Source organism: Lithobates pipiens, unplaced genomic scaffold (genome assembly GCF_037356315.1).
Source record: "Lithobates pipiens isolate NorthernLeopardFrog02 unplaced genomic scaffold, aLitPip1_a1.2 Scaffold_18, whole genome shotgun sequence".
Classification (NCBI taxonomy): Eukaryota; Metazoa; Chordata; class Amphibia; order Anura; family Ranidae; genus Lithobates; species Lithobates pipiens.
This window is the reverse complement of record NW_027507758.1, coordinates 44371920-44444008: the sequence shown is the minus strand read 5'-3', so window position 1 is coordinate 44444008 and position 72089 is coordinate 44371920. Positions and strand designations below refer to the sequence as shown.

Below are 72089 nucleotides of genomic sequence, written 5' to 3'. Positions count from 1 at the left end.
CTTTTTGGGAAAAGGGACACTTTCATGAATTAAAACAAAACAAAACAGTAAAATTATCCCATTTTTTTTGCATAATGTGAACGATAATGTTACGCCGAGTAAATAGATACCAAACATGTCACACTTTATAATTGCACGCACTTGTGGATTGACGACAAAGTACGGTACCTAAAAATCTCAATAGGCGACGCTTTAAAATTTTTTTACGGTTACCAGGTTAGTGTTACAGAGGAGGTCTAGTGCTAGAATTATTGCTCTCGCTCTGACGATCGCGGCGATACCTCACATGTGTGATTTGAACACCGTTTACATACGCGGGCGCAACTTCCATATGCGTTTTCTTTGCTTTGCGAGCTCGCGGGGACGGCGGGCGCTTTAAAAATTTTTTTTTATTTTTTTATTTATTTTATTTATTTTAAAATGACTAAATTGTTTAAAAAAAAAAAAAATTTGATCACTTTTATTGCTGTCACAAGGAATGTAAACATCCCTTGTGACAGTAATAGGTGGTGACAGGTACTCTTTATGGAGGGATTGGGGGTCTAAAAGACCCCCCACCCCTCCTTTACACTTCAGTGTATTCAGATCGCCGAAAACGGCGATTCTGAATACCGGATATTTTTTTTAAACCGGCGCCATTGGCAGCCGAGTAAACGGGAAGTGACGTCATGACGTCGCTTCCGTGTTTAATATGAGGAGACTGGAACGAAGCCGATTACGGCTTCGTTCCAGTTCCTCCCCAGCGGCCGGAGGCATCGCAACAGGAATCGGTGCTCCCGATCGAGCGGGAGCACCGGTAACAGCGGCGGGAGGTGGCGGGAGGGGGGGATGTCCCCTCCCGCTCCTCCGGCATAACAGCCGAGCGGCTTTTAGCCGCATCGGTTGTTATGGCTGGATAGCCAATGGCCTGCTGAACAAAGCGGTACTGGGATGATGCCTGCAGGTGCGGGCATCATCCCGGTATACCCCCCGGAAGCCGAGTACGCAGATCTGGGGGAAAGGGTTAATCTAGGCGTACCTGTAGGTCAAAGTGGTTTGTCAGGGTTTACATCCGCTTTAAGATAATACTAAGAGGTTTAAGAATAACAAAATGATGCTAATTTCTTGACGAAGATCTCAAAGAGAATTGGATAAAATGTTTGCACGAATGCAACCGATTGTGTTTACAATACATTATTATTCAAAGAATGCGTAATCTCTCTGTTGTTCATGCAGACATAAGTATTCTACAAGAAGAGATATCCATATTCACTGATATTGTGACATTTGATAACTGGGATCAGAAAGTCAATGAACAAATGACAGAGTATGAAGCAAATTTTATTAGTAAAAAGACCCACTCACCAGTCAAGCTACGTTAAAATAAAAAATGCAATATATTTTATGTCTGATTCATGTGTGCCTTTGGTATTGCTACAGCATTAAAAAAAAAAAAAAAGCAACTTCCTTTTAATATTGGAGGACGTCGGCGTCCCTTGAGCTTGTGTAGGGACATGGAATTTACACAAGCAGTGCCTCCGTGCCCAAGCAAAGATGGAATGGAAATGTTATGTGACTTGGTGAGGGATTTTAAGTGCTTTTAGGTGTTTATCAGCCTGGGGAGTTGAAACAGGGCTAGTTAGTGAAAGTAGCGTGTAGCGTCAGTGATGTGAGAGGACCCAGCAGGCGAGGTGCCGCGTCTTCTGATGGAGGATGGAGTGACTCATAAGGGAACACATTTCTGAAAGCTCCCCCCTGCCTCCACACAGCAATTTTACTGGATTTACGCTCTGCGTGTCTACGGCAATTTAGGTGGAACAAACTGCACGCCATTGCAGAAATTAGACATCTGTCTCAATTCAAAGTATTGCAGATTTGTGCACCGTAAAATAAAAATAGAATATTTATATAGAATGTACACTCACTGGCCACTTTTTTAGGTACTCCTTGCTAGTACCGAGAGGGACCCCCTTTTCCCTTTAAGCCCTTGTACACACGATCGGAGAATCCGTCGGAATGTGTCTTATCGGACCGTGTTGTCGGATAATCTGACTGTGTGTGGTATGCATCGGACTGATTCCGTCGGAATATCCGTTGGACCCAATTTTTCAACTTGTTGGAAATATTTCCCGACCAACTGGTTCGATCGGACATACTCCGATCATGTGTAGAGAATTTTGATCGGACCAAGTGCCACGCATGCTCAGATCAAATTCCTACATCAAAGCTATTGGCTACTAGCCTGAACGTAGTTCCATCGTAACAAAATTACGTCATCACGTTCTGAATGATCAGATTTTTCGACAACTTAGTCCGACCGTGTGTATGCAACAGTTTCAGACAAGATCCGACGGGCAAAATCCGACGGACAAAACCCGACGGACAAAATCCGACGGATTTGGTTGTCGAAATCTCCGACCGTGTGTACAGGGGCTTAGAACTGCTTTTATTCTTTGTGGCATAGATTCAGCAAGGTGTTGGAATCATTCCTCAATCAGTTTTGGTCCATAGTGACATGATAGCATCATGCAGTTGCTGCAGATTTGTCGGCTGCACATCCATCATGAGAATCTCCCCTTCCACCACAAGGTGCCCTATTGCAGTGGTTCTCAACCTCAGTCCTCAAGTGCCCCCAATGGGACATGTTTTCAGGTTTTCCTTTACTTTGTACAGCTGCTTTAAATTAATGTAGCGCTGGCTCCTGACGAGCATGTGCTATATGTTTTTGAAAATGAATATTCCTGAAACCACAGTTGGGTTTTAGGGCTAATTTTACTAAATTATTATTTCAGTACCAGTCCAGCTGGGTTGCACTGGATTCTCCTTGGCCGTAGGTGTCGCTGTCACCGCCGGCAAGTGGTAGAACGCAGTTTGGCTGGGTGTATTGAGTGCCACGTTTTTCTCGGGATCCAGCCCAGTGGGAGTGTTCTCCTGCTGTGCATTCTGGGAGGTGGTATTTAAGGTACTGACATCACGTGCTAAATTTGTTCCGAGCCAGAGGAGTTTTCTGTCTGTTTGGTTCTGGTCCTCCTGACCAGCCCCCATGGCTCTCCTGGCCTGGGGTGCAGTTCCATGCATTTCCAAGTCTCGGTGCTGGATAGCCCGAGGCGAATCAACTGCAGGGACAGGCCTGAATGGATATCAGGGCCTGGTGATTCAAGGGTGGTCCGGTGCCGTCTCATCTAAGGAGAGGCCCAGCAACTGGAGAAGCATCCAGGGGAGGACTCTTCAGGAGAAGGCCATGCACAAGGCTGGCTTCTCTGAAGGAGCCTGGAGGCTCAGTTGAAGGACACTTCATCAATCCACACTCATACAGTATCGCCGGACCGGCTGAGAGATACTGGTACCGTATGATAGCTCTATAAATTTGTCTATGTCCCTCAGTTATGCTCAAGTCTGTGGCAGAGACTTTTTCTCAAGTATTCTACGCTCAAATCCATGGCAGAGACTTTACTTTACTTAACACCCTACCGGCTGATAGGCCTAGTGAGAGAAGGTCTATCCGGGGGTTGTGAAAATCCAGCTGTGAAACAGTTATTCTCTGGATTCCTTCTATAAAGACTTTCCATTTTTGACAGTCCAAAGTATCTGACCTTCCTCCTAACCCTCTACCCTAAACTGAGAGATTCTGTTTCTATTTCTAATAAATAACCCAAAAGGAGATTCAGTGTCAGTTTCTATATTTCTTTGGGCCATCTACCACGGGAAACCCTAGACAGAGACAAGGTCAAGAAGGTAACGGTAAGCCCAATAAAACCAGCAGCTTCTTTGGGGGTCAGTGCTACATTAATATCAATGACATGGTATTGTTGGAGTTTTTTTATCTAAGGGAAGTTGTCAAAATACGGCCCGTTGGCCCGTTGGAGGTACTTAAAGAGGAAGCAAACCCTGATGGGTTTACTTCCTCTTTTATTCCCTGTAAGGGCAAAGCATAATGGACTACTATGCATCGCATAGTAGTCCATTATGTGTCACTTACCTGACACAGGAGCCAGCGAAGTCACCGCTGTCCCCTGTAGTTCCGAGCGTCCATCTTCTTGGTGGGTCTCCGTGGGTCTCGCTGCTCCGGCGCTGTGATTCGCTGGAGCAGCGATGACGTCCCTCCCGCGCATGTGCACGGGAGCCGAGACTCGCGGCATTGCCGTTATCGACAATGCCCCGCTCAGTGCGCCTGCGCGCCGCTGTCTACAGCGCATGCGCCGTAGATAGTGGTGCCCGTCTTCGGGCAAATATCTCCTAAACCGTATAGGTTTGGGAGATATTTCTTGGACCTACAGGTAAGCCTTAATCTAGGCTTACCTGTAGGTCAAAGTGGTTTGTAAGGGTTTACAACCACTTTAAGGACTGAGGTTGAGAACCACTGCTCTGCTGGATTGAGATCTGGTGACTGTGGAGGCCATTGAAGTACAGTGACCTAATTTTCATGTCAAAGAAACCAGTGGTGCGAGGATCTGATCTTTGTGATATGGTGCATTATCCTGCTGGAAGGAGCCCTCAGAAGATGGGGACACTGTAGTCATAAAGGGAGGGACATGGTCAGCAACAATACTCAGGTAGGCCGTTGTGTTTAAATGATGCTCAGTTGGTAGTAAAGGGCCCAAAGGGTGCCAAGAAAATATCCCCCACATCATTACACCACCAGCAGCCTAAACCGTTGATACAAGGCAGGATGGATTCATTCTTTTATGTCGTTTAAGCCAAATTCTGACCCCACCATCTGAATGACGCCACTGAAATTGAGAATCATCAGACCATACATTTCTCCAATCTTCAATTGTCCAATTTTGGTGATCCTGTGTGACTTGCAGCCTCAGTTTCCTGTTCTTAGCTGACAGGAGCAGCACCCGGTGCGGTCTTCTGCTGCTGTATCTCATCTGCTTCAAGGTTCGATGTGTTGTGTGTTCAGAGATGGTATTCTGAATACCTTGGATGTAAGGAGTGGTTACTGTTACATCCAAGTTACTGTTGCCTTTATATTATCTGGAACCAGTCTACCCATTCTCCTATGACCTCTGACATCAACAAGGCATTTTCCTCCACACAACTGCCGCTCACTGGATATTTTCTCTTTTTTTGGACTATTCTCTTTTGAGAGATGGTTGTGCGTGAAAAAGTAGATCAGCAGTTTTTGAAATACTCAGACCAGCCCATCTGGCACCAACAACCATGCCACTCTCAGTCACTTAAATCCCCTTTCTGCCCCATTATAATGCTCAGTGTGAACTTCAGGAAGTCATCTTCACCACGTCTAGATGCCTAAATGTATTTAGTTCTTGCCAGGTGATTCGCTGATTAGAAATTTTTGTTACCAAGCAATTGAACCGATGCACCTAATAAAGTGGCCAGTGAGGAAATACAATAAAACAATACATTGTAGGGTACTAGTCATAATTTACATAATACCCCTACATGCACTCATAGAGATTTTAATTAATTTCCTTTAACCTTTTTGCTGCCAGAGCCATTTTGCCATTATTTTGCATGTTGAGAAAATTATTTTAGGCCTGAAGATTAGACTTGCTGACCGCCTACCGCAGATTTACTGTGGCAGAGTGGCCCTACTGCACTGGATCATGTACATGATACAGCACTTCCGAGTAGGGGGTGTGTGGCCGCCACCCCAGCTGTGCTACCATTCACCGCAGCACAAGCCAATTAGCAGATCCCAGCCAATGATTTATGGCCAGAACCCAAAGAGCGAATGGCAGAAGAGAACCTGGTGTAGATAAACAACACAGGGCTCTGTGCGGACAGCAGTGATGTGCCTTCTTTTTCAGGGAGTAAAAACCAGCTCATTATTTAGCAAAACAAACACAGTAAACATTGTTAGGCACACATTTAACTCTTTGATCTCCCTATATGTTAACCCCTTCCCAGCCAGCATCATTAGTACAGTGACAATGCATATTATTAGCCTTGATCACTGTATTATGCCGTGTACACACAATCGGAATTCCGGCCAGGAAAAGACAGATGAAAGCTTTTCATCGGAAAATGCAACCGTGTGTATGCTTCATCGGAATTTAGCTGTCCGAATTTCCGCCAGCCAAAAATTGATAACATGTTCTCAATTTTCCCGACGGAAAAACTTTCTATCGCTAATTCCGATCGTATGTATGCAATTCCGACATGCCAAAAATCAAGCATGCTCAGATTGAACTACGAGACAGAAGCTATTGGCTGCTGGCTATTGAACTTCCTTTTTCTAGTCACGTCGTACGTGTTGTACGTCACTGCATTATAAATGATCGGAATTTGATGTGACCGTGTGTAGGCAAGACAGCTTGAGCCGAATTCCGTTGGAATTCTGTCGGGAAAACCATCAGAGCTTTTTTCAGATGAGAATTCCGATCGTGTGTACGCGGCATTAGTGTCACAGGTAATGTCAGTGCCAGTTAGTCAGCCCCCCCCCCCAGTGTTAGTGTCCAATTGCCTGCCGCATCAGAGTCCCATTATAAGTCACTGATCCCAACTGATCAGTAGCTCCCAAATGTTCCTGACTTCTAGGGACTGCCCTTGATTTGGAACAAAGTCCCTCTTTTCCTCCTTATTTGTCCCTTATTTTGGTCTGATCTATATAGTTATATATAAAATGCACTAAAATACATCTTTCAAAAAGTGTTCCTCAGTTCTAAACCTTTCATCCAATTTATAAATTGCTGCATTTGTAAATTTCAAAAGCCAGTATAAAGGAATACTAGTAGTGGTAAAAAAAAGCACTGGTGGGTTTAACTAATATTTTTTTTTTTTAAAAGAAGTCTCCTTTAAGGCTTTATGTACACAGGACATTGCTAAACCTCTCCTGAATGATTTAACTTGGCAGCTAGAAACCGACATCTAAAAACTTCAGTTCAGCCGCGTTGCGTCTAGATGCAATTTTTGTTAAAATGGAAAACGTCTGTAAACTAAACGCTGCTACACGCGAGTTACTGCGTTTAGCAGCGTTTACAAGCTGTTACAGGCATTTGGCGCTTCAAATGCCTCTGAACATCCATCCTGAACTAACTGTTTTGCATTACAAAAAAAGCTTCTAAACTCAACTGCCTAGAAATGACTATAAACAACCCTGTGTACATGTACTGATGAGATAACATAGAGGGATAACATAGAGGAGAGTTCAGGAGCAGCTTAAAAAAAATGCCCAACTGCTCCTAAACGTCCGTTTACCAGCAGCAGTGTACATGAGGCCTTAGGGGAAGTGTCCTATATCTACATACTCTTGCTAATAGGTATCCCTCGTTCCCATCTCAAAAAGTTGGGAGGTATGGTGTATACTACAAAAATTTTTTTAATAAATGCCTTGCCCTACTAAACTGTTCGGGTTTGGCTTGATGAAAAGGTGACAACCCTAGTTAGAGTTGCCACCTGTTCGGGATTCACCCGGACAGTTCGGGTTTGGAATCATGCGTCCGGGTTTCAGATTGTCTGTGACCTGGACACATTATTCAGACCGCGACTAAGACTCCCCCCTCCTCCCTTCACTCTCCTGCCTCTGAGTACAGTGAGGTAAATCAGGGTTCTCAGAGCACCCCTTACATCAGAGTTCCCCTTTATACCAGAAGCCGCTGTGTTCCCTCTTACATCAGAGTCCTCTCCGTCCATCATAGCATCCCTTACGTCAGAGTCCCCAGAGTTCTCCCTTACATCAGTCTGCAGAGTCCCCACTTACAGTGAAAGGGAACTCTGCAAGTTAAGATGTAAAAGGGGAACTCTGTGGATTCTGATGTAAAGGGGGACTCTTGTGATTAACTTCATATGATTAGAAATGTTGGAAACAAAAAAAGAGATACAATAGTGGAGCAAAAAATGGCTGCAGGACCCGATAATGTTTGGTTCTTTTGTACTGATTGACATTTTGTATTCTCCAGAAGTCTATATCCTTATCCCCCTGAAGAAGACCGCTACTGTTTTATGGTTGAAACGCATCAGGGTTTATCTGTATGACTTTTTAGAACAATTCATTACTGTAGTTTTGTTGTATCCAAGTGTTCCTGCAAATATGCAATTATTGCCTTCTAGTTATCTATTTTAGAGCTCCTGTCTTGACGGACACTTATATCTGTATGTACGTAATTATGTGATAAATCTTTATATACTTCATCTTGGACTCATTTGCTGCAATTCAAAATCCCTTTAGGGAAATTTATATAGTTTATATCAGGGATATGCAATTAGCGGACCTCCAGCTGTTGCAAAACTACAAGTCCCATGAGGCATAGCAAGACTCTGACAGCCACAAGCATGACACTCAGAGGCAGAGGCATGATGGGACTTGTAGTTTTGCAACAGCTGGAGGTCTGCTAATTTCATATCCCTGGTTTATATGATTAGAAATGTTATTTAAAGTGGCTGTACACCATGTACAACCACTTTTACCTACAGACAAGCCTATATTAAGGCTTACCTGTAGGTGCTTGAAATATCTCCTAAACCTCCACGGTGTAGGAGATATTTACTAAAAAGACAAGCGGCACTGACTACGGCACAGCGCCCTTTAGAAAGGGCAGATCAAGCCGTTTCTAATAGGAGTCATGCTGTGACTGGTGGCTCCCGCACGTATACGCGGGAGTGATGTCACGTGACTCTGACCAGTCACAGAGCCGGAGTTTGTGGCCCGGAAGGAAGAGAGGCGAAGATGGACGCTCCCTGCTCGTGGGGACACCGGCGACAGTGTGAGCTTCGGTGTCAGGTAAGTGACACATAATGGGCTACTATGCGATGCATAGTAGCCTATTATGCTTTACATTTGCAGGGAAATAAAGAGGAAGTAAAACCCCCCAGGGTTTACTTCCTCTTTAATAGCAACACTTATGCATAGTTTATCTATGCATACTATGAAAAAAAAAATTCTTTGTGATGCTGAAGTGTTTGGGTTTGACTTGAAGAAAAGATGACATCCCTAACCCTAGTGTACACTGCAAAATCTTGTATTCCATCTCAGAAGTGAGCAAAAGACGGTGGCTACATTCCTACATACAAATTTGGAGATTTGAAGGAGGCTGAGGGCAATATAATGTATTTTTGAGTTAAAGCGGTTGTATACCAAAACAGAAAAAAAAAACCTGTATCGCAAAGGCATAATGAGCTAGTATGCACCCCATACTAGATCATTATTAAATACTTACCTTAGAACGAGGCATCGGCATCTGATCCCAGTCACTGCCGAGGGAGCTGATATTTTCCCCTCGGCGTGTCTTCTGGGTTCGTGGCTGTGGTCGGAGCCGCGATGACATCACTCCCGCGCATGCGTGCAGGAGTCTTCTTTCCAGCAAGGTCCGGCAGCGTCCACCGAACCTTCTGCCAGACCTTCGTACAGGTCTAGGAGAAATTCATTTTACGTACAGGTAAGTCTTATTATAGGCTTACCTGTAGGTAAAAAATTACAAAAAGGGTATGCAACCACTTTAAGAATACATGCTTGAATAGATTTTTTTGTAACCAGTTTAGTGTCACTTTCCCACTCCTATTGTTGCAAGAGCTTCATATACACCAGTGTAGTGGAAGAGTGCTGTGCTCCAATACTGCCACCTAGTGGAAGAAGTCGCCCTTCACATCCACATTTTCTTCTATTTGGTAACTTATATTAAAATCTTGCCTTTTTATATAGCCACCAGCATGGTAGGCAGGTCATTTCAGAGATCACAAAAGCGCACACATCAGTCTGTATAAAATATAAAATACATTAATTGGGTATCTATGCAAACAGGAGCAGGGGGAAAGGGAAAAAAAGCATTTAGCCAATGCAGCCACTCACTGATTTTTTTTCCCATTCGTACCCTCCATTGAGATGAGGGAAATGAGGAATCTGGTGGTTAGAATGTGCAACAGGGCACCGTGACTCTAGTTTTTATAAATCAGTTACTCTATTACTCTAAGATAAAGTAGGTATGAGGCACCAGACTGCGTTCTTTAATCGGCCAAATGGAACATGTTAACAACATATTACGGTCTTGGCCTTGGCAGCTCCACAGCAGGACTAGGGGTTTCTGGGTAAAAAAAGGGCTGCCGGAGCTCACATGAAAACTGAATAAAGAGCGCCAAACTGCGCAAAATGTTTTATTTCTGAAAACTTGATAACAGAAGTATAAGCAGAATCCAAAGCATTTCAAGTGCCTTCAAATACCCTTCCTCAGGCCTGAAAAAAATAACATCAATAACCAGTTGTGGGATCAGATTTATACACATAATAAACACCAAAAACAGAGCATATAATAAGCAGAAATATATATACAAAATGAAATGAAATGTGATTCCTAAACCAATAGCATATACGGTAATATTTGATAAAATAAAAAACCTAAAAAAAAATCTAAAATCAATAAAAGGTCTATAATCTATAATGGTCTGTCTGTCTATACAAAACATACACACACACACATATATACAGTATATATATATATATATATATATAGGCTGGGCCCTCTAATTCCTCCTGTATTGAATTGTATTGTAACTGTACGGTCTGCCCTCATGTTGTAAAGCGATGCGCAAACTTCTGGTGCTATATAAATCATATATATATATATATATATATATATATATATATATATATATATATATATATATATATAAGGGCTGCACCAATACCACTTTTTTAAGACCAAGTACCGATACTTTTTTTCAAGTACTCGCCGATACTGATTAACGATACTTTTTTTTTTAATAGACGAAAAACAAGCTCTGGACTGCCGCACTCTTCAGAAAACCACTTTGTTTCACGGCTCAACAAACACAGTGAACAAGAAAATTGCTGATGTTTCGCACAAGCTGTAGTGCCTAATCATAGCCCTGATTTTCCAATAAAAGAAAGTGGTTTTCTGAAGAGTGCGGCAGTCCAGAGCTTGTTTTTCATCTGTTGCTAGTGGTAATAGCCAGCACCTGTAGCTTCCCAGCCGAAGAGAACAGTTTACAGCCTGCATGTGTTCTCCTGGAGCGGTGAGATCCCTTCTTCTTCATATTACTTTTCTTTTTATGTCGTGTGACAGTGGCACTAATATGCAGCACTGATGGGTACTGATAGGTGGCACTGATGGGCACTGATGAGGCATGGACTGTCAGTATTATTTTTTTTTACATTTTTATTCTTTACAATTTATATTGTTTTGTTTGGAGGGGGGTGGAAGGTGTCAGTGTTTTTTTAATTACATTTTTTATTATTTTTGCAATGTAACCTTTAAATTATTTATTATGATTATTATTATGATTTGATTTTTTTTGATCAACCCTGTTTGGGGGGTGGGGGCCATTGGTGAGATATCATGACCCCTAACATCTCTCTTTGAGACAGGGAAAGGGAGTGAGGACACAGATTCCCCAGTCTCTTTCTCTGCAGCCTCAGCTGCACTAAAGATGAATGTACAGGACTGGAGACAGATGCTCCTCTTCATTCATAAACTGAAACATCGTAAGCCCAGTATACAATGCTCAGTTATGAATGGACAGTCAGTGATCAGCCGGTAAATCACATATATACTGGCTCCTTCCTCTGCTCTCCATCCTGACAGATCCAGGACGGGGGGGGGCAAAGGAGGACTTGGAGAGAGCGAGGAGCACATGGAGAGCCAGATGGGGACCCGGACAGAACAAGGAGAACACAGGGGAGCCTGAGGGGGACCCGGACAGAACGAGGAGGACACAGGGGAGCCTGAGAGGGCCCCGGACAGAATAAGGAGAACATGGAGGAGCCAGAGGGGGATCTGGGGAGGACACAGGGGGACAGTCAGGGGTGACCAGTGCAGCGGTGGGGAAGGTACAAGCACCAATCTTCCTGTATAGCTTTCAATAAAGCATCTGACAGCCGCAGGAGGGAGAGAAGGAGAAGCGGTTCCTTGCCCTTCATGATGCTGTTTGTTTGATGCGTTAATACTTTGTAGAACCACCTTTCGCTGCAATTACAGCTGCAAATCTTTTCAGGGATGTCTCTACCAGCTTTGTACATTTAGAGAGGGACATTTTTGCCCATTCTTCTTTGTACAATAGCTCAAGCTCTGTCAGATTGAATGGATAGCGTCTGTGAACAGCAATTTTCAAGTCGTGTCACTGACTTTCCACCATTCCATTCACAGTGCTGTGAAAAAATATTTGCCTCCCTCCTGATTTTTTTTTTCAACTATTTCTCACACTTGAATGATTCAGATCATCAAACAAATTTTAATATTACACAAATATAACCTGCGTAAATCCAAGATACATTTTTTAATTATTATTTTATTTATTAAGGGAAAAAAGCTGTTCAAACCTGCCTGGCCCTATGTTAAAAAGTAATTGCCCCCCTCCCATGCTGAATCAGGAATGAACTGTGATTAACCACAATTTTTGGGAAAGCTGAGTTAAATTTCACTTGCCACACCCAGGCCTGATTACTGCCAGACCTGTTGAATCAAGAAATAACATAAATAGAAGCTGTCTGACAAAGTGAAGCATGCTAACAGATCACAAAAGTCACACATCATACCCCAATTTAAAAGATTTCAAGAACAGATTAGAAACAAAGTAATGGACATGTACTGGTCTAGGATGGGTTATAAAGCCATTTCTAAGGCTTTGGAACTCCAGTGAACCACGGGGAGAGCCATTATCCACAAATGGTGGTAACTTGGAATAGTGGTGAACCTTCCCAGGAGTGGCCAGCCTGCAAAAATTACTCCAAAAGCATGACGACGACTCATCCAGGAGGTCATAAACAAACCCAGAACAACATCTAAAGAACTGCAGTCCTCACTTGCCTCAGGTAAGATTAGTGTTCATGATTCAACAATAAGAAAGAGACTGGGCAAAAATGGCATCCATGGGAGAGTTCCAAGGCCAAAGCCACTGCTGACCATAAAGAACACAAAGGCTCATCTCACATTTACCAAAAAACATCTTGATTATCCCCAAGACTTTTAGGCAAATATTCTGTGGACTGATGAGACAAAAATGTTACTCTTTGGAAGGTGTGCGTCCCGTTACAGCTTCAGGACCTGGACGTAGGGTTGCCACCTTTTCTTCAACCAAACCCGAACACTTTTGTGGCACAGGGCAATATTTTTTTTTTTTTTTGCAGTAAACACTATAGGATTATAAAAGACCAGGGACACATTTGGGTGCCCCAAGGAGAGTAGTAATGTGGCACACATCCACTCTTCAGTGATGCCAAACCTGCCCCCAGACAACTTCCTGAAGCTCCTGGACGGCAACAGATTTGTGTATGACTATCTTGGTTACTTGTGGAGCCAGAGCCGCATCTGAATAATGTGTCCAGATTTCAGATGGACTGAAGCCTGGACATGTGATTCAAAACCTGGACTGTCTGGGTGAGTCCTGGACAGGTGGCAACCCTACCTGGATGACTTACCATAATTGATGGAACCATGAATTCTGAGCTCTACCAGAAAATCATAAAGGAGAATGTCTGGCCATCAGTTTGTGACCTCAAACTCAAGTGCACTTGGGTTATGCAGCAGGACAATGATCCGAAACACAACAGCAAGTCCACCTCCAAATGGTTCAAACAAAGCAAAATGTTTAGGTTTAGGAAGAAGGAAATGCCATCCCGACCCTAACACTAACCCACCCTGTAACTCCAGTCCCAACACTAACCCACCCTGTACCTCCAGTCCTAGCACTAACCCTCCCTCTAACCCCTGCCCTAACTCTCACACAAACCTAGCCTGAAACCCTCAACCCCACACAAACACTCCACATAAAATAAACCCCAGAATTGTCAACAGCAAATGTAGCTTTCTAAGATTAACCCTCCTTGTAACCCTTACCCTAACACTAACCCTTTCTATTAACCTTGCCCTAACACTAACTCTCACACAAACCTACACTGTAACCCACAACCCTAGCACCAAGCCTCCCCTATAATCATTGCCCTTGTACAAACTCTCACACAAACTTACCCTGTAACCCCCAAACCTGATACTAACCCTTACTGTAACCCAAGGGTCATCAACCCCCGAGCCGCAGCCCACTACTGGGTCGTAGCATCTTTGCAGCCAGGCCACGGCAGGCTGTAAGGCACCGGTGGATCAGAGAGGAAAGCGGGCGGGCAAATAAGAGAAGCGGGCTGGAAAGCAGAGATGACATCTCTCTCCGCCCGCCTAGCATCACCGCTCTTGCGCCCTCACAACGTGCGGAATGTCGGCGGTGCGGCGGAGAGAGCTGAGAGATATGACATCATTTCTCACTGCCCGCCCTACATCTCTGCTCTTCTGCTTTCATTTAAGAAAGACCACTGAACCAGTGTCTCCAATGCAGTGACAATCCTCATCTGGTGGCACTGGCAGGTGATGTGGCAAGTGGCATTCCTCATCTGGTGGCACAGGCAGGTGATGTGGCAAGTGGCATTCCTCAACTGGTGGCAGGCAGCGTGGCAAGTGGCATTCCTCAACTGGTGGTAGGCAGCGTGGCAAATGGCATTCCTCATCTGGTGGCAGGCAAGCGTGGCAAGTGACATTCCTCATCTGGTGGCACAGGCAGGTGATGGGGCAAGTGGCATTCCTCATCTGGTGGCACAGGCAGGTGATGTGGCAAGTGGCATTCTTCAACTGGTGGCAGGCAGCGTGGCAAGTGGCATTCCTCAACTGGTGGCAGGCAGCGTGGCAAGTGGCATTCCTCATCTGGTGGCAGGCAGTGTGGCAAGTGGCATTTCTCATCTGGTGGCAGGCGACATGGAAAGTGACACACTCAGGGCTCCCACTGATTCTGCATTATAGTGAGTTGAACTATTTCATTTATATTACAATGTAATATAAGAAATAATGTGCTTCAATCATTCTGACACCATACCAACCATGGTGTCGTGATGTGTGAAGTACCAAGAGCTGAACACCAGCTATTGCCCCGATAAATTACCCGCGAAATTCGCTTACCCCCTGCGTGCGTGTGTGTACATTCTCCCCCCCCCCCCCCCGACCGGGCCTTGCCACGCAGCCAGTCCCCAGTGCAAAAAAGGTTGGGGACCACTGCTGTAACCCTTGCCTAACACTAATGCCCCATACACACGATCTGACTTTCCGCCAACAAAATTGTGGATTTTTATTCAAAGGATGTTGGCTCAAACTTGTCTTGCATACACACGGTCACACAAATGTTGGCCAACATTTACAAACGTGGTGACGTACAAGACGTACGACAAGCCGAGAAAAAGGAAGTTCAATAGCCAGTGCTGCTCCTGCTTGATTCCGAGCATGCGTGAACTTTTGTGCTTCAGACTTGTGTACACACGATCGGAAATTCCGACAACAAAGTTTTGTTGGTGGAAAATTTGAGAACCTGCTATCAAACATTTGTTGGCAGAAAGTCCGACAGCAAATATTCAATGGAGCATACACACGGTCAGACTTTCTGACAAAAAGCTCACATCCAACATTTCCCGTTGGAAAATCCGACCGTGTGTACGCGGCATTACTCTCAGACTAACCTACCTTGTAACCCTCATCCCTAACATTAACCCTCTCTGTAACCCTTGCCATGACACCAACCCTCCCTGTAAGCCTTGTTTTAACAAAAACCCTTGCTGTAACCTTCGCCATAACACCAACCCTCCCTGCTACCCCCCCCAACCCTCCCTGTAAACCTTGTCCAAGCACAAAGCCTTTCTCTAACCCTCGCCATAACATCAACCCTCCCTGTAACCCTTACCCTAATAATAACCCTTCCTGTAACCCTTGCCATAACACCAACCTTCCCGGTAACCTTTGCCCTAACACTAACCTTTTCTGTAAACTTTGCTCTAACACTAACTCTCACACTAACCTAGCCTGCTACCCCCCCCCCCAACCCTAACACCAACCTTCCTGGTAACCCTTGTCCTAGCACTAACTCTTAATCAAACCCACCTTGTAATTCCCAATCCTGATGCTAACCCTTCCTGTAACCTTGCCTAACACTAACTTTCACACTAACATACCCTGAACCCCCTTCCCTAATGCTAACCCTTCTTGTTAATCTTGTCCTAACACCAACCTCTCTATAAACATTATCCTAACACTAGCACTCACCCACCTTGCAACCATCCTCCTAACATCTCCCTTCCCAAAAACCCTGGCCCTAAAACTAACCATCCCTGTAACCCTTACCCTAACACCAACCCTCCCTGTAAAGTTTGCCATAACACTAACCTTCCCCATAACCCTTGCCCTAACACCAACCTCTTCTGTAAATCTTAGCCTAACACTAACTCTCACACTATAATCCAGGGTGTTTACCTTATAACCCCCAACCCTAACACTAACCCTCCTTGTAACCCTTGCCCTAACACCAACTCCTTCTGGAAACATTATCCTAACACTAGTACTTACACTATACAGTATCTCACAAAAGTGAATACACCATTCACATTTTTCATGTGACAACACTAAATAAATTACACTTTGCTACAATGTAAAGTAGTGAGTGTACAGCTTGCATAACAGTGTAAATTTGCTGTCCCCTCAAAATGACTCATTACACAGCCATTGATGTCTAAACCGCTGGCAACAAAAGTGAGTACACTCCTAAGTGAAAATGTCCAAATTGGGCCCAATTAGCCATTTTCCCTCCCCGGTGTCATGTGACACGTTAGTATTACAAGGTCTCAAGTGTGAATAGGGAGCAGGTGTGTTAGATTTGGTGTTATCGCTCTCACTCTCTTATACTGGTCACTGAAAGTTCAACATGGCACCTCATGGCAAAGAACTCTCTGAGGATCTGAAAAAAAGAATTGTTGCTCTACATAAAGAGGGCCTAGGCTATAAGGAGAATGCCAAGACCCTGAAACTGAGCTGAAGCACCATGGCCAAGACCATACAGAGGTTTGACAGGTCAGGTTCCACTCAGAACAGGCCTCGCCATGGTCGACCAAAGAAGTTGAGTGCACGTGCTCAGCGTCATATCCAGAGGTTGTCTTTGGGAAATAGATGTATGAGTGCTGCCAGCATTGCTACAGAGGTTGACGGGGTGGGGGGTCAGCCTGTCAGTGCTCAGACCATACACCGCACACTGCATCAAATTGGTCTGCATGGCTGTTGTCCCAGAAGGAAGCCTCGTCTAAAGATGATGCACAGGAAAGCCCACAGTTTGCTGAAGACAAGCAGACTAAGGACATGGATTACTGGAACCATGTCCTGTGGTCTGATGAGACCAAGATAAACGTATTTGATTCAGATGGTGGCAAGCGCGTGTGGCGGCAACCAGGTGAGTAGTACAAAGACAAGTGTGTCTTGCCTCCAGTCAAGCATGGTGGTGGGAGTGTCATGGTCTGGGGCTGCATGAGTGCTGCCTACACTGGGGAGCTACAGTTCATTGAGGGAACCATGAATGCCAACATGTACTGGGACATACTGAAGCAGAGCATGATCCCCTCTCTTCAGAGACTGGGCTGCAGGGCAGTATTCCAACATGATAACAACTCCAAACACACCTCCAAGGCGACCACTGCCTTGCTAAAGAAGCTGAGGGTAAAGGTGATGGACTGACCAAGCATGTCTCCAGACCTAAACCGCATCTGTGGGGCATCCTCAAACAGAAGGTGGAGGAGCGCAAGGTCTCTAACAACCACCAGCTCTATGATGTTCTCAAGGAGGAGTGGAAGAGCACTCCAGTGGCAACCTGTGAAGCTCCATGCCCAAGAGGGTTAAGGCAGTGCTGGAAAATAATGGTGGCCACACAAAATTTTGACACGTTGGGTCCAATTTGGACATTTTTATTTGGGGGTGTACTTACTTTTGTTGCCAGCGGTTTATACATTAATGGCTGTGTGCTGACTTTCCCTAAAACCAACCCTTTCTGTAAACATTGCCCTAACACTAAGTCTCACACTGTATCCTACCTTTTATCCCCCATTCCTAACACTAACCCTTCCTGTAACCCTTGCCCTAACACCAACCCTACCTATAACCCCTGTCCTAGCACTAACTTTCACACTAACCCACCTTGTAACCCTAACACTCACCTTCCCTGATGTACACCTAACCTCTTATTTGCATATTCACCTTTGCTGTTTTGGCAGACTTACATTAACAATCCCTCTGTGGTGAAAGATATCAGCGTTGGGATCTACTGCTTCAATTCTGTCTGCTTATAGTTTTCTTTTTTTCTCATAAATGATTTGTACTCAGACATTCCCAATATATAATTGAGCTACTAAATAATTCATTAATATCTACCCAATTATCAGTGTTCACTTCTACATGATTAATAGATGAAGTTGTCCATGGTTGTATACATGGGCTGGAATTGAAGGATTAATCGGATTCAAAGGTACTGAATAGAATTCCAGCCTGAAATCAATGGCTATTCCCATTAGTCTGCAGTCATTGTTTTACACGGCTGAAGGTGGGGGGGTCCAACAGGCTTACCTAGCACTGGATTTATGAAACTATTCTAAAACAACTACAATGTATACAAATATGTTTGGAAAATGAGCAGAGAACAATGGAGCCTGGATTTATAGCAGGCTCCATTCACCTGACTACCAACCCCTTCTATACACAAATATACCGAATGGAGGAGAACAATCAGGAGATTATTATTGTAGCAAAACTAGGAACTCTGTCCACATATAGGAGCACTTGGATTCTAATTAGATGAATAATCTGTTTTCAGCAATTATGTCAGCGTTTAACGACAGGATACATTTACAAAGTAAAAGGGATCCTCGGATGGATAGGTAGATAGATAGATAGATAGATAGATAGATAGATAGATAGATAGATAGATAGATAGATAGATAGATAGATAGATAGATAGATAGATAGATAGATAGTAATGTCAATATCATATCTGCTCATTAATGAAAGGACTCTTGCCAATTGCAAAATTCTCTGGTAGGGAGAGTGGAGTTCCTTTTGTTGTAATAATGTCATAAAGATAACACAATTACAATTATTTAACACTTGTTGCATGCAGTCTTCGAGTAAAATACTTTCATAAGGGACATCAATAATTAAATATTCTAATAGCCAGAAATTCTACTTTTCTACAATTCAGTAGGGTCAATATATTCAAGCTTCCCTTCATTGAAATGGGGTTGGATTATTAATCATCATTTAGTAAATAAAAACTGAGTCAGCATATTTTGCATATAACAAGAAATAATTGTATGATAGATAGATAGATAGACTAGAGATAGATAGATAGATAGATAGATAGATAGATAGATAGATAGATAGATAGATAGATAGATAGATAGATAGATAGACTAGAGATAGATAGATAGATAGATAGATAGATAGATAGATAGATAGATAGATAGATAGAGATAGATAAAATGATAACATAAAAATAGATAGAAAGATAAATATATCAATATAATTAATTAGATGTAGATAAATAGATATATTTTGCTTACTGGAAATTTTACTTTTCTTAGTATTATTATCATATTTATGTAATAAGGTCAATGCTCTAATTTCATAATTTTGTAAAATGACACAGAAAGATTGGTAAATTAATACAATTAATGAATGAATGCATAAGGATAGATAGAGAAATAGATAGATAGATAGATAGATAGATAGATAGATAGATAGATAGATAGATAGATAGATAGATAGATGGATGGATAGATGGATAGATGGATAGATAGATGGATAGATAGATAGATAGATAGATAGATAGATAGATAGATAGATAGATAGATAGATAGATAGATAGATAGATAGATAGATAGATAGATAGATAGATAGATAGAATGGACACATATGAATAGATAGATAGAACAAAAATAGACAGAAAGATAGATAATATAATAGAATTAATTAATAAGGGTAGATAGATAGATAGATAGATAGATAGATAGATAGATAGATAGATAGATAGAATAAAAATAGACAGAAAGATAGATAATATAATATAATAAAATAATAAGAGTAGATAGATAGATAGATAGATAGATAGAATAAAAATAGACAGAAAGATATATAAATGAATAGAATGGATTAAAAGGGATAGATAGATAGATAGATAGATAGATAGATAGATAGATAGATAGATAGATAAATGAATAGAATGGATTAAAGGGGATAGATAGATAGATAGATAGATAGATAGATAGATAGATAGATAGATAGATAGATAAATAGATAGATAGATAGATAGATAAATAGATAGATAGAATGGACACATATGAATAGATAGATAGAACAAAAATAGACAGAAAGATAGATAATATAATAGAATTAATTAATAAGGGTAGATAGATAGATAGATAGATAGATAGATAGATAGATAGATAGATAGATAGATTAAAAATAGACAGAAAGATAGATAAATGAATAGAATGGATTAAAAGGGATAAATTTACAAAGTAAAAGGGATCCTCGGATGGATAGGTAGATAGATAGATAGATAGATAGATAGATAGATAGATAGATAGATAGATAGATAGATAGATAGATAGATAGATAGATAGATAGATTATAGACAGATATATAAATAAATAGATAAAATAGATAGATATAATGGATGGTCAAGATAGATAGAATAAAAATAGAAAGATAGATAATAATTAATAGAATGAATTAATGAGGATAGATACAATCTAGCCATATTGGGGGTTGTAATGAAATTCTACAACACACTTTCTGCTTTCTTAATGACATTACCATTCTCACACTAGACACCAAATCGATATACAAATGACACAATGAATGTACAGAATGGATTATCCATCCAGCATAGTTGTCTGTGTACTGAGTGACTTTTTTTATAAAGTTGTTGGTATAGGCTCTGTCCATTGCCCCCGATGCCACCCACAGAGTGGAGATTGTCCATCCTGTATGCAGATTGCAGTGGGCAGAGTCAATGTCTTTGTCAGGTCAGAGGTGACTCGGGGGCCTGTCCTCTCCCTCTCTGATTAGTTGTGGCTCCATTTAATTAGCAGGGACTACATGTGATTGGTGGTCCCAACCAGCCAGAGTTGGGATGACATCACCACAATGTTAAAATTGTGGAAAAAAAAAGAATGAACTGATCTATTGCACCAACCAAACCTAAAGAGACCAGACATTACTGAAGACAGGATGGAGGAGGTGAGACTGAAATCCTCCAAAAAGAAGTGTACAGACTATGAAGTCTATTCCGAAATCACTGCTGTGACATCAACCGCTGGTGAGAATCAAATGATCTATCTATCTATCTATCTATCTATATCTCTCTATCTCTCTATCTATCTATCTATCTATCTATCTATCTATCTATCTATCTATCGATAAGTTATCTCTATAAAACAATGAAATGATGGCATTGCCATTATTACATAATTATGGTCTAGAGAATTCTAAGGAAATTAAAATGTGCAGTAAGCAGAAATATATATTAATGTAAAACAATCTATCAATCTATCTATCTATCTATTTATCTTTAATTTATCTCTATAGAATAAAGAAATTAGAGCATTGATCTTATTACATAACTATAATATAAAGAAAAGTACATTTTCCAGTAAGCAAAATCTATCTTGCTATCTATCTATCTATATTCCTTAAATATATCTATCTATCGTTTACTTTTATAAAATGATTCAATTAAAACATTGACCTTATTAAACAATTTTTCCAGTAAGTAAAATATATCAAAACTATTTATTTTTATTTTATCTATCTTTATTTATTAAATCTATTTATTTTTATTCATTAAATTTATCAATCTGTCTAAGAAACTATCTATTTCTATTTTATCTATCTATCTATCTATCTATCTATCTATCTATCTATCTATCTATCTATCTATCTATCTATCTATCTATCTATCTATCTACCTATCTAAAATTATAAGATTACAACATTGTCCATATTACATAAATATGATATAAAGAGTTCTAAGAAAAGTACATTTTCCAGTAAGCAAAATCTATCTATTTTTTCTATCTATCTATCTATCTATCTATCTATCTATCTATCTATCTATCTATCTATCTATCTATCTATCTATCTATCTATCGACATATCTATCTATCTATCTATCTATCTATCTATCTATCTATCTATCTATCTATCTATCTATCTACCTACCTACCTATCTATCTATCTATCTATCTATCTATCTATCTATATTCCTTAAATCTATCTATCTATCTATCTATATTCCTTAAATATATCTATCTATCTATATTTTACTTTTATAAAATGATTCAATTAAAACATTGCCCTTATTAAAAAAAAATTCCAGTAAGTAAAATATATCAAAACTATTTATTTTTATTTTATCTATCTTTATTTATTAAATCTATTTATTTTTATTCATTAATTGTATCAATCTGTCTAACAAACTATCTATTTCTATTTTATCTATCTATCTATCTATCTATCTATCTATCTATCTATCTATCTTCATAAAATGATGAAATTAGAACATTTTCCTTATTACATAAATATAATATAAAGAGTTCTAAGAAAAGTACATTTTCCAGTAAGCAAAATCTATCTATGTATCTACTGCAAATGTTGTAATATTAATACAATTATGACATTATTATGATATGAGTATCATATTTATATTTGTATAGATGACTTCATGCAGTGTGGACAGAAGATTCCTCCGCAAGATATTGAGCATTGGCAGGACCTGTTGAAATGCTCAGTAGATACGCTATATTACTAAAAGTATTGGGACGCCTGCCTTTACACATACATGAACTGTAATGGCATCCCAGTCTTATGCTGGCCATACACTATACGAAAAATTGGGCGAACCCAATTTCGAAAAACGAACATTCGGTCGTGAGCGCGAACAATGGTGCCATCATGTAATGACTGATAAATCGTTCCATGGACATAAATAAATACATTTTATGTTAGTTTTTTTACATATACCTAGTGCAGACAGGTCAGACGGGAACACATTATCTTTCAATTTATCATTCGTTCGGCAGAAAATTTCCAAACTTGTCCTTCGTTTTTTTGGCTCAAAAACGTTCAAACGATTATCGATTTTGTGCCCATTTACTGGCCGAAAAAATGAATGAACAGTCTAATGACCGAATTTCGGCCGATTTTTCATATAGTGTATGGCCAGCATAAGTCTGTAGGGTTCAATATTGAGTTGGCCCACCCTTTGCAGATATAACAGCTTCAACTCTTCTGGGAAGGTTGTCCACAAGGTTTAGGAGTGTGTCTATGGGAATGTTTGACCAGTCTTCTAGAAGCGCATTTGCGAGGTCAGGCACTGATGTTGGATGAGAAGGCCTGGCTCGCAGTTTCCGCTCTAATTCATCCCAAAGGTGTTCTGTCTGGTTGAGGTCAGGACTTAGTTCAACTGCAGGCCAGTCAAGTTCCTTCGCCCCAAACTCGTTCATCCATGTCTTTATGGACCTTGCTTGTGCACTGGTGCGCGGTCATGTTGGAACAGGAAGTGGCCATCCCCAAACTGTTCCCACAAAGTTGTGAGCATGAAATTGTCTAAAATATCTTGGTATTCTGACACCTTAAGAGTTCCCTTCACTGGAACTAAGGGGTCAAGCCTAACCTCTGAAAAACAACCTCACACCATAAACCCCCCTCCACCAAATGATTTGGACCAGTGCACAAAGCAAGGTCCATAAAGACAAGGATGAACGAGTTTGGGGTGGAGGAACTTGACTGGCCTGCACAGAGACCTGACCTCAACCAGATAGAAAACCTTTGGAATGAATTAGAGTGGAGACTGTAAGCCAGGACTTCTCATCAAACATCAGTGCCTGACCTCACAAATGCATTTCTGGAAGAATGGTCAAACATTCCCATAGACACACTCCTAAACCTTGTGGACGGCCGTCCCAGAAGAGCTGAAGCTGTTATAGCTGCAAAGGGGGGGCTAACTCAATATTGAACCCTAGGGACTAAGACTTGGATGCCATTAAAGTTCATGTGTGTGTAAAGGCAGGCGTCCCAATACTTTTGGTAATATAGTGTATGTATTTAAAAAGAAGCCACCTACTCTCCACACATTCACCACCATGCACCCTGCACACTCTGCATTTTGCCGTAGGACCAGAATTAAAGTAGCACTCCATTTTAAACAAACACTTTCTGTAGTTTATAATTGTGCTCTGTTAGGATCTCTAAATATAACCTAATTTGTACAGTTACTGAAGCTAGCAGGGCTGCTGATACCAATTTGTTGATCTCCTAATCCAGATTATTTACTAGATCAGTGTTTCCTAACCAGGGTTCCTTCAGGGGTTGCAAGGGATTCCTTGAGCAATGAGCTATTTCTGCCTGATAGTTAACCATTGACATCGATGTGGGGAGTGAAGGCTGGACCATGTACTCTGATCCAATAGAAGAGCTTCAATTGCTGAAAAAGTTGACGCTGGTTCCAAATTGGATGTCAGAAAACACAGAACATCGAATATGGGGCTGCGTAGCCGCAGGCTAGTCAGGGTGCCCATGCTGACCCCTGTCCACAGCCAAAAGTGCCTACAATGAGCACCAGCAATGGAAGAAGGTGGCCTGGTCTGATGAATGCTCTGAGGAACACAGCAAGATTCAGGTGATGACTTGTCTCCAAATTCTCCAGATCTCAATCCAATCGAGCGTCTGTGGAATGTGCTGGAAAAAGAAGTCTGATCCACGGGGGCTCCACCTCACAATTTACAGGACCTAAAGAATATTCTACTAAAGGAGGTCTAGTGGCGTCCATGCCTTAACGGATTATGATGAATTGTCATACTGTTATGGTTGATTGGTGTATATATATATATATATATATATATATATATATATATATATATATATATATATAATCACTTTCTGTACTTATAGTTGTGCAAAACCACAGAAAATCAAGACTATATGCAGCACAGCATTATAGATTTTCCATATTTTTTATGTTCCTTATGCCGTGTACACACGACCGGACTTTTCGACAGCAAAGGTCCAATGGAACGAATCCACCGGACAATTCAATCGTGTGTGGGCTTCATCGGACCTTTGCTGTCTAAAAATCATACAGACTTTAGATTTAGAACATGTTTCAAATCTTTCCGACAGACTCAGTCCGGTGGAAAAATCCGCTCGTGTGTGTGCTAGTCCGACGGACGAAAACCGACGCTAGGGCAGCTATTGGCTACCGCGCTATGAACTTCCTTATTCTAGTCCGGTCGTACGTCATCACGTTCTAATCCCTCGGACTTTGGTGTGATTGTGTGTAGCGAAGTCCGTTTATTGGGAAAGTCCGTCGGAACTCCGCTGAAAAGTTAGTCGGGAAGACCATTGGTACCTAGTCTGCTGGAAAGTCCGGTCGTGTGTTTACGCAGCATTAGATCTGTCTGGTCCTTGCATCCAAAATGGCAGCTTTACACAATTCTTTGAGAGAGAAAGAACCGTTTCGCCATTGGCTTATCATTCACACCTATTTCCTTGTGAACTAACTTCTGCTTTTTGTTAAGAATGCCTAAACTGTAATCTTTATCTTATGCTGTGTTGCCAGAAACAACAACTGAACTGTGCGGTTGGTATAGTAGGACATTTATTTCAAGCTGCTTGCAATGACTTAGCATGAGCCTGTTTTTTCATTCGAGATTTTATTACATTTTTTTCAAGTTTTATGAGATTTTCATCCCATGGACATATACAGAGGACTTTTTTCCTTTTTCAAGTATTAACTTTATGAAGTTGGTAAGGTTGATTGTCAGTCCAGTTCAACCTGTATATGTATGTATGTGTTTATGTCACTACCAATTTCCATTGCGCTTGCTGGGGGACACAAAAAGTTCTTTTAATTTACCTACAGACCCCACTGATACCACTAACACTGAAGAGCGTTCCATATCCTTACTGCTCTAGAAGTAAGGAATCCCATACACAGTAACACAGTAACCACTTCTCGTCCAACTCCATTTTGTGGACATCTGTCTTCTTTAGAGACATTATATTAAATTATTTTTTTTCCAATGCTAGAGCCAACATTCAAGGAATTGTACAGTATATTGCAATCATATCCACTCTTCTCCAGTGAGAATAACTTCAATGTTTGTAGTCATCCCTCATAACTGAGGTCCTTCAGCCCCTTATTGGTTTTGTTGCCCTTCTCTGGACTCTCTCCAGTTCCCGAACATCCTTCATGAGGACTAGTGACCAGAACTGGACAGCATTTTCAAGATGTGGCCTTATCAGAGTTTTGTTAAGTGGTAGAATTATTGTTTTATCTCTGGAGTATATCCCCTTTTTATAACATGGTAATATTCTGCTGGCCTTGCTTGCTGCAGCTTGGCACTGTAGGCTATTAAGTCTGTGATCTACTAGGACCCCAGTTCCTTTTCTAGCCTTGATTCCCCCAGAGGTTCTCCCCCAAGCATGTAACTTATTTCCGTATTTTTAGCTCCCATGTGTATTACTTTATTGGCAAGATAAACAAAATTTGTCCCAATTCTGTGTAAGCCATAGCAATGTTCAGGAGGTTGAAGAGGTTGGGTCCAGCAACATCATGGGATGAAGCTGATATTTGCATAATAGCATGCTCCACAATTCGGGACCTTTGGGTCACTATAAAGATAACTCGACAAACGTGCAGATACCACCTTCAAGCTGTGTAATACTAGCTATACATGCAAAGATTTCTCTAACAGCCTACCGGCTAAGCAAGAGAAATCTAATAGATCTCTACATCAATACTAAACATTGTTAGATGAAGGAATCTCTGCTACCTGGTGTTGTATTCTGAGAGAAGAAGCTTCCAAAGTTGCCTGAATACCCTAATTGTGATTGCATCTAATTGAATGTGGTGTGGCTGGCAATTTTCCAACCGTCTCCTCCAACAGGGCATCCCATAGTTTGAATTTAAGCCAATTTAGTAGAAGTCAGGTGAAATTCCCACGGTGTGTGACATGCTTAAAGGATACGGTCACCTTATTCACAAAAATATCCTGGCCACCCCTCCAGACCCCACTGCCGAAAGTGGGCATGATGCCCCATGTAGTGGTTGGTACACTGCAATACATGGCCACAGAGCGAGTATCCATCATAATACTTGCAATGACAAGCACTCTTTGGTAAGCGCAAATATATGTGATTGTTCTGACGAAAAAGAAGAGCATCTGGGCCCATAGCCCTGCATTGGACGTGAAGACAATGAGGGACAGTCCACTGCCAGAGCATGGGAGAGCACTGTCTGCTGAATGGGTGGGGATCAGGTAAATAAAACTGTTCTTCCCATCCCCTAAACATAAACGAGCACTGAACCCTTGCAGTGCAGATGCAGCCCCACTGCAAGGGAGGGTTATTTGCTTTTCCTGGATTTGGCCTTTGGTAACCCTCAGAAGCCATGTAAAACTCAGTTGCACCCTTCAAACCACCTTGATTTAATTTTTTCCATTAACCCCAAATGCATTCTGCCAAAATTACAAAATTAAAACTCTGAATTTTGCTCATCTGTACTCAACAAACATGAAGGGCAAGTATCATTAGAGCTGGCACTCCTACCAAGAAGAGTAGAAATACTAGTTCACACAGTTATGGTTAAGCTGTACACTATGTAACTGCCAATGTTGATGCTTGATTGGTTGCTGGTCAACAGTATTATCAGTTTGTTCAAAAAGTCTATCTATAATGGCATGCATTTCAGTGGTTCCGAAACCTAATAAGGACCCAGAAGAGGTTGACAATTACCGGCCCATCTCGCTTAAACTGTTTACAAAAGTTTTGGCCAACAGATTGTCATCCTTCATTAGTTCTTATGTTCATAAGGATCAGGTGGGCTTCATTCCCGGGACACCAGGGACCGGATCAGATCAGAAGAGCAGTAGATATTATTTTCCTACTGCGGCCGGGTCGGTCTGGGGGTCCCGCTCAGAAGGCCTTCTCTTGTCGGTTGATTTGCAGAAGGCATTTCACTCAGTCTCTTGGACATATATGTTTCAGGTCTTGGAGTCATGGGGCTTTGGCCCACCCTTCTTGTGAATCTTGGGTATCTAAACCACAAGCTAAGATCAGACTGATGGGACACTATTCCGACCCCATTGCTATTAAATGGGACACACGTCAGGGGTGCCCGTTATCCCCATTGCTATTCACTATTGAAACAGTAGCTATAGCTATTTGGGCCAAATGTTAAAGGAGGTGTCTTGGGGATTGCGTGTACATAAGTGTGCGCTATTCTTAGACGATATGTTGTTATTTGTAACTTCTCCCCTTACCTTGATCCCAAATATACTCTGAATACTACGTGATTTTGGTAGTGTATCTGGGCTCAGGGTAAAAGAGACAAAGTCTTCTACTATGAACATTAATATTCCTTCATCTTTGTATTTGTGCCTTAGAGATTCTTTCCCTTTCCAATGGCATGTAGATGCTCTTCCATATCTGGCAGTTAGTCTTTCTCCCTCTTACGCATCGTTATACATGGCTAATTATCCTTCCTGCTATAAACGTTTAGAACAATTGCTCTATGGTTGGGCCTTTTACGATCTATCGTGGCTCGGCAGGCTCCACAAGATCAAAATGACCTTCTTACCTAAACTCCTTTATTTTTTTCTGTCCCTGCCAGTTGCTGTGTCCAGGGCGGATCTTCTGCGCTTTCAAACCAAAGTGTTGAACTTTATCTGGGGTTCAAAGGATCCTAGATTGGCTTGCGCCACTTTGTACACACCTAGATCCAAGGGGGGTTTAGGTGTTCCTGATTTCTACACGTATTACAAGGCAGCACAATTGATACAATTGTCTATTGTTTATTCTTGCCACAAGAGACCGGACTGGGTACAGTTAGAGTGGCAGGCCGTTTCATCTTATACAATTGATTACTTACTATGGCGTCCCCTTAAGGAGAGACCCCAGACACAGTCACCCATGTTGTCCAATTCTTTGGCTCTATGGGATCGCTTGAGGCACTATCCTCTGCTGAATTGGAAATATATCCTTTTGGCACACATATTTCATAATCCTGATTTTCCTCCAGGTATGGATATTAGGGCATTTAAATGGTGGACAGACAAAGGTCTGTACTGTATGGGTCCCTTTTTTACACATTGCGGACCTTTCACCCTATCTCATTGTTGTTCAGTCTAAGCCCTTGTACACACGGTCGGAGAATCCGTCGGAATGTGTCCTATCGGACCATGTTGTTGGATAATCCGACTGTGTGTGGTATGCATCGGACTGATTCCATCGGAATATCCGTCGGACCCAATTTTCCAACTTGTTGGAAATATTTTCCGACCAACTGGTTCGATCGGACATACTCCAATCATGTGTAGAGAATTTTGATCGGACCAAGTGCCACACTTGCTCAGATCAAATTCCTACATCAAAGCTATTGGCTACTAGCCTGAACGTAGTCCCATCGTAACGAAATTACGTCATCACTTTCTGAATGATCAGATTTTTCGACAACTTAGTCCGACCGTGTGTATGCAACAGTTTCGGACAAGATCCGACGGGAAAATGCGACGGACAAGATCCGACGGATTTGGTTGTCGAAATCTCCGACCGTGTGTACAGGGGCTTAGAGATGCCCTCTTCAGAGAAATTGATTTTTTTTCAGATATCACTTTTTACGATCTATCTGGCCCTCCAGAGAACCCCCCTTAGTGACAGCTTACAAACAATGGTGTACTTATGACCAGGGTACAAGAGGTGGTATTTCTATGGTGTACGAGTCGCTGCTCACCCTGCTTCAGAAACAGCCATACACGCTGGCTTGGGAAAGGGCGCCAAGGTTGATTTGGACTTAATTTCTCCTAAAAGGGCATCCTGAATGTTTCACTGATAGAAACTAGTCTTAAAGTTCTAACCAGATGGTATTTGGTCCCTGCTTGCCTAGCCAGAATGTATGCTACGACTCCCGCAGAATGTTTCTGAAATTGCAAACTAAGATGCTGCATATATGGTGGGAATGTCCTCAGCTTAGGAATTTCTGGAACAGGGTGTTTTCGATGCTCCAGAAGTTGACTAGGTTGCCTATTGACCAACAGCCCAGTTTAGCGCTGCTCAACAAATTCCCACCTGGATGACCTCGTCCACTAAAGTGTCTGGTGTACTTTGTTTTATTAGCTGCTAAGATCGTTATAGCTGGAGCATCCTGCTGGAGTGTCCTTTAGAAGGTTGAAGCATAAAATATTGTGGATTATGATTCATGAAAAAGTTGCAAGTATTATTAATGATGTCAGTCTCTCTTTGAACGTACCTGGGAACCTTAGGCAACATACCTCCACATTCCTCTCTTAGACTGATAATGTAATAAGCTCTCCGGGCACCTCTTCCCTGGCTTCCCCTCCTCATTTAACCTAGATCTCCCTTTCTTTTTAGAGCCCTCTCTTTTCCCGACTTCTTTTTCTTTTCTTTCATCTACTGTGCTGGTTTTAAAAAAAAGTTTCCTTTTATGTGATGTTGGATCTCAAGTGCTGATAATTATATTTTGGCGTGACTCTTGATATGTATTAGGCCTGTCCACATGTAACATGTTACAGTTCTACTACTTTATATGCTTCCACGTTTTATTTTAGTGGTATGTATTAAATAAGGTGGTTACTGCATTGATATACCTTTTTAAGGTTCATCCTCCTGAATTACATATGTGTCATTTGTATTGTCATTCTTGGCACTACTAGGCCCATATGTTGTTAAAATTCTGCTTTACCATTAATAAAAAAAACTTAACTGAAAGTAAAAAATTCTACCTATAGGTCTGCAAAGTCTTAAAGATGAATTGTCCCAATTGTATCTTCTCTTTATTTCCAGATATTCATAATTCATTTCCCAATGGCCCTGGTGTGAACAACACCATCTTATTGTCATCGACCAAACACGCTCCACCTCATTATCCCACCCCAACCAGGCGACGACATCGCACCACATTCAGCCAAGAACAGTTGGAGCACCTGGAGACGGCATTCAGCAAGAATCACTATCCGGATATCTACTGCCGGGAGGAACTGGCCAAGATCACCAAGCTCAATGAAGCCCGGATACAGGTGAGATTAACATTGTGGTTAATAGCACTTTATTGTGGCAACATTAATGTCACTGCTACTTATAATGGCAAGTTATTACTTACAAAAAAATGTATCTGCTCCATCAGCTGTTTCAAATGCAGTCTTCCAGTCCACAATTTAAAGAGGAGCTCCTGGCTACCCCCAGAAAATTAAAAGTCAGCAGCTACAAATACTGTAGCTGCTGATCTTTAGTATAAGAACACTTAGCTTTCCAGGGATCCAGCGATGTCCTCACCCAAACAGATTCTTCCATTGGTTTCAGGTGTAGGCACCAGCATCTCTAGTAAGGGAAGCAGGAGGTGAAGCCTTGTGGCTTCACAGCCGGTTTCCTACTCTACATGCGCGAGGTGTACTGCGCCATTGTGAATGGTCCTGTAGTCTTCTGGGACCTGTGATGTCCCAGAAAAACTGCGGTGGAAAGGAGGGGGGTGCAAACGTCAGACTCAGATCGCTATGGCAATCTGAGTCGGAAGTGAGAGCAGGTACTTGTCATGTCAAAACCAGGTACGCTCCCCCCCCAAAAAAAAGTGGCAGTGGAGGGAGAAAAATTGTGCAAACAAGCTGAGCTTCCCCTTTTGGGTGGAGTTCCGCTTTAAGCAGCCTAAGAAACAGAGCTGTTACTTGTATACAAATTTTATGGAGGCGAAACTTTGTGGGAACCAGTGACACTAATACAGTGATCAGTGCACTGTCACTGTATTAATGACACTGGCTGGGAAGGGTTAAACATCTGGAGTGATCAAAGGGTTAAATGTGTGCCTAGCCAGTGTTTTTGTGTTCTATGTGTGGTGATTTACTAAGGGATGTGATGGATTTTATTCCCTTTGCAGGGAGAGAAAATCCACAATAGCCCTGCTGTCAGAACAAAACTTTGCATTGTTTACATGTACAGAGCTCCATCCTGTGTGTCTTCCCGATGATCGGCGGGTACCGGTGGACATCCATTCACCGGCACACACTGATCGGCTTCTGCTGGGACTAATCACAGCAGAAGCAGCGTGCCTCCTAGTCAGAAGTACATAAAAATCAAAAAATTGGAGGTATTCAATATATTCCACTGTGTATAGCCAACATCCCAAAATTAGAAATTATCCAAAGTTTTCCCCTCAAAAGGGCGGGACTTTATAGGCATGAACTGTGAGACTTGCAAAAGATTGTAAAAACGTATAAAGTATTTTTATTTTAACAATGTATCAAAAAGGAAAAATCATAGTAAATATTCAAAACATAGAACATTATTTTCTTCATATAATCATGTTATTTAAAACAGTGTGTACATATTATCTGCATTCAAAATTGCATATTTGCATATATGAAACAAATAGATAAATAATGTGCATTCGATGTAGCCTACGCGTTACGGAGTCTTACTATACTCCTTCTTCAGGGATCAGAGGCGGCTCTCTAATTAGGCAAATTAGGCGATCGCCTAAGGCCCCGCACACACAGGGGCCTCGCGGGCTGCCTAATTTGCCTGTAATCAAACGCTGATATCAAGATCTCGGACCGTACCGGTCCAATGGCAGCAAGTGCTCGGAGTGAGACAGGAGAGGCCTCTAGGTGGCACAGCAGCTGGATGACATCACCTGGCTCCAAGGCATGCGGGCGGCATGTCCATGGGACCCGCAGCTGAGCTGCTCCTTCAGTCTGCGCCGCTCCCCCGACCTCTCCTTCGCACCTGCCTCCTATTTTGTTCAGCAGTGGGGGGGGGGGGGGGGTGTCGCTGAAGCTATCCAGCTGAGCTGCCCCATGATTGTGAAAAGAAAGGAGCTCTTATGCTACCTGGCTGACCGGAGAGAAGGTGAGAGAAGGTGAATGTCCGTGCAGCCTCCCTGTGTGCCTGAATAGGAGGAGTGGTGGGGAGACTGAACATAATGGAATTGATCTTTCCATTTTCCTCCTGCAGCCGCTGAATGTCTGCAGGAGGGAGAGGAGGAGGAGAAGTGATCATTAAGTGGCTTCAGGAGGAATATGGAAAAATCAATTCCACTAGGTGCAGTCTCCCCATCGCTCCTCCTATCTAACTTTTTCTGTATCCCGTTCTCTCCGCCCCCTCTGTGTTCTCCCTGGGTCCGCCCCTCCTGCTCTCCAGCTCCACCGTGTTCTCCCGGGCTCCGCCCCTCCTGCTCTCCAGCATCTTAGTGTGCTCCCTGTCTCTGCCCCTCCTGCTCTCCAGACCCTCCTTGTGCCCCCTGGCCCCGCCCCTCCTGCTTTCCAGCATCTCTGTGTGCTCCCTGGCTCCGCCCCTCCTGCTCTACAGCCCCGCCTTGTGCTCCCTGGCTCCGCCCTCCTGTTCTTCAGCATCTCTGTGTGCTCCCTGGCCCCGCCCCTCCTGCTCTCCAGCCCCTCGTTGTCCTCCCTGGCTCCGCCCCCCATTTCGTCAGAACCCCATGCTCTCCACTCCAATTCTTTCAGCTCCAATTCTTGCCCCTCTCCAGCCCCCACCCCTCCTATGCTCTCCACCTTTCCCAATTGTCTCTGGCCCCAGCACTCTCCTGCTCCCATCCCTCAGCTCTCTCTGGCCCCCACCCCCTGCAATCTCCTGCCCCCACCCCCCTGCACTCTCCACCCCCCACCCCCTGCAATCTTCTGCCAGCACCCTCCGGCCCCTACCCCCCTGCACTCTCTGCAGCCCACCCCCTGCACTCTCCGCCCCCCACCCCCCTGCAATCTCCTGCCCCCACCCCCCTGCACTCTCCACCCTCCACCCCCTGCACTCTCCTGCCCCCAGCTACAGCACTCTTCGCCCCCACCCCCGTGCACTCTCTGCCCCCCACTCCCCAACCCCCACCTACCAGCACTCTCCGCCCCCCACCCCCTGCACTCTCCTGATCCCACCTACCAGCACTCTCTGCCCCCCAACACCCCTGCACTCTCCTGCCCCCAGCTACCAGCACTCTTCGCCCCACCCCCTGCACTCTCTGCCCCCCACACCCCAGCCCCCCCACCCCCCTGCACTCTCTTCCCCCCACCCCCTGCCCTCTCCTGCTCCCACCTACCAGCACTCTCTGCCCCCCAACCCCCCTGCACTCTCCTGCTCCCACCTACCAGCACTCTCTGCCCCCCAACCCCCCTGCACTCTCCTGCCCCCAGCTACCAGCACTCTCCACCCCCCACCCCCTGCACTCTCCTGCTCCCACTCCCCTGCACTCTCAGCCCCCCAACCCCCCTGCACTCTCCTGCCCCCAGCTACCAGCACTCTCCTCCCCCACCCCCTGAACTCTCTGCCCCCCACCCCCCAGCACCCTCCACCCCCATCTACCAGCACTCTCCGCCCCCCACCTACAAGAACTCTACTCCCCCTACCCCCCTGCACTCTCCTGCCCCCACCCCCCAGCACCCTCTGGCCCCCGCCTACCAGCACTCTCTGCCCCCCACCCCCCTGCACTCTCTGCCCCCCAGCACCCTCTGGCCCCCAGCACACTCCAGCTCCTCCCTGCTCTTTGCCCCCCCCCCAGTGTTCTCAGAGACTGAGACATGAGGCACAGGAGGGGCTGCAGACAGGGACAGGGCGAGAGATCTCTCTCGCCCCCTTTCCCTCACCCCCCTCTTTCTTACCTTCCCCTCTCTCTCTCCCCCTCACTCTTTTTCTCTCTCTCTCCCTCCCCCTCTCTCTACCTCTCTCTCCCCCTCCATACCCCTCTCTCTCCCCCATCACTCACCCTCTTTCTCTCCTCCTTTTGCACACCCTTTCTCTACCCCTCTCTCATCCCCTCTCCCCCTCTTGCTCACCCTCTCTCTCTTCCTCCCCCCTCTCTCTCCCTCCCCCCTCTCTTTCTCTCCCTCTCGCTCACAATCTCTTGCTCCTCTCTCTCCCCCTCTCTCTCTACCTCACTCTCTCCCTCCCTCTCTCTCCTCCCCCCTCTCCTCCTCTCTCTCTCTCTCTCACCCTCCCTCTTTCTCTCTCTTCCCCCTCTTTTTCCTCCCCTCTCTCCGCCTCACTCTTTTTCTCTTTCTCCCCCCACTCTCTCTCTCCGCCTCACTTTATCTCTCTCTCTCCTCCCCCTCTCTCTCTCCTCCCCCTCTCTCTCCCCCCTCCCCCTCTCTCTCCCCTCCCCCCTCTCTCTCTCCCCCTCTATCTCCCTCCCCTCCTCTCTATGTCACCCCCTCCCTCCCTCTCTACTTCCTCTGTGGATGTGGAACGACTCAGTGACATCCCCTCCCTATTCTCCCAAGACACGGGAAATTCTTAGAGGGGTTGCCACCTTGCTGGGTCCCAGATGTTTTATTGGCTGCATATGTCTGATGGGTGAGGAGAGTGCCCTGGAAGTGGTGTTGAACTGTGAGCTAGATCTGTGCATCTTTTTGCAGCCATTTTTATTGCTCGAATTTTTTTCTCCATTATGGGCGTGAGTGGGGCCTCATGTGTAAGTTTCGCCTAAGGCCTCACAAAGCCTAGAGCTGCCTCTGTCAGGGATCATTCGTTATGCACGTTTATTTTTGAGAAAAGCAATATGTACATCTACAATACCCGATTTCCACCATGCAAAAAGCCGGCTGATGACCACAATTAGATCGAAGTAGATGCAACTCGGGATAAACAAAAAAAAATAAAATAAAATAAAATGAAAAAATGAAAATAAAGAAAAAAAGGGAGAAAGAATATTGTCTACTGTGAGGGGTGGATGGGTCTGAGGGTCCCCCTAGATGCGAACCGGGACCGCGTTAGCACATAGCTTTGGAGTAGTACTGTATATCAAAAAAAGGCTGAGGTCATCACACAGAGGAACACACACCCTGAAAGGGAGCCTAAAAGCTTCTCAAGGTGCTGAACAGACAATCTAGCGCGTTCGCCGGTGATCTGTGGGGAGGCAATACATTGGCGGTGTGGATTGAGATGGGAGACCCCTCTTTGGTGGGCTGACTGTTCAACTGTGTTGGTGGTTTGTCTATCTTTTGGCTACCACGCTAGATTGTCTGTTCAGGGTCTTGAGAAGCTTTTAGGCTCCCTTTCAGGGTGTGTGTTCCTCTGTGTGATGACTTCAGCCTTTTTTGATATACAGTACTACTCCAAAGCTATCTGCTAACGCCGTCCCGGTTCGCATCTAGGGGGACCCTCGGACCCATCCACCCCTCACAGTAGACAATATTCTTTCTCCCTTTTTTCTTTATTTTCATTTTATTAAATTTTGTTTTTGTTTATATATCCCGAGTTGCAACTACTTCGATCTAATTGTGGTCATCAGCCGGCTTTTTGCATGGTTGAAATTGGGTATTGTAGATGTACATATTGCTTTTCTCAAAGAATAACGTGCATAACGAATGATCCCTGAAGGAGTATAGTAAGACTCCATAACGTGTAGGCTACATCGAATGCACATTATTTATCTATTTGTTTCATATATGCAGATATGCAATTTTGAATGCAGAGAATATGTACACACTGTTTTAAATAACATGATTGTATGAAGAAAATAATGTTCTGTTTTGAATATTTACTATGATTTTTCCTTTTTGATATATTGTTAAAATAAAAATACTTTATACGTTTTTACAATCTTTTGTAAGTCTCACAAGTCCTGCCCTTTTGAGGGGAAAACTTTGGATAATTCCTAGTCAGAAGTACAGAATCACGTATATATACTGTACATGATTCTGCACAGAACGGCCGTCCTGTAGCAGTAAACCTGCTACAGGGCAGTTGTTAATGTTAAGTAGTTATACTAACCTCTCTTGTGGCCATGTTTCCTACCTCCACTTCATTCTAGAGATGCAGTCCCTGCCAGTCTCTTGTGACGCTTCCAGGAGTGTCGGATGCCTGCTGGGCACCATGGTTCCATCCTCCAATCCCAATGTCACTACAAGATTCAGCAGTGATGTGACAGTTGGAGAAAGGAAACATGGCAGGTACAGAGGAGGGGAGGACACAGGCAAGTGTTGGGTTCTGATAAGACTGAAAAGATGGAGCGGTAGGGGACACGGGCCCCTGGCCCTGAGTTGTGGATAAACACAAGGAACAGACAGTAGTTATCGAGATATTGCAGAAATATTGAAACATTTCTCCAAATTACAGGTTTGGTTTCAGAATCGGAGAGCAAAACATCGGAAACATGAAAGAACGAATCAGAAGTCAATCACAGCGAGTGGTATGATTGCCTGCGGAAGCCTGATGCCTGGCATGTGCTCTGTGCCACCTGGATCTCGCCAGTACCAGTATCCTCACACCCTAAACCACATACCTCACTTCACTTCTATGGCACCCCCAGGGTACCAGCCAGCATCATCCGTCAGTCAGTTCATGTGTTCCAGCACACACCCCCATCTGCCCACTGGCACTCCACCCACTCGCCAACATGATGACTGGTACAATTCACTGCGGTCCATCAATTCCCCGGGCACAGGATTATCGTCATCAATGATAACCTTAACACCAATGACTGCTATAGACCCAACGACGCCCTGGAGTTAAAATGTCTTTTGTTTTATTCATTTGGGAATATGTGTACATGATGTAAAATAAAGTAATGTAAAAATAGAGCTCCTGCAGTTTGGTTTGTGATAAATCTAATTATTTCAGCAGTTTGAGAATGGACAAAGTGATAGAGCCTCTATAAATCCCATTCACTGACACCTTCCATGCTGCTGCTCCAGGACTCAAGCCCTGTGTTAAGACACATACAGTAGCAAGGCATTAGGGTGTGCACCCCAAAGCTCAAACAAAAATGCACATGTATACATATTGACAGTATAGTAATGGGCAGAGATTGATCTCAGTAAGGCAGTGGATGGTGTCAGTAGTTTTTATTATTTTATTATGTTTTTACAATTTTATTTTTTATTACAATTTGTTTAGGGGCCCCGTTTGGTGATCAGGGGTCTAAATAGGGGGCATCTGCACCACATAGGTTGACTGGGGTGTGCCCAGGCACACACCTATGGTGAGCCACAGGGTTGATGAAGTTCTCCTTGCCACTTGTTGGGCCTGGCTATTGGCCACTAGACTTGAGCATTGCATCATGGGTGGCGGTCACATCCTCACCCATGTCAATAGGTGAGACTTTCTTAGACTCTTCAACGAATATGGCAAACATGGGCATAAGCTTTCAGTGCAAAGTTAGAGAATCTTTTTAAAGGAGAAATACAATTATCACCGATGGGAGGTTGCTAAAGGTACCCACAGACATAAGACAAGTATGGCCCAGCAAGGATGACGAAGTAGAGAGCACAGAATACCACACCAACACACAAAACCTCATCCCAGCATAGTGGAAAAAAAAATAATCTACTCTGCTTTGTACACTGGTCCAAATCATTTGGTGGAGGGGGGATTATGGTGTGGGGTTGTTTTTCAGGGGTTGGGCTTGGCCCCTTAGTTCCAGTGAAGAGGATTCTTAAGGCATCAGCATACCAAGACATTTTGGACAACTTCATGCTCCCAACTTTGTGGGAACAGTTTGGGAATGGTCCCTTTCTGTTCCAACATGACTACGCACCAGTGCACAAACAAGATCCATAAAGACATGGATGAGCGAGTTCGGGGTGAAGGAACTTGTCCTGAGTCCTGACCTCAACCCGATAGAACACCTTTGGGATTAGAGTGGAGACTGCGAGCCAGGCCTTCTCATCCAACATCAGTGCCTGACCTCTCAAATGCACTTCTGGAAGAATGGTCAAACATTCCCGTAGACACACTCCTAAACCTTGTGGACAGCCTTCCCAGGAAGAGTTGAAGCTGTTATAGCTGCAAAGGGTGGGCCAACTCAATATTGAACCCTACAGACTAATGCCCTGTACACGCGGTCAGACATTCCGACAACAAAATCCATCAGATTTTTTCCAACGGATTTTGGCCGAAACTTGTCTTGCATACACACGGTCGCACAAAGATGCCGGAAAATCCGATCGTTCAGAACGCGCTGATGTACAACACGTACGACGGGACTATAAAGAGGCCAGTAGCCAATGGCTTTCCTCTTGTAATTTATTCTGAGCATGCGGGGAACTTTGTCCGTCGGTATTGTCTACAAACGATCAGAATTTAAACAATCGGATTTTTGTTGTCGGAAAATTTTAGATGCTGCTTTCAAACTTTGTGTCAATCAATTCTGATGGAAAAAGTCAGATGGAGCCCACACACGATCGGATTTTCTGACAAGTTCCGATCGCACATTTTGCGTTGGAAAGTCCGACCGTGTGTACAGGGCATTAAACTGGGATGCCATTATAGTTCATGTTTGTGTAAAAGCAGGCGTCCCAAGACTTTTGGTAATAGTGTCGTTTTTAGTGACATTGGCTGTATATTTGGGGTCATTTTCCTGCTGCGGAATACTTCTGGAACCAATCACACGCCTCCCTGATGGTATGGCATGATGGATAAGTATCTGCCTGTATTTCTTAGCATTGAGGACACCACTGATACTTTTGGTAGTGTAGTGTATCTGCACCCAGGAGTAACAGGTGTTTGCTTACAGCCGCCAGTGCAAATCAATGACGGGCTGCGGTTGTATGTGTATCACCAAACATCCAAGCAGTTACTTGTGTACAGAGATGGAGGTGCAGCCCTTGACAAAAAAACTGTTGATGTCCAGAGCCCTCGCATACAATTGCTCGGATGTGCAGCGACACGTATACAGCCGCAGCTGGCCACTGATTTGTACTGGCGGCTGTACCTAATACTCGTCACTCCCGGGTGCAGAGACATACTTGCTTTTTTTCTGGTGTATAGCTCTCCGCAGCCCATGCAAAGGATCCTTCTTATTCAGCATTGGATAGTAAGGAAGGATTAAAACCCGTCACTTTATTTTTTGCTGTCTTTGTACCCTCGGGGGGGGAGATTTCTCTTCATTTCCTGCCCTGAAAACATCACAGGAAGCAAGAGGCATTCTCCAGTTGGCATGAGAACAAGTGTTCCCATTATAAGATTTAAGCTCACCTCTCATTCTGGTGACAATGGGAAAATGATGGATTTCCCATCACTTTCTGGTGGTCACCAGTACAAATAGGGAAGCTGAATATCAGCAGAGGGGACACCGACAACAGAAGCTCAACCGGGAGTTCTAAATCACTCTAATGCAGTGATTCTCAACCAGGGTTCCTCCAGAGGTTGCTAGGGGTTCCTTCAGCATTGGGCAATTTCTGCCTCTCGGATAAGTTCCCACCGACACCATTGATCTTTTTAGCTATCTGTAAGGGGGTAATTCTTCCCAATGACCACAAGTGTAAGGACCATTCTTCCCACTGACCACAAGTGTAAGGACCATTCTTCCCACTGACCACAAGTGTAAGGACCATTCTTCCCACTGACCATCACACTATTGTATCATGAGTTGTAGATTTCTAATTTTTAGAAGGGGTTCCCTGAGACCGGAGAACTATTTCAAGGGTTCCTCTGTGTTGAAAAGGTTGTGAAAGGCTGTCCTAATGCATAACTAAAAAAAACAAAAAACTAAAACTCCAGGCGGGCATAAAAGACAAAAATTAATGTGACTGTGTGTTCATTAAAGTAGAACTAAAAAAAAAAAAAAAAAAAAAGGTAAAACTTATTTTTTTTTATTTTGGACAGAGTGGAGAGGGATTAGACCCCAAGTCAGGTTTTTATTGCCGTCTATGGCCCTGTTATCACAGAGAATGAAATTAAAAGAACATTTTAAACTGTGGGTTGTCGTACTCTATTCAAAATGGAAAAAAAAAAAAAAAAAAGTTTTGCATTTTAGTTCTACTTTAGTAGAAAAGTATTTTTTAATTGGAAGCCCTGTAAGTGTCTGAATGTAGCTTTGTATCAGCCTCTTGCAGTGTCTATACAGCAGAGCTGAGAAAAGAAGAGGAAGCAGCACAAGAAGCCAGTCAATTGTGCTGCACTGTTCTAAGGGACATGAACATTGCAGGAGGAGGAGAGAGCAGAGGGACAAAGATGGGCTCATTTCCACTTTTTGGTCAAAGGCTGGTGGAGGGACAAGACATGTAAGTGTTAGGGCTCGTTCACACAAGCAGTTGGTTAAGACCCTATGGTTAACCCATGCTTTTACCACCCCTTTTAGCTGGGGGGTGTACACACACATACATAGAATTATGCCCCTGTTTGTTGCAGCATGTGCTTCTCCCCGCTGAAGATGACCTATTCAAAAAAATAGAGCCGCTCAGCAACCCGTGTGCCATGGAATCGGTTTTGACACCCTAGTGCAGGGTTCAAGAAGTTTTATGCCCTCTCACCACCTGTCAAATGCTCTCATACCACAGTAGTTAGCATTTCCATCCTGCAGCACTAGGGTTGCTGGTTCGAATCCCAACCATGGCACTACCTGCCTGGAGTTTGCATGTTCTCTCTGTGCCTGCGCGGATTTCCTCCTGGTACTCCGGTTTCCTCCCACACTCCAAACACATGCTGGTAGGTTAGTTGGCTCCCAAGGATGAGCTCATCCTTACTCCTATCTAAATCGGCCCTAGTATGTGTATGTATGAATGTGAGTTAGGCACCTTAGGCTGCAAGATCCTTGAGGGCAGGGACTGATGTACAATATATATGTAAAGCGCTACATACATTTTTTTGGCACCATATACATACCTGTAATAAATAAATAAGAGTGATCCAAATGCATATCACTCTTCAGAGAGCAAGGCTAGTGTGAACGAGCCACTACTGAACTGCTGTGTAAAATAAAATTAAAAAAAGGAAGGAAAAAAACAAAATCGGATTGCATGCCCTGGCAAACAAAAATATGCCACGTGGCAGAGCTGTGTAAATATCAGGACTGGATGGTCAATACTACGAATCCTTAGACAGGGAAAATAGCCTTATTTGTGTATTTAGCCATTTGCCTGCAGTTCAGCTTTAAGAAATTTTACTTAAGGGGTTTGAACAGCTCCATCATTAGAAACCAGAGGAAAATGCTTGTTTCGACCAGAGAGCTTCCAGAAGTCAATGTAAAGTCAATGTCACTGCTGCACACACACTGCTCCAGACAAGCAGCAGGCTTTGAAATCCTATCAGTGGGCTGGAGAAGGAGGTAGGGATTTTAATATTCTGGCATTTGGCTGCTTGTTACTTTTAAAAAAGTTAAGGAGAATTAAGGAAACGTTAAAAACCTGTATTTTTGGTTAGAGTACATCATGTTCTTGTATAAAATTAAACCATTACAAACAGCCACAGAATGTCCCAGCTGTGCAGCTACACACATAATACAGACCACAGGATCGCACGGAGCGGGATACCACAATACTAGAAAAACACGTAGATTGCTCAAAGTTCACATTCAGAAGAAAAAAAAATAAACCTGAGTCTTTATTCTAATGATTTAGCAAATTCTGCATAGTCAATGTATCCATCGTTATTGAAATCATCATCTTTGAGAACATCATCTACGAGGGTGATCATTTCTTGCTCGTCTATTGCCTGTGCATGCTCCGCACTCCCCTAAAAATGAAGAGATAAGACGTTAGAGTTTCATGTTGTCATCCATACAGACGTTTAACCCCATTCACTGCCAGATCCAAACTTTGTTGTTTTTGTTTTTTTGCACACATGCTAAATTGCACTTTTTATTTTACATGGAAAAAACACACTTCAAAAGCCCAAAAATATATATATATATTTTCTGAGAGCAGAAGACCCATAGGAGAGATACAGGATTATGTATATCCCCGTACTGTCGTGCTGCAATCAAAAAATAAATAAAAAAGCCCATTATATATAAAAACAGTAAAATTCCACTATTAACCCCTTAAAAAGTAGAACTATGGGGAAAACTTTTATTTTATTTTTGGATAGAGTAGAGTAAAAAGGAGGGTTATAACCCCGGTCAGATTATTATTTTATTTTTTTACCATCTGTGTCCCATTGCAGAGATTTTCCTTCGCTTCCTGTCCCATAACCAATTGGAGGAAAGAATTTAGGGACTTTTATGAAATTATGGCCTGGTAAAGCCACCTATTTCCATCCCATGAAACAAAGATTTGGTAAAGTCATATGTTTCCATCCCTATAATGATATATTGAGGAGAGCAACAAAAGTGGGACTTTACACTGTCCCATAACCAAACAGGAAGTGAGAGGAAATCCCTAAATTAAAGTGCAGCTCCAGTCATTTTTGCGTTTATTGAAAAAGTCAGCAGCCACAAAAACTAGCTGCTGACTTTTAATAAACACACGCTCACCTGTCCCAGGATCCAGCGATGTGGCCACCCGAAGTATCGATTCTTTCCCTCTCCTCTCCCCAGCGTCAGCAATACAACTGTGGGCACCCAACCGGCATCTTGCAGCTTCACAGTTGGGTGCGAGCCGCGCTGCGCCTTCTGAATGGTCAGGCAATCTTCTGGGACGTGTCCCAGAAAATTGTAGGGAGGGGGGAGGACTTCCGTTCTGATGGACTTGGCGGTCTGAGCAGAAGTTGGAGAGGGTATATGTCAAAACTAGGTACCCACTCCCCGCCAAAAAAAATAAAAAATACATGCCAAATGTGGCATAGGAAGGGGGGGTAGAGAAGAGGGGTGCTTAAAGCAGAACTAGTGTCCCCATTGGAAGATTTTCCTTCTATAAAATTTTCTGGGGACAACCCAATTTTGGATTTTCACTTTCAATGATAATGGTAAACAGGACAAATAGGAGAGGGGAATCTCCTTAAGGGGGGCACAGACAGCAATAAAAACTGACAAGCGTTCTAATCCCTCTCCACTCTATCCAGTATGCTGATGACACCCAAATCTGTACTCCTCACCTCACTCCTTCAATCTCCTCTCACATTACCGATTTACTGGCAGATCAGTATGGACGTCACACCACTTCCCCAAACCCAATCTTTCTAAACTGAGCTCATATTTCTCTTACTCTATCCCATTCCTATATCAAGATCAAGATCAATAATACAACTATCAGTCCCTACCCTCAAGCCTGGGTGCTAGGTGTAATCCTAGACTCTGACCTCAAATTCAATCAATGTCCAAACCTTGCAGACTTCACCTTTGTAACTTTTCCAAAATATGCTTCTTCTTAGCCAATGTAACCACCAAACTACTCATGTATTTCCTCATCTCTCTCATTGACTATTGCACCTACCATCTCACAGGACCTGTATAAAACAAACTTGGTGTGCTGATCTATGAGCTCGCACATTGCCCCGTGATCCTCAGCTATACTGGGTGCCCGACACACATCCAGAATAGCAATAGTATGAAGAAGTCTGTGGGGCATCAGTCAGGATAGTAAAAGGAACAGCGAAACAGCCTCAGTCCCTCTCTAGTCATGTCCTCTGATGTGTTTCACCCTGGGGCAGGGGAAAAAAAACACGTCAACGGACATGGCCAGAGAGGGGCCAAGGCAGAGGCAGTTTCATTGTTCTCTTACTATCCCTACTGATGGGAGTGTGGTGTCATTAGACTTCATCATATCTCATAGGCCTACCTCTACACAGGCTATACCCCTCCACAGTTTATGAATGGTGCTGCCAGACTCATACACCTTACCAACCACTCAGTACCCGCTACCTCTCTCTGCCAATCCCTCCACTGGCTTCCAATGGTCAAACAATAAAAATTCAAAATGCAAACATACAAAGCCATTTACAACTGAGCTACATCATCAATCTTGTCTCCAAATATCACCCAAACCATCCTCTATGCTGCTCCCAAGATCTCCTGCTCTGTATCTCCCTTGTTTCCTCCCATAATTGCATCTAGGACTTCTCCAGACCCTCTCCCATCCTCTGGAAGTCCTGAATGATCCTTGAAAACTCATCTCTTCAGGGACGTCTTGCCCAACGATCTAGAAATGGACTGACCTTTGTACCGCTTCACTTAGAGTGTAAGCGCTCAGGGTCAGGGCCCTCCTATAACCCTCTTGTATTAAATTGTATTGTAACTGTACTGTCTGACTATAAAGTGTGGTGCAAACTGATGGCACTATATAAATCCTATATAATAATAATAAATTCACAGGGGTTGATTTACTTAAGTTAAATAGACTGAGCACTTTACAAGTGCAGTTGCTCCACAGCATAGTAAGTGAGGTTAAGTTTCACTTTGCAAAAAATACCAAATCACATGCAAGGAAAAAACAAAAAAACTAACGTAAAACGCATTTTTGCTTGCACATGATTGGATGACGTAAGTCAGCAGAGCTTTCCCTCATTTACTAAGCTCTCTCTGGAGCAAATGCCCTTGCAGAGTGCAACTGCACTTGTAAAGTGTACAGTCTACTTGCTTTCAGTAAATCAACCCCACAAATTGTTAACATGAGCCATATTGTGTGTGCCGAATAGAAGACAAGTGATTTCTATACACTGACCGATTTGTGGACATGGGAGATCGCGGTCGCCAGCTCCAGGCCGTCCAATAAATTGTTGCCATCATAATCGTGCATCTTGAAGTAATGAAGCTGCAGCTCCTGCGGGGACATCTCTGACTCCGGCTTGTTTACAACTCCTTCTAAATGCTCCATGATGTGGCTGAGGACAAAAAAATTATATTAATCCTTTTGGTCTCAGAATCTCTTCTTCCCTTTCTCTCAAGTGCCATAGCTTTTTCTGGACTTTATATCTTTTACATTTTGTAGTCTATGTTAAGTCAAGCTGTTTTTTTGGGGGGGTTTTTAAGGGCAGATAGAGCTTTCATTTGGTAGCAGATTTGGATACTTTTTTTTTAACTCTTATGTTTTAGGAAGAAGATTGAGAGAAAAGTTGCAATTTGCCAGAAAATATAACAGAGAAGGTTTTCTAGGGCAAAAGGATATCAAATACACTATATGGCCAAAAGTATATGGATGCCCCTCCAAATTACGTTCAAATTCACAAAACCGGGTCCATGAATAAATGGTTTGAGGAGTTTGGAGCGTGGAGGAACCTTGAGTTACCTACACAGAGTTCTGACCCCAACCCTACTGAAAGCCCTTGTGTTGAACTGGGACTCCAGCTGCAACCCAAAAACCATATTGAACACCCTTGCAATAATTTAAAACCCCAACTGGAGACGTCTGCACTGCAAATTGACGGTACATCAACATTGTATTGAGGTACTATATATAGAGATAACTGTTCTTCTCATCTGTGTCAATTAAAAGTGATTGTAAAAAAAACTGTTTTATTAAAAGCACAAAAAAATAAAAATTATGTCATACTTACCTGTTCTGTGCAGTGGTTTCGCACAGAGCAGCCCGATCCTCCTTTTCCCGGGTCCTACGTCGGCAATCTGGGCCCCTCCCCCTTGCCAAGTGCCCCCATAGCAAGCCGCTTGCTGTGGGGGCACTCATGCATGTTCACTCCTGAGATGGCTCTCTGTAACCATAAGAAAGAGCGCTTCTCAGCCCGACCCCCTGCTCCCACCTCACTGGCTGTGATTGACAGCAGCAGGAGCCAATGGCTTCTGCATCTCAGCCAATCAGGAGGGAGAGATCAGGGAGAGTCTCGGGTTTCGTGCATATCGCTGGATCGAGATCGGGCTTAGGCAAGTATTAGGGGGGCTGAGGGGGGAGCTGCACACTGAAGGTTTTTTTTACCTTCAGGCATTCACAACCACTTTAACCACTTGCTTACTGGACACTTAAACCCCCTTCCTGCCCAGGCCAATTCAGCTATCAGAGCGGTCACACTTTGAATGACCATTGCGCAGTCATGCAACACTGTACCCAAAATGAAATTTTTATCATTTTCTCACACAAAAATTGCTTTTTTTTGGTGATATTTTATCACCGCTGCGTTTTTTTTATTTTTTTGCTAAAAATAATGAAAAAAACAAAACAAAAAAACAACCAGTTTCATAGTTTGTTATAACATTTTGAAAACAGGTAATTTTTCTTCTTCAGTAATGTGCGCTCATGAGGCAGCACTGATGGGCACTGAGAAGTGGCACTGGTTTGCACCTGTAGGTGCCACTGGTGGGCACTGCATAACAGCAGTGTCTCTCCCTGTTAAGATCGATGTCCCTCTGTCAGAAGCCGGTGATCGCGGGAGACGATTACCGATCTTCTGTTTCCATCATGTGATCAGTTGTCATTGGCTGACAGTGGATCATGTGGAAGGGGGCTGGGATCTGTGATCAGCCAAGTTTCATTGACTCTGATCACAGAGAACGCGCAGGCAGCTCATGCCCTGGAGGACGTCTATTGACACCCTGCCGGCAATTAAGACCCACACTGTAGCCGTACTTCGGCTATAGTGAGGGCGGGAAGAGGTTAAAAGGACAAGTTCACCTTTGGGAACATGTTAGCACTCCTGCAGCCATACCTGATCCGACACCTCTAATGACAGCAGTAAGAAGAGCCGACAAGACTGTAATCCTTGAAGTGTCGTTTATTGGTACGTCAGAGTGACAAAAAAACAATAATGTTGACGTGTCTTGGCAATAGCCTTAGTGGCAGCACACTGAGAATCTTCTCCCCCCCCCCCCCACGGTCACTATCTTTTGAAAAAAAGCGGCCGCACAGGGTTCCGCAGTTCCGTGAATGGGAGGACTAAAAGTACCGACAGCCTTTGAAGCTGTCAGCTTGTAATTCTCAATGAACTATCACAGCACTGTTGAGCACTCTAGGTAGTTCATTGATGGTTCCTGTCACTCTGTAACTGCTGATTGCAGGTGCAATGCTTTCCAGGTTAAAAAAAAAAAAAAAAAAAAAAAAAAAAAAAATGTAAAAAAATGCCATTGCATTTTTCAGTTTTTTTTTTTTTTTTTACAAAGGTGAACTTATCCTTTAAGTACTAAGTTATAAATATTAAAGATCATTAAACGATATATTTTTTCTATTTGCACTAACAGTTCAGTTTTCAGGAGATTTCATCCCTTTCTCCGGTACAAGTAGTACTGAGACACAGCGGTTTAGCAAAATGCCAAAACAAATTCTACACTCAGTGCTTCACTCTCCTAGTTATACAAGCTTAGAGTCTCCCCACCAGAGGGGTTTGTCCCTCCATACATGCGCAAAACAGGAATCTGCATTGCAAACACTCACACTTCTGCAAACAGACAGAGCTATCCTCTTCACATAAAGTCCTCTATAGATAACCGGTTCCAGGAACAAGGCTATCAACTACTTTCGCAATAGTACACAAAGTCCCAACACCTTCCCCATAAAATATACCCATAGGTCCCCAACGTTTGCTTGAGACACCACCCAGAATCAGGGGCACTACCCCATGTCTGTAGGTACTGCTCTTTAATCTCTTCATTTTGTTCTGATGTTGGACAAATAATCCTCCAGCTCACCTCTGTAGACTCTGGACAACATCCCATTGGCTACTTACTACATATTAACCAGATTCTGCTGGAAAAGGTACAAATTTTCTATCTACTAAACACAGCACAAGCCTGTATCCCAGCCATATACAAGATAACTGCACCTCCTTCCTTAGATTTATGGTTTGCCAAAATCAATGATATGATTACAATGGAAGGCCTTACAGCACCCCTCTACAACAGAGTAGAAAAGTATCAAAACACCCGGTTTTCCTGAGTAGTCCTAATCCTATGCATCTACATCAGTGATTCCGTGGAACCCTAGGGTTTCTCCAGAGGTTGCTAGGGGTTCCTTCAGCATTGGGCAATTTCTGCCTCTCAGATAAGTTCCCACCGACACCATTGATCTTTTTAGCTATCTGTAAGGAGGTAATTCTTCCCACTGACCACAAGTGTAAGGACCATTCTTCCCACTGACCACAAGTGTAAGGACCATTCTTCCCACTGACCACAAGTGTAAGGACCATTCTTCCCAATGACCACAAGTGTAAGGACCATTCTTCCCACTGACCACAAGTGTAAGGACCATTCTTCCCACTGACCACAAGTGTAAGGACCATTCTTCCCAATGACCACAAGTGTAAGGACCATTCTTCCCAATGACCACAAGTGTAAGGACCATTCTTCCCACTGACCACAAGTGTAAGGACCATTCTTCCCACTGACCACAAGTGTAAGGATCATTCTTCCCACTGACCATCACACTATTGTATCATGAGTTGTAGATTTCTCATTTTTGGCAGGGGTTCCTCGAGACTGGAGAACTATTTCAAGGGTTCCTCCATGTTGAAAAGGTTGAGAAAGGCTGATCTACATACATAAATATACTGACACCCCCAATGACTCCCAGATGAACACCCAATAAGACGCAAAAAAATGTATACAGCAACTTCGGTTTCCTGCAACAGACTCAAAAGGGGTTGATTTACTAAAGCTGGAGAATGCAACTTGGAGCAGCTCTTCATAGAAACCAATCAGCGTCCAGGTTTTATTGTCAAATCTTAATTGAACAAGCTGAAGTTAGGAGCTGACTGACTATTATGCACAGCGGCACCAGATTCTGCACTCTCCAGTTTTAGTAAATCAAACCCAATGGGTGCCTTCACAACTTTCAAAGGCCCACCACTAAGGCCCCTTTCACACTGGGGGCGGTTTTCAGGCTTTACAGTGCTAAAAATAGCACCTGTGTAGCGCCTGAAAAAACCGGCCCCTTTCACTCCAGTGTGAAAACCGGAGGGCTTTTTACACTGGAGCGCTAGCAGGACGGTGAAAAAAAGTCCTGCTAGCCGCATATTTGGAGCGGTGTATTCACCGCTCCTACACATTGAAATCAATGGGGCAGCGCGGCTATACCGCCGCTGCAGTGGCGCTTTGTGTGCGGTTTTAACCCTTTTTCGGCCGCCCCACTAGCGGCCGCAGACTGCCGCTAAAATGACGGTAAATAGCGGCGCTTTACCACCGACAACCGCACCGCTCCAGTGTGAAAGTGGCCTAAGCTCTTGATTTATCCCTACGCAGCTACTCTCCTGCTGCACATCCCAAACACCCCTCTCCCTATTCCCCCTTTCCTGTCCCCATACAGCAACTTACCTTCACCCCACTCTTCCCCATGAACTCCATAATAGCCTATCCTGCTGCTCTTAGAGAGCAATTATAAAAAAACACTGGATACTTCACACGTACTACACCGTTTCCTTTTATTAAAGACAAACAGAACAGTCAAGTCTTTCTAGTACCGAAGAAAGGGAAACTGAAACATCTGGATAGAATAGGCCTAAAAGCAAAAAATCAAAAAAAAAAAAAAACACAAATCCCATTTAGGATAGAGTAAGGGAGGGTTATAACATCTGAGAGTTTCTTTTTTTAGCCATCTATGTCCCATTGCAGAGATTTTCCTTCACTTCCCCTCCATAGACAAAACAGGAAGCGAAAGGAAATCCTTCCAAAGGGAGGGAATCCCAGATTGTCACCAGAACTTCCCCATTGATGATTTCCCCTCTATTACCGTTCATGTGACAACCCAAAATGTGGGATTTTCCTTTCACTCTCAGTGACAAACAGTAAACAGGACATATAGAGAGGGTGACTCTTCTTAAAGGGGATACAGACAGCAATAAAAGGACAGGACAGCAATCTACTGCTCTACGTCATCGAGACCAGCAATCACTGTCCTGTGTGTTCAAGTCCAGCCCCCTCACAGTTAAAAATCACTCCCTAGGACACCTTTAACCCCTTCACCGCCCCTAGTGGTTAACCCCTTCACTATCAGTGTCATTTACACAGTAATCAATGCATTTTTATAGCACTGATCACTGTATAAATGACAATGGTCCCAAAATAGTGTCAAAAATATCCGATGTGTCCGCCATAAGGTCGCAGTCCCGCTAAAAGTCACAGATCACCGCCATTACTAATAAAAGAATAATAATAATCATAATGCCATAAAACTATCCCCCATTTTGTAGACGCTATAAATTTTGCGCAAACCAATCAATATACACTTATTGCGATTTTTTTACCAAAAATATGTAGAAGACTACATATCGGCCTAAACTGAGGAAATTTTTTTTATTTCTTTAATATATTTTGGGGGGATATTACAGCAAAATAAAAAGTGTATATATATATATATATATATATATATATATATATATATATATATATATATATATATATATATATATATATATATATATATATTATATATATATATCAGAGGTGATCAAATACCACCAAAAGAAAGCTCTATTTCTGGGGAAAAAAAAATTGTTTGGGTACAACATTGTACGACCACGCAATTGTCAATTAAAGCGACGCAGTGCCAAATCACAAAAAATTGCCCAGTCATGGAGCAGCCAAATCCTCTGGGGCTTAAGTGGTTAACCACTTAAGGTCTGCCCTATAGCAGTTTTACTGCTACAGTGTGGCACCTGTGCGCCTTATCACACACACACACACACACACACAGACGTGATCTGACACTTCCGGGTAGGGGGCAAGCATACGCGCCACTGACGAGTCACAGACTGATCTGCGGGTACTGCGGACATGATGCTCGCCACCACTCGCCGATTGTTAGGCAGTTTGCCAGAACAGCGATCTGCCCATGTAAACAAGGCAGAGCGCAGTTCTGACAGGAGGGAAGGGGTGGCCTGCAAAGCAAAGAATAAATGCCATTTCTTCCCCTAGTAAAAGCACCTCCCTCACAGTACACTAAAACACTGGCTAGGCACACAGTTAATCCTTTGATCTCCCCTGATCTTAACCCCTTCCTAGCCGGGGTCATTAGTATAGTGACAGTGCATATTTTTAGCACTGATCACTGTATTAGTGTCACTGGTCCCCAAAAAGTTTCGGACTGTCTACCACAATATCGCAGTCTTGCTATAAGTCGCTGAGTGCTGCCATTACTAGAAAAACAAACTGTAGACGCTATAACTTTTGCACAAGCCAAGATATACACTTTTTGAGATTTTTTTATTTAATTTTTTTAACAAAAATATGTAGCAGAATACATATTGGCCTAAATTAATAAAGAAATTTGATTTTTCCTTGTTTTTTTTTATTAGATGTGTTTTATATCAGAAAAAGTAAAAAACATATATATTTTTTTTCCAAAATTGTTGGCCTTTTTTTTTTTTATAGCACAAAAAATAAAAAATGCAGAGGTGATGAAATACCAACAAAAAGAAAGCTCTATTTGTGGGGAAAAAAAAAAAAGACATCAATTTTATTTTATTTTTTATTTGGATACATCGCTGCACGAACGCACAATCGTCAGTGCTGCATCGCAAAAAATGGTCATGAATCTTTCAGAAGGTCAGATGGGTAAACAATGTGTAGAAATTGAACCGACCAGAGTCGGCCCCCTTTGTACTGCTCATACATGACATATCAATTTTGGGTGAGCAAAGCCTTTACAATGGCGTGCTAGGGCACTCTGTTCCTTTCAGGTTACAATACTCACTCTTTATCCTGTATCACATTCTTGTCAAAGCGACTGCCAGCGTGGTGATCCTCTTGCACGTTGGGGTGTACATGTTCTTCTGTGAATGTGGGAATTATTAACACCGCAGAAAACAGACAGCAAAAGATATAGGAAGTCCTGCAGCTGATCATTGTTCCTCTATGTGAGGGAAATAAAGAAGATGAACAAATTGAAATTATTTACTAGCAAAACCCTTTATAACAATAGTTAGATAATATGTCAAAAGATAACTATGCATAACTTTCATAAAATAGTCTGTCAAGGTTCTCATTAAACCAGGTCATGGTTTAACTTTTGCGCAAACCAATCAATATACGGCTATTGAGATTTTTTTTTTTTTTTTACCAAAAAAAATAAATCTAGTATTTAGTAGTAATTAGCAACATTCAACTGGACTTGTCCTGCAATACAGAGATGTTTTGTAGTTTGTCCATACTTCGTCTTCCATTCTAAAGGAGTGTCTGGAAAATACTCAGCAGGCTCGTGCATGATGACGTCACAGATGCGGCTCCACCACATCTGCGAAGACGTGGTACCTGTGGAGCTGCATCTGTGACGTCATCGCGCACGAGCCTGCTGGCGAGGCCTGCCTCCATGTTCACAGATTGTATCACTTTTTTTTTTACCTTATTTATGTAAGTGCAATAGTTTTTTTTTATACAATAAAATTGAGTTTAAACACCATGAAGCCTCTTCTGTTTTTATGAATAATATAAATGGAGATCCAGCTTCTGTTTATCTGATATAAAAGTCAGCCGATGTACCCCGAGGTAATAGCAGCGCTGAGACCTCGGGAAAGGAATCATTTCTGAGTTACTAAGCCTGTGGGTAACAAATGGGGGGCTACATTTCAGAAGCGAGTCAGATCTCTATAATTTGAGATGACATACTTCTGGTAAGAGGTGTGATTACATGTGGGGATTGCACTTCCTTGAGCACCTTCATGCAGTTGCGACTATCTGTTTTATGCACCATCGATCCCCCTGGATATTCACTTAGGGCACTTTCACACTGGGGCGGTGAGGGCGTTGGCGGTAAAGCGCTACTAGTTTTAGCAGTGCTTTTCAACTGCTAGCTAGCGACCGAAAAAAAAAAAGTTTAAAAAGCGCCTGCAAAATCGCAGCTGAAGTGCTTTGCAGGCACTTCGCCAGCACTGGCCATTGATTTCAATGGCAGGGGTGGTTTAGGAGCGCTAAATACAACGCTCCTGCATTGCCCGACAGATGCGGCTTGCAGGACTTTTTTTTCACAATGCAAGTGCACCACACTTTCACACTGGGGCTGCAGGTGAGGCAGCTTTCAGGCGCTACTTTTAGCACTAAAGCGCCTGAAATACGCCTCAGTGTGAAAGTAGCCTTATAGATTTAGACTTTTTCTATTTGGGACTTTTCACGTAGCCTGGGTGGCGTTTATGAATCGAGAAGATTAGAAATAAGTCTATGAATTATCTATTTTCATTTTCTTACACAATATGTTGGATTACTTATATGAATTCTGAAGTATTAAGAGTATTTATGTATTTTATGATTCACTAAAATTCATCATTTATGATTACACATCATTTATTTTAATTGAAGCACTGATCAATTCGGTGGGGGGGGGGGGGGGTATGCGCACTTGACTGTTTATGTCATTTGTGTAGAAGTCTTTTGCTCAGGCTTGTGCAAGGAGCAGCGTTCTCTTTTTATTTATTCAAATAGGCGTTGGGTTTTACGTAGTACATACGTTTTATTATTGACTCTATTGTTTAACCACTTCAGCCCCAGAAAGGATTTACCCCCTTAATGACAGGCCATTTTTGGGATAAGGCACTACGTTACTTTAACTGACAATTGCACGGCTGGGCGATGCAGTACACAAATAAAAAAATTTTTTCCCCACAAATAGAACTTTCTTTTGGTGGTATTTGATCACCCCTGCGGTTTTTATTTTTTGCGCTATAAACAAAAAGACCAACAATTTTGAAAAAAAAATATTTTTTTTTTACTTTCCGTTATAATATATATCCAAGAAGATAAAATTATATATTTTGGGGGCCAGCGACACCAATGTAATGATCAGTACTAAATAAAAATAAAATAAATAAAATAATGCACCGATTACTGTATAAATTACACTGGCAGGAAAAGGGTTAACATCAGGGGCAATCAAAGGGTTAAATGCCTTCCCCGCTGGCGCTTTCTTACTGTGTGGGGGAAGTGCTGACAAGAACAACACAGAGATCGCTGTTCCTAATCACTAGGAACAGCAGATCTCCATGTTGTCTCCTGTAAGAATGTGGATCTGCCTTGTTCATATAGGCAGATCCCCGTTCTGCCTCTCTGTGAAGCGATCGTGGGTGGCCAGCGGACATCAGCTCCTCCTCTGTGCAGCGGGCGCGCGTGCACACTATTGCATGAAACAACATACAGGTATGTTGTTTCGGGCAATACAGCCAGCCTGCCACAGTATATATGTGGCGAGTGGTTCCGGACCCCCACACGCTGATATACGTCATAACTTTGAAGAGGAATATTGTTGTTATGGCAGCAGCTAGCTGCCATAACCCTGGTATCCTCTTCTTCAGTGGGCAGTCTGGTTTTCAACGCAGTGGACACACAAAAAAAAAAAAAAAAAGTATTACAAGAGAGTGCAGGGATCAGGAGTGGGTTGCGCTCAGAATGCAGGGATTGGGGGGGGTGAGGTGAAGGTTGGTAGAGGACACCACTATAAGGATGGGCACTGCTATGGGGGTAGCCCTGTCTTTAGCAGTGTCCAATGCCCCCACCCCACACACAAAGTGTCTCCCCCCTTCCATTGCATCCTCCCTGTGCACACAGGAGACTGAGAGGTAGCACAGTTCTGAACAGGTGGCAGGAGCTGTCAGAGTGACTTTTCATATTAACAAACTGGTGATTGGTTGCTAGTTCCCAAGTAACCAATCACCTGTGGGTTAACTTGAAAAGTTGATTTGGCCAGCTCCTCCCCTCCGCCCTCTGTCCTGAGCTGTGCAGACTCTTTCCCGGTCTACCTGTCACCTGCCCGCGGTCCGCAGGTAGCCCATGATCGACGGGTTGCCGATCCCGGCTCTAAAAGGATAGGAGGGTTTAGTTCAGCTTTAACGTCTGGTAAGCTGCAATATAATAAATTTTTGTACTTGGGTTTAGCAGGATACACTTTAAATGTGGTGAATGGAAATCACCATTCCACTGCTGATGAGGGATCTTAATAGAATTAGTAGCTTATCCATTGTTTTCACTTGTTGCTTGGAATTTCTCATTTTTGTATGAGTGATACACAGCCACACCCTAAGCCAGAAATCAGTGTAGCACTACACCTCTTTTAGGATTTCGTCATTGTATATTCAGATTCTGGCAGGTACACACCCTTCCTATTTATTATTTATTTGTTCCTCGTTAGGAAAAAAAATAAAAAATCAATTGTTTCAGCAATACAAAATGTTCCACCATTTATTTGTGTCTGTTTGAAAGATACTTGTAAAGGCAGTTACAGTAGGGGGTGTGCCTTACCCCGAATTAAACCTTTGTCTATTAAAAATCAACCCCATGTAGTTTCAATGTCATTAGACACAGCTGATTACATGCTAAAGGACTGCTGCAATTGGCCCTTTACCCCGATCTGTGATCAGCTGAGTCCGAAGGTCTCAGTGATCACTCAGCGGGCCGCAGGGGGCGCGCAGGCAGCGTGATCACAGGCGGACAGCAAGGTACGCCCTCCCAGCAAAGCAAGTCTGCTCCGTTTCCGTTTTTCAGCTATAGCATGGGCAGGAAGCGCCCTTTAAAAAAATAAAAATAAATAAAAAATGTGCGTTGTGGAAATGTACCCGTTTTATGTGTGGCACCATTCATTGAAAAATGCACCCCCAAAGCATTGTATAGTACAGTGATGGCGAACCTTGGCACCCCAGATGTTTTGGAACTACATTTCCCATGATACTCAGGCACTCTGAAGTGTACTTGAGCATCATGGGAATTGTAGTTCCAAAACACCTGGCGTGCCAAGGTTCACCATCACTGGTATAGTAGAACAAAGTGCACTGTGGTGTGCTGCATGGTTAAAAAAAAGGCTATGCATATACATATAATCCAAAGTGGTGTGTTGGTAGCTCACTCATAATGACCAAACTGCCCCAACACAACGCGCATCAACACATGCCATAACGCTCCCTAGCGAGCGTGCATTAATGACAACACCACAACAGAGCACTGAAAGGGTTACTAAACCCTGTTTTTTTTTTTTGTTTTTTTTTTTAAATAACAAAAAAAACATGTTATACTTACCTCCTCCTCTGTGCAGTTGGTTTTGCAGAGTGGCCTGGTGGCTTCTCCTCTTCTTGAGTGCCCCGTTGGAGAAGAGCTCTCCTTCAGGACACCCGTGCGGGCGCACTCCCAACTCATCCTGCTGCGTCTATTGACACAGACAGCAGGACTTGGCCCCGCCCCCCGGGTCATTGGATTTGATTGACAGCAGCGGGAGCCATCTGAGCAAACCAAAAACGTTTTTTTAATTCATTTTTAATATTTAAAGCAAACTCCCCCATCCATCCACGTCCCTATGTTTTATTTTGCTGTGAAATTACTTTGAAAAACACCCCCCCCCCCCCCCTCCCCTAGCATTTCTCGCCGTGGCCATCTTTTGTAAAGGCAGATGATTCATGCAGCATTTACTTCCTGGAATCCACCTGTCCTTAGCTCAAGCATGCAAGCAGGAGAGGGCTTTCTTAGCTGAGAAAACCCCTCCTCCCCACTGAAGAAGCTTCCTGGGATGTATGACAGAATTTGTATAGGCATGTAAACTATGAAGTAACTAAAGAAATGTAAAAAAAAACAAAAACAAAAAAAACACAAACACAAAACACACACACACACACAAATAGGATAACTTTCCATTTACTAATGCTAGCAGCATAAGGATCAAAAATAGTCTGTGTTGATTGAGAGCATGAAGTACCACATTACATTACGTAAATGGGTCTTTACATGTGTTTTTTTTTTTTTTTATCTTAATACATTTTATGCATTAAGATAAAAAACCTTCTGTGTGCAGCACCCCCTCAGCTCTCTAATACTTACCCAAGCCCCAGCTCGATCCAACGATGTTGCACGAGAGTCTCAGCTGTCTCCCTCCTCATTGGCTGAGACAGCAGTGAGGCACCATTGGCTCCTGCTGCTGTCAAAGCCAGTGAGCCAATGAGGAGAGAGAGGGGGCAGGGCTGAACCACAGCTTCGTGTCTGAATGGACCTACAGAGCAGTGGCTCGGGTGCCCTCATAGCAGGCTGCTTGCTGTGGGGGCACTCGGCAGAAGGGAGGGTCCAGGAGCGTCAGCTAGGGACCCGAGAAGAGGAGGATCCGGGCTGCTCTGTGCAAAACCATTACACAGAGCAGGCAAGTATAACATGTTTGTTATTTTTACAAAAAAAAAAGGCTTCAAATATCACTTTAAAGTAAAACTCCATGCACAAAAAAGACCTTTTAAACAGATTTCTCAATAGTCAAAGGATATAAATCAATTATGTGTGCACCAAATGCCTTTGCCAACCTACATATTCCCTCATCATGGCGCTGTACATATCCTGTGCAGAGAGCAGAGCTGTGGGAGCGGCCTAGCAGGCTCCACCCACTACAGGCTGCCTGCAGAAAATGGCAGGAGGGGGCGGAGACAAGACCAGTCACCCTGCACAAGGAGAGAGAGAGCAGCAGTGATTGGTCTTTATTACAGGAAGATCCTACAAAGAGTGAACGTCCCACACGGGATTACTGCACAGATTTGGAAAAAAATATATACAAATCACTCCAAGATTCAGGGAATAATATGCATGATGAATGGATTTAGACAATATTTGCTCAGAGTTCAGCCACATGTTCCTTATCTTTGAATTATCTACCATCATATCTCTGAATAACACATGAGACCGTCACGGGTTAAACTGTTTAAATAACATGAAGAAGGAGTACAGGGATACAAAGTCAGGCACTTCAGTCTGGGCACCTGCCAGGTGAGTCTACAAATGACTTCTTCAGGTTTGCTTTGGCACCAGGTATGTGCTGGAGAGTGAAGAAGGGACTCGGCTTCATCTAATTACCTGGCAGAGAAGAGAGCAGAGCGGAGTGAGGGATTCTGCTGAGACATTCCTAACAAGAATATAATTTGGACAAATCTATTGTGTGACAGGATAGTGAAATGAGGCTCCTACTCCCGTACATCCGTGTACACCGAGGAGACGTGGGCTGCTATTCACCATACTGGTGATATCACACAATGTGAATGTAATCCCGCAAGGAACCCCGAGAATGGACGTGCTGATCACTTAAAGCAGAACTCCAGCCAAATATAATAACATAAATTAACCCCTTGCCGCAGAGCGTACTCGGCTTTCGGGGGGTTATACCAGGCCCGCATCTGCAGACATCAACCCGGTACTGTTTTTTAGAGCAGGCGATCGGCTTTCCATCGATAACAACCGATGCGACTAAAAGCCGCTTTGCTGTTATACCGGAGGAGCGGGAGGGGACGCCCCCCCCCCCCCCCACCGCCGATCTTACCGGGGCTACCGTTCCACTGGGAGCCCCGATCAACAAACCCCCGCTTCTGGGGGCCAGGGACAGACTGGAATGAAGCCGTAAGCAGCTTCATTCCAGTCTCCTAATTGTAAAACACGGAAGTGACATCATGACGTCACTTCCCGTTCCCTCGGCTGCCAATGGCGCCGGTTTTAAAAAAAAATATATAGTATTCAGAATCGCCGAAAAACGCCAAGCTGAATACATTGAAGTGTAAAGGAGGGGTGGGGGGTCTTTTAGACCCCCGATCCCTCCATAAAGAGTACCTGTCACCACCTATTACTGTCACAAGGGATGTTTACATTCCTTGTGACAGCAATAAAAGTGATCAAAATTATTATTTTTTTAAAACAATTTATTAATTTTAAAATAAATAATAAAAAAATTATTTTTAAAGCGCCCATCGCTGCGAGCTCGCACAGCAAAGAAAACGCATACGGAAGTCCCGCCCGCATATGTAAACGGTGTTCAAATCACACATGTGAGGTATCGCCGCGATCGTCAGAGTGAGAGCAATAATTCTAGCACTAGACCTCCTCTGTAACTCTAACCTGGTAACCGTAAAAAAAAAAAAATTAAAAGCGTCGTTTATGGAGATTTTTAGGTACCAAAGTTTGTCACCATTCCATGAGTGCGTGCAATTATAAAGCGTGACATGTTTGGTATCTATTTACTTGGCATAACATCATCTTTCACATTATACAAAAAAAAATTGGGCAAACTTTACCGTTTAATTTTTTTTTAATTCAAGAAAGTGTCCCTTTTCCCAAAAAGTTGCGTTTAAAACACTGCTGCACAAATACCGTGAAACATAAAATATTACAACAAATCGCCATTCTATTATCTAGATTCTCTGCTAAAAAAATATGTATAATGTTTGGGGGTTTCAAGTAATTTTCTATCAAAAAATACGTATTTTAACTTGTAAACACCGAATGTCAAAAATAGGCTTAGTCATGAAAGGGTTAAAAACACATTAGCCTACATATAAAAAAAATTACACAGAACCCACAAACATTATATATATGTGTTTTTTTTTTTTTTTTTTTAGCAGAGACCCTAGACCACACACAACAACAGTAAAGTTTACCCATTTTTTTATTTTTTTTGTACAACCTTAAGGATGATGTTACGCCCAGTAAATAGATACCTAAAATTTCACACTTTAAAATTGCAAACACTTGTGGAATGGAACCAAACTTCGGGAACTTGAAAATCTCTATGGGCAACGTTTTAAAAATGTTTACAGGTTACATGTCTTGAGTTACAGAGGAGGAGGTCTAGGCTGGAATTATTGCTCTCACTCTAATGTTCGTGGCGATACCTCACATGTGTAGTTTGAACAACGTTTTCATACGCGGGGCACGACTTACGTATGCATTCGCTTCTGCAAGCGAGCTCGGCGGGACGGGACCCTTTACATTTTTTTTCTATTTTTTACTGTTAATTTTACTTACATTTCTTCTAGTTTTCTTTTTTAAACACTTTTATTCGTATTACAAGGAATGTAAACATCCCTTGTAATAGGAACATGACATGACAGGTCCTCTTTAAAGTGAGATCTGGGGTCAATAAGATCACACCTCTAGGCTAAATAATGGATCTCAGCTTTCCAGCTGAGGCAATGTCCTAACATCGTGCCCGGCCTCGGAACAACCAGAGATTCCGATGACCATCTGGCCCGCCGGAAATCTCTATTGTCAGCTGTCGGTGCCAGGGGATCCCTTCTCCGGCTCAGCGATCGCACGGGTGAGTCGGTAGAAGCGCAGCAGGGAAGATGGGGGGACGTCCCCTATCGCCACCTATAAGAGTGATCACCAACAACCATGCCACCTAAATCCCCTTTCTTCCCCATTCTGATGCTCTGTGTGAACTTCAGCAAGTCATCTTCACCACGTCTAGATGCCTAAATGTATTGAGTTGCTGCCATGCGATTGGCTATTCCTCCCACTGACACCAATGATGGGTCACATCAGATATTGATTTGGATTCCTCTTCTGTTTATTTATTTTCTATTTTGTCGATAAAAAAATAAACTATTAACACTTCTATCTCTGAAAGCATTATTCATCTACAGCATTTATTTCACACAGTATTCTATAGTACTATATATTACCTTTCTGGTTGTTGGAGTGAGACTCTATAGGTACATCTACACTCACCCGACACTTTATTACGTACACCTGGCTAGTACCGGGTTGGACCCCCTTTTGCCTTCACTCTTCATGGCATAGATTCTATGAGGTGTTGGAAACATTCCTCTGATGATATTTTGGTCCATGGTGACATGATAACATCACACAGTTACTGCAGATTTGTCGGCTGCACATCCATGATGTGACTCTCCCGTTCCACCACATCCCAAAGGTGCTCTATTGGATGAGATGTGGTGACTGTGGAGGCCATTGGATTCCAGTGACCTCATTGTCCAGTGGTGAGATGATTGGAGCTTTGTGACATTGTGACATGGTGCATTATCCTGCTGGAAGGAGCCCTCAGAAGATGGGGACACTGTAGTCATAAAGGGATGGACATGGTCAGCAGCAATACTCAGGTAGGCCGTGGTGTTTAAATGATGCTCAATTGGTACTAAGGGGCCCAAAGTGTGCAAAGAAAATATCCCCCAAATCATTACACCACCACCAGCCTGAACCATTGATACAAGGCAGGATGGATCCATGCTTTCATGTTACTTACACCAAATTCTGACCCCACCATCTGAATATTGCAGCTGAAATTGAGACTCATCTGACCAGGCAACGTTTTTCCAATCTTCTATTCAATTTTGGTGATCCTGTGTGGATCGTAGCCTAGGTTTCCTGTTCTTAGCTGACAGGAGTGGCACCCGGTGTTGTCTTTTGTTGCTGTAGCCCATCCGCTTCAAGCTTCGATGTGTTGTGCGTTCAGAGATGGTATTCTGCATACCTTGGATGTAACCAGCGGTTATTTGACTTACTGTTGCCTTTCTATCATCTCCAACCAGTCTGCCCATTCTCCTCTGACGTCAACAAGGTATTTTCCTCCACACAACTGCCGCTCACTGGATATTTTCTCTTTTTTGGACCATTCTCTGTAAACCCGAGAGATGGCCGTATGTGAAAATCCCAGAAGATCAGCAGTTTTTGAAAATCCAGCCTGTCTGTTACCAACAACCATGTCATGTTCAAAGTCACTTAAACTGATTGTAAGGGATCGTTTTTTTTAAAATAACAAACACATCATACTTACCTCCACTGTGCAGCTCGTTTTGCACAGAGTGACTACGAACCTGGTCTTCTGTGGTCCTGCGGAGGCTCTCACAGCTCCTGATAACCCCCTAGGAGAAGCTCTCCCGGGGGCGGGCATGCTTCTGAGTCCAGCATTCAGTAGGGATGAGCTCAGGCGTGTTCGCATGGAACACGTGCAGAGCCCGCCAGGAAGTCAGCACAGGCAGTGAGACATTGCCCCGATGCGCGGCTACAGAGATCGGACAATGTCTCACTGCCTGTGATTAGCGCAGCGCTGCACTGCGCTGACTTCCTGGCGGGCTCTGCACATGTTCCATGCGAACACACCTGAGCTCATCCCTAGCATTCAGCATCCATAGCCACCGAATGCCAAACTCGTCCCCGCTCCCGGCGTCATTGGATTTGATTGACAGCAGCAGAAGCCAATGGCTGTGCTGCTATCAATCTATCCAATCAAGAGCCGAGAACCCCGGTGGAGAGAGGGGGGGCAGCGCGTCGCTGCCGAAGAAATGAAGGGGCACGGGTATGTAAAACGGGGGGGGGGGGGTCACTGTCAGAAGTTAGGTAAGGTTTACAACCCCATTAAACCCCCTTTCTTCCCCATTCTGAACTTCAGCAAGTCATCTTCACCACGTCTAGATGCAAAGATGCATGGAGTTGCTGCCATGTGATTGGCTGATTAGCAATTTATGTTGCCAGGCAACGGAACAGGTGTACCTAATAAAGTGTCCGGTGAGTATATATAGGACTCTATAGATATATATACACATATTTAGGACTGTATAACTACAAACACCTCTATACACAGGACTCTATAGGTGTATACACACACACACATATATATACATAGGAGTGTATAGATAACATGAGGAATGCTGGGGGTACACAGTAATGGAGTCCAGGCTGGCAGTAGTAGTAGTAATAAGCAGGGACACCCATCCTTCCACAGATAGGAAGTAATAGTACTCAGACTAGTGGGAGAGGGGGGTACACTGGACTCACCCCCCGGTCCCCGGTGCTCAGCCTGGACTCTGTTCGGGATATTCGTCTCACCTCTCACCACAGCCTTATCCAACCGCTTCCCAGACCAGAGCGACAGAGTGCCGAGCGATAAGCAAGTCTTTCCAAGCGGCGGAGACGTCCGTGGATCGGCGCTCATCTTCGCTCGCCTGAAGAGTTGGTAGTGGGCGCATGCGCAGAGGGTCCGGTGAAGCTGGCATCGGCATTTTTGTTTTTCCAGTTTTGGGTAGACGTGTTCCTCTCTCAGTAGAAGGATGACAGAGGGGGGAGGAGGGAGTGTGCAGAGCCCACCGATATACATCTGTGAGAGCTGCCTGACCTGAGGGTCCCTCTGTCCTGGGATGATGGGAGGAGGCAGGCTTGTAATAATAAGAATTGATGATGGTTTCATCAAACCATCGTATAGTATATAGTATGCAAAACACATCTGGCCCAGGCATGCATCCATTCTTCTCTCTTAGGCCTCTTTCACATAAACGATCCGTTCAGGTCCACCTGTCAGTTTTTTTGGTGGACCTGAACGGACGCTCCATAGAACTCTATGGAGCGTCGGATGTCAGCGGACATGTCACCGCTGACATCCGAAGCTCCATAGAGTTCTATGGAGCGTCCGTTCAGGTCCACCAAAAAAACTGACAGGTGGACCTGAACGGACAGTTCATCTCCGATCCGAAAAAGTCTGATGGAGGAAAAACCTTTTCCATCTGTCATCGGATCGGGTGACAACGGACTCTGCGGTCCGTCCTCATCCGATCCCCCATAGGGGAGAGCGGCGCTCTGACAGGTCCGTCCCTGCGCAGTGTGCAGAGTCAGACCTGTCATCTGTCTGCTCAGCGGGGATCAACAGGGCGATCCCCCACTGAGCAGAGCGGGCTCCGTACACGGGCACGTCCGTGTGAAAGAGTCCTTAGGGCCCTTTCACACAGGCTGTCCAATCAGGTCCGCCTGTTTGTCAAGCAGACCCAATCGAAACCTCCGGTCTCCTCTATGGAGCAGCGGATGTCAGTGGACACATGTCCGCCGACACCTACCACTATCCGATCCTGTCCATCAAATCCAGACGGATGGGGGTCCTATTTTCCATCCATCTGGTGGATCGGATCAGATATGATTGCATAAAAACAGACAGGTGGTCTGTTTTCATCCAATTTCCCCATAGAGGAGAGCAGGATTCTGTCCGTCTCCTCTCAGCACAGTGAGCTAGGGTTGCCACCTGTTTCGGGATTCACTCGGACAGTTCAGGCTTGGAATCATACGTCCGGGTTTCAGATTGTCTAAGACACATTATTCAGACAAGACTAAGTCTCCCCCCTCCCCCCTTCTCTCTCCTGCCTCTAAGTGAGTACACTAAGGTAAATCAGGGTTCTCAGAGCACCCCTTACATCAGAGCTCCCCTTAAAACCAGAGGCCACAGTGTTCCCCCTTACATCAGAGTCCTCTCCGTACATCAGAGCACCCCTTATATTAGAGTTCTCCCTTACATCAGTCTGCAGAGTCCCCCCTTACAGTGAAAGGTGAACTCTGTGGATTCTGATGTAAAGGGGGACTCTTGTGATTAACTTCATATGATTAGAAATGTTGGGAACAAAAAAGGGGATACAATTGTGGGAGCAAAAAATGGCTGCACGCCCCAATGATGTTTGGTATGTTTTGTACTGATGGACATTTTGTATTCTTCAGAAGTCTATATCCTTATCCCCCCTGAAGAAGACCGCTACTGGTTTATGGTCGAAACGCGTCAAAGTTTATCTGTATGACTTTTAATACCAATTCATTAATATAGTTTTGTTGTATCCAAATGTTCATGCAAATATGCAATTATTGCTAGTTATCTATTTTAGAGTTCTTGTTTTGATGGACAGTTATATCTTTATGTACGTAATTATGTAATAAACCTTTTTATACTTCATCTTGGGCTCATTTTCTGCAATTTAAAACCCCTTTAGGGAAATTTCTATAGTTTGTATGACTAGAAATGTTATTTAAAGTGGTTATACACCCTGTACAACCACTTTTGCCCACAAGTAAGCCTATATTAAGGCTTACATGTAGGTGCTTGAAATATCTCCTAAACCTCCACGGTTTAGGAGATATTTACTAAAAAGACAAGTGGCACTGACTACGGTGCATGCGCTCTTTAGAAAGGGCAGATCATGGTGTTTCTAATAGGGGTCATGCTGTGACTGACGGCTCCCGCGCATACGCTGGAGTGACATCACGCGACTCCGGCCAGTCACAGAGCAGGCGTTTGCAGCCCCGGAAGGAAGAGAGGTGAAGATGGACGCTATCCCTGCTAGTGGGGACAACGGCGACAGCGCGGACCTCAGTGTCAGGTAAGTGACACATAATGGGTGACTATGCATTATGCTTTACCTTTGCAGGGAAATAAAGAGAAAGTAAAACCCACCAGGGTTTACTTCCTCTTTAATGGCAACACCTATGCATAGTTTATCTATGAGGCTTGTTTAGACCCCTGATATTTCAGCAAAGCCCCCCCCCCCCCCCCCCCAACCGGTCTCCTAAAGAATTGTCAAAAATAATGAAAATAAAATTGCAAAAATAAATCGGTAAAATAAAATGGTCTAAACTATATAAAAAAAATAAAAAATGACTGACATCAGTGGTGGAACTACCAGGGTCGCAAAGGTTGCAAAACTTGCAACAGAGCCCTAGCGCCCCGCCACCATGGAGGGGGACCTGTCTGGGGGTCAGGGGGGCCTTTTATGGTTTCTGAAAACCGGGGGCCCTAAAAGTAATAGTTATGACTCTCCTAGAGAGCGTTGGTAGTCTCCATAGGAAGTGCATTTACCTGTTCATGGTAGCAAATGTTTAGAAACAAATATTTTATATTCAGAGTGTTATAATGTTGAGTACCATGAAAATAATTGCAGGGGTTCTAGGAGACCATCTTCCATGGTTCTCTATATTAGCTTCATATTTTTTCCAGTGGGTGCCGTCGGGGGGGGGGGGGGTGATTTGTATCGGATTGCAGCAAAGATTGGATAGCGGTAGCTAATTATTAATTGAGTGTTATCAACATAGGAGGAAGCTAGAATAAACATAACCTTTGTTATTTGGTGATATTACATAGAAAGTGAACGCTGATTACCTAATAGCGGAGGGGGGTATATCTATTTGTAGAAGGACCAGAGAAGATCTTGTACCATGGGGTGACATGTACAGAGTGCGGGGTATATCATATTAAGGAGAAAGCAAGCTTTTACAGCTTACCCAATTTATTATTATTATTATTATTTATCTATCCAGCATTGTCATTGTTAAAAATATGTCTTTCTACAAAATAAACTGTCACATTATAGGCCTTGTGGCCCACTATGACCCGTGAAAAGATGCCAAAAGGAAGTCTCATTCAAAACAATGGGAGGCTGACACCATCCACAGGTATCTTGTCAGGGCTGGGCTCAGCCCTTCCTTCTCTAAGCTGGCCGCTAAGCTGTCGGCTAATTGCCAGATCCTATCTCTCCACAGTGACTCACCTGTTGATGATATCCTGCTCATCAGTCCTACCTACTTAAGCCGTCCAGTCCAGAGGTTCTCTGCCTTCGCCTTGGTCAAATATCACAGAAACTATCTCATGTGATCCTGTTCAAGACTTGCTTTGCTGACATCCCTTCTGGCTCCAGATCCTGCTTGCTGTTCCATTACATTGATCCCTGACTTCTGGCTTGTCTGACTATCTGACAGGTGCACACCGTAGGGATCAGGAGTGCACCGCAAGGTTGTGGACCCTACGGCTGACTGCTGCGGATGGGAGACAGATCCCACCAGGGTTAGAGCGTAAGATTCCCTGGGGCACGGAGTCTAAGAGCCAGCAGGTGTTCACCAGCGCCTCTAGTGGTGAGGATGGACTTGGCTGCAACTGGCTCCAGGTCGTGACCCCCAGGGTCCCCCAGCTCACACCCACAGTAGGCAACAGGATGATAGGGATGGTGAGGGACAAAGCCAAGGTCGGGGCCACAAGCAGACAAGAATAGTCAGGGACACGCCAAAAGGTCAGGATCACAGGCAAACAGGGATAGTCAAGGACACGCCAAAGTCGGTAACGGAACAACAGCAGAGCACACGGCAGGTAACAGGAAGCTAACACACAAAGGTTGATCAGCAGGGTTGGCCTGCAGTGCACAGGTTAATATAGAGCTCTCTGATAGGAGCTAGGGTGGAGTCATGCCAGAGGATGGATTACAAAAGCAGTCAGGTGAGGGTTGGCTGGTCTCTAGAGATGAACACATGGAAACAGGTAAGCAAAACCATGACAGTCCTTCTGTCTCGGCCTGATTTCATGGTTTCTGACATATCCATAGCCATTCACATGTCATTGCACAAATAACAATTAAAATTGTGGCACAAGAAAAAAGGTAATGCACCATTCACACGAGTTGGCCTTTACCCCCCTAGGTAAATCTAAAGATAAAGAATCTAAAGTTTATAGTACTTTAGTAGGCAGCTCCACCTGAGACAGGAACAAATCTCTGAAATTACAAAAAAGGAACACTAGGGGGCACCAGCTAAGTGCAGCATCACTTGATGCTGTTCTTAGCTGGCGCCCCTTTGTGTTCTTTTTTATTCACATGTCATTGGACAGTGATTACCTGCAGAAATTACCTGCGTCCAGGGTAGATCATCCTTAGGTAACCACTGCATGCCCGATTACATGCGAACGGCCATGAATGGCCATGAATGCCTTTGCACACTGTCAGCCTCCTGATGCTTTGAATGGGGCATCCCGCTGTTAGCAGGAAACCCTGCTGAGTATCCCACAGGCTTGCAGCGTTTGCAGTGGGGCCTCATTAATTTCAATGGGTGAGTTTGACAGGCAGTGCTGGCAGTAAGGTCCCATTCACATCTGACCGTAGCGAGAACACATGTTCCTGCTTGCCTTTTTTATGTTTTTCATGCGTTAAGGTGCAGCGCCCCTAGGGTAGCCCATTCACTTGCATGGGCTGCCCTACACACGACAACAGCCCCAAAGTAGCGACAAACACCCCAAATGAGCTCCAAAGCCTTTTTGGTCATGGACCGTTGGGTGTTTTGCCAGCGCACATCTTTTTTGCAAGTTTTTAGTGCAACAAACCTTCGTCAAAACAAGGATCTGCTACCCACACTTAGGGTGCCATTAACAATTAATGGCAAAACAAGTGCGACCTGGGATCGTGTTTGCAATGCGTTTCCAAAACACTTTTTTGCGCGTTTTGCCGCACGTTTAGGAAATTAGCAAGTCTGATTGCAGCCTAAAACTCTGCAGCCCAAGCCGCTGCCGCGGCTTATGTATAAGTGTGTGACTGTAATGTTAGAAATCCAGTGGGCGACTGGAAAGAAGGGAGGGTTGGTAAAACTGTGGTCCAGCCTCCTGCTTTTACAGTTGCCCGTCCCCCAGTGTGAAAGAGCCCATCGATATGCAGCTGTGTTTACTTTAGTCATCTGTTCATGTGAAATCCCGTCACATGATTGGCTTTTTTAAACACATGCTGTACTTTATTTACTAAGCGAATGGAATATTTACTTTGGTAAATAAGGTAAGTGAACAGTTTCTACTCCTTTAGTAAATTATCAGCAATGCCACTTAAGGCTAAGTCCAACATTTGGAAAAAAAAAAGATAAATACACATATATTTGCAGAAAAAAATTTGGCATTTTTTATTATTATTATTATTATATTTCTTTTGCAAATTAACCTGCAAAGCATTATAACTGCGATCAGTGGATGCAATGCCAGGCTCCTGCAGACTCTTCTGCCCCGTACACACAGTTGGATTTTCCGACAGAAAATGTTCAATGGGAGCTTTTTGTCAGAAAGTCTGACCGTGTGTAGGCTCCATCGGACATTTTCCATCGGAATTTCTGTCGCACAAAATTTGAGATCTGGTTCTCAAATTTTCTGACAACAAAATCCGTTATTGGAAATTCCGATCATATGTACACAATTCCGACGCACAAAGTTCCACACATGCTCAGAATCAAGCAGGAGAGCTTCACTGGTTATTGAACTTAATTTTTATTGTACGTGTTGTACGTCACCGCGTTCTTGACGTTCGCAATTTCCGACCAACTTTGTGTGACCATGTGTATGCAAGACAAGTTTGAGACAACATCCGTCGGAAAAAATCCATAGATTTTGTTGTCAGAATGTCCAATCAATGTCTGATCGTGTGTACGGGGCATTCCTCCAGCTCTACAGGGGGGACAGCTCCTGAATAGGGATTTTTCATATATATATATATATATATACATCCTTATATCTTCTTCTGTTTTTGTTGTAGGTTGTCCCCCTCCCAACTTCTGTCTACCTATACCTATACCCTCCTCCACTATTTTATATTGGAGGTAGCAATAGCGATGTGATCCCCTGTAAGCTATTTATCCCTTGAACTCCGTTCCCTTGCTCTCCCTTTTCGGTAGAGCATAGCGACCAATTTCAACTATACAAGTTTGGCGCATCTGTGAAGGATATGGGAGAAATGGCGGAGCTTATTTCTGTCTTTTAAAGAGGATCTCCTACGTGAATGATATAGGTATCTATTATGCAATGTATACCAATTGACTGTTAATTATGTAACCATGCAATGTTTGGTGTATATTCTGCTCACAGCAGATTATTTCTAGTACAGTACAGTGCACCATGTATGGATATGTATTTATGTTTGTCTTCCTTCTTTTACAATAGATAAAAACCTTCTGAAGAAGACCCCCGAGAGGGTCGAAACGCGTAAAGGGTCCACATTATCTATTTTTTATTGTATCTACAGTGGTATTATGGTCTAGGCATTATAATTGTATTCTGTTTATCCATGTAATATCATATATTTTTATTCACATAGTGGAGCTCAGTCCCTGACCACTGTGTCACCTGTTCAATCCTCTTTTTTACTAATAAACATTTGTATTATTAGTTTCTTGCCACATGTCAGTATTTATTTCCATATATACATAAACTAGCCTCCACAGGTAATTTACGCTGTTAAAAAACCCCACTTTGGGGATACTTTCGTTTTTTGTTTTCAACATACCAGGGGTGATCAGCGCCCTCTGACCCTGCATTGGGGTGTTACCGTCCATTTTTTCTAGTCCTCCAGCTCTATGTCCATTTATACATAGTATGCAACACAGAGTTAAGGGATCAGTATTAAGTAATGTAGAGTGCAGAGGACAGTAGTATGTAACAGTGCAAGAGTCAGTGGTATGTAACTCAGAGGTCAGGAGTAAGTAACGCAGAGATTAGCAGTATGTAACGCACAGTGCAGGGGTCAGGAGTAAGTAAAGCATAGTGCAGAGGTCAGTAGCTTGTAAACTACAGTGCAAGAGTCAACTGTATGTAATGCAGAGTTCAGAGGTCAGGAGTAAGTAACCCAGACTGCAGAAGTCAGTAGTATGTAACAGTGCAGGAGTCAGTATGTAACACAGAGTTCAAAGGTTAGTAAGTAACGCAGAGATCAGCAGTATGTAACACACAATGCATAGCGCAGAGGTCAGTAGCTTGTAACGTACAGTGCAAGAGTCAGTAGTATGTAATGCAAAGTTTAGAAGTCAGGAGTAAGGCTGGGTTCACACTGCTGCGGTGTACGAGATCGGATGTGATTCACACCGCACTGCAGTGCAAATCACATGCGATCTCTGTGCGATGCGATTTCAGCCATACAGATAGTATGGCTGAATTAGCATCGCATCTGGCCCAAACTCGCACAGGACCCTTTTTTTGGTCCGCAGCAGAATCGGATTGCATGGGTGTTCACACCATGCGATCCGATTCCTGTCTGAGTTTTCAGATCGCACTGCGATATGCGAACTGATTTGGGGGTGTCATTAACTTTCACTGACACTCCCAGCAGTTTGCCTAGGGCAGTGTGAACTGCCGCCGGTAGGCATGTGATGCGGGAACCCGCAGTAGATCTGCAGCGTTCCCGCATCACAGCAGTGTGAACCCAGCCTAAGTAATGCAGAGTGCAGAGGTCAGTACTATCTAACTCACAGTGCAGGGGTCAGGGATATGTAATGTAGGGTGCAGGTTTTACTACTATGTAACACAGGGGTCAGGAGTAAGTAGCGAAGAGTGCAGGGGTCAGTAGTATTTAACTCATAGGTCAGGAGTATGTTACACACAGTGCAAGGGTCATTAGTAAGCTACAGAGTACACTGGTACACACAATGAGATTACTGGATGAATGATCGTCCATTTTTTTTTTTGCATGCTAATTGCATTTCAAAAATGAAGAGTTTACTAAAGTTACAATAATTCTCGTATGACAGAATAAAAAATCGGTGTTGTAGTGTATTTGTATTGCATTTTCTAATGACAACTTTACTGATTAAACGAAAATCGTACGATATATCATACGATTTTATTTTTCGTGCATGTCCGATCTGATATAATGGGATGAACTGTCATAATCAGCTCTCAAAAGCTCTCTACTAACGATCAGATTAGCGTACGATCGCTTTGAAAGCAGTGCCCATTATAGTGAGGAAAGTCTTCCCTCGGCTGTGTTATATGACACATCTGAGCCAAGAGGGAACCTAGGACTCATGTCTGCAATGATCTAAAACCCCTTTTACACTGAGGCATTTTTCAGGCGTTTTTCAGGCACTTTAGCGTTAAAAAAAGCGACTGTAAAGCGCATGAAAGCAGCCGCAACTGCAATCCCAAAAAAGCCTGAGTGCTTTCACACTGATGCGCTGCGCTGGCAGGGCGTCAAAAAATGTCCTGCAAGCAGCTTCTTTGCAGCGCTTTTGGAGCGGTGAATACACCGCTCCTAAAGAGCTCCTTCCCATTGAAATCAATGGGAAGCGCCTGAAAAACGCCTGAAAATCGCCTGAAAAACGCTTTTGGCAGCAGCATTTTGTGAGCGCTTTTAACCCTTTATTTGGCCACTAGCAGGGGTTAAAAGCGCCCCAATAGCGCTCGAAAAAAGTTGGGGAAAGCGCTGATAGTTTAAGCAGCGATTTCCAATCGTTTTTCGAGCGCTCACATTGTGAAAGGGCTCTTAAAGCACTTGGGCTTTCACATTGGGACTGCAGATGAGGTTTCTTTAAAGCGCTTCACAGGCGCTTTTTTTAACACTAAAGCGCTTGAAAAATGCCTGAAAAACGCCCCCGTGTGAAAGGGGTCTAAGGTCTGACGGACATCCAGCAGGGCCAGTAGCTGGGGTTTCGGCGGGGTGAAAATCTTCCCGTTGCCCCAACCCACAATCGATGGATAGATTGGGATTGATGTGCTGACAACCCCTGGAATTCAGAATTTTTCATTTCATTCAGTTTATTTTGTTTTTGTTTTT

The 72089-nt window shown here is 43.5% G+C and overlaps 2 protein-coding genes across 5 annotated transcripts; one reads left to right on the top strand and one right to left on the bottom strand.

Moving 5' to 3' along the window:
* The first annotated feature begins 20948 nt into the window (after positions 1-20948).
* LOC143987104 (homeobox protein prophet of Pit-1-like) lies at positions 20949-37330 on the top strand. Its single transcript, XM_077485634.1, has 3 exons — positions 20949-21057; positions 30600-30832; positions 36867-37330. The coding sequence occupies exons 1-3, from the start codon at positions 20970-20972 to the stop codon at positions 37260-37262; spliced, it is 717 nt and encodes a 238-aa protein (XP_077341760.1). The 5' UTR covers positions 20949-20969; the 3' UTR covers positions 37263-37330.
* A 4526-nt stretch (positions 37331-41856) lies between these two features.
* On the bottom strand, positions 41857-62994 carry MCFD2 (multiple coagulation factor deficiency 2, ER cargo receptor complex subunit). 4 transcript variants are annotated; one of them, XM_077485637.1, is made up of 4 exons: positions 62836-62994; positions 51974-52132; positions 45068-45227; positions 41857-42203 (listed from the first exon to the last, which is right to left on the bottom strand). In XM_077485637.1, the coding sequence occupies exons 2-4, from the start codon at positions 52123-52125 to the stop codon at positions 42072-42074; spliced, it is 444 nt and encodes a 147-aa protein (XP_077341763.1). In that variant the 5' UTR covers positions 52126-52132; positions 62836-62994; the 3' UTR covers positions 41857-42071. The 4 variants fall into 4 exon arrangements, with proteins under 4 accessions (XP_077341763.1, XP_077341765.1, XP_077341761.1 ...); XM_077485639.1 differs by having other exon boundaries at positions 62785-62952; XM_077485635.1 differs by lacking the exon at positions 62836-62994 and adding an exon at positions 61512-61726.
* Positions 62995-72089: the final 9095 nt, after the last annotated feature.

Excerpts from the sequence above, each read along its gene's own strand:
- LOC143987104 (XM_077485634.1), top strand. The coding sequence starts at position 20,970 with ATGGAGGAGGTGAGACTGAAATCCTCCAAAAAGAAGTGTACAGACTAT. Across the intron at positions 21,058-30,599 it reads TGCTGTGACATCAACCGCTG|ATATTCATAATTCATTTCCC; the intron begins GTGAGAATCAAA and ends CTTTATTTCCAG. Across the intron at positions 30,833-36,866 it reads TCAATGAAGCCCGGATACAG|GTTTGGTTTCAGAATCGGAG; the intron begins GTGAGATTAACA and ends TCCAAATTACAG.
- MCFD2 (XM_077485635.1), bottom strand. The coding sequence starts at position 61,711 with ATGGTTGTTGGTAACAGACAGGCTGGATTTTCAAAAACTGCTGATCTT. Across the intron at positions 52,133-61,511 it reads GAGATGATAGAAAGGCAACA|AGGAACAATGATCAGCTGCA; the intron begins GTAAGTCAAATA and ends TCCCTCACATAG. Across the intron at positions 45,228-51,973 it reads AATGTGATACAGGATAAAGA|CCACATCATGGAGCATTTAG; the intron begins GTGAGTATTGTA and ends TTTTGTCCTCAG.